The 72,089-nt window shown below is 37.3% G+C and overlaps 1 protein-coding gene across 2 annotated transcripts; it reads right to left on the bottom strand.

Annotated features, from left to right (window-relative positions):
* Window positions 1-27,222: 27,222 nt before the first annotated feature.
* On the bottom strand, window positions 27,223-50,836 carry UPRT (uracil phosphoribosyltransferase homolog). 2 transcript variants are annotated; one of them, XM_069463232.1, is made up of 8 exons: window positions 50,805-50,836; window positions 47,085-47,507; window positions 38,272-38,314; window positions 35,156-35,225; window positions 33,562-33,624; window positions 31,511-31,672; window positions 30,748-30,846; window positions 27,510-28,715 (listed from the first exon to the last, which is right to left on the bottom strand). In XM_069463232.1, the coding sequence occupies exons 2-8, from the start codon at window positions 47,468-47,470 to the stop codon at window positions 28,609-28,611; spliced, it is 930 nt and encodes a 309-aa protein (XP_069319333.1). In that variant the 5' UTR covers window positions 47,471-47,507; window positions 50,805-50,836; the 3' UTR covers window positions 27,510-28,608. The 2 variants fall into 2 exon arrangements, with proteins under 2 accessions (XP_069319332.1, XP_069319333.1); XM_069463231.1 differs by lacking the exon at window positions 50,805-50,836 and having other exon boundaries at window positions 27,223-28,715; window positions 47,085-47,638.
* Between the last annotated feature and the right edge of the window lie 21,253 nt (window positions 50,837-72,089).

Raw genomic sequence — 72,089 nt, forward strand, 5'->3', positions numbered from 1 at the left:
TGTCCAGCATAGCACGGTGCCATCAGCAAAGCCAGGGGCTGGAAAAATGAAGGAGAATTTGGAACACCTATTTCTAAACTTTATTTTTAAATACTTTAGTCATAAACTTATGAAGTTTTCTACTCTTTATTCACCAAAAATTTTGAACAACTTCAGCTCAGCCAAAGTCATCAGAAACAACTTCGCATTCATATGACTGTTTTCAAAAGGTATAGACACTACAGTCCTTGTTGATAAACTTAAAAATGTATGTATTATATGGAGTTTTTCTAGTGCTGCCCAATCTAGCTTTTAAATCTACTTCTTCATGATAGTAACTCTCACTGCCATAAGCTATTGTAGGGGCCAAGGGAAAGCCTTTCCTTCACCCTCTGAAGGCTCACTGAAAAACCAACTGACAAAAGGCAGATTAATTGGAGAAAAGGCATACATTTATTAACGTGCACACGGGGAGAACCACAGAGTGACTACCCCAACCTTCCCAATGAGGTTCAGAAGGTTATATACCATCTTGAGGTTACAGAAAGAATGGGGGCTTGGATCTTGGCAAAACAAGTCATAGGAGGGGGAGAAGAGAAGACCTGCCTAGCAAAAGTGGTCTTATTTTATAGATGAAATCTCACAGTAGCAGCCCTCACAGAGATTAGATGGTAAAAGTTTCTTTAAAAGTGTCAGACTCTCAGTTAATCTTTCCTATATATGGACCAGGGAAAGCCTGAGAAAACTTGGCTACATCAATGCAAATTTTCTCTACAGCTGCAAATCTCCCCCACAAAAGGCAGCTTTGCAGGGCTACTTCTGTTTGTAGGCCCTCTGAACAGCCATCTCAAAATATGTCAAAGAAGTGTATTTTGAAGTGAAATATTTTGATTTCCTACACTATATCATTTCTGTGAACACTGTTGACACAAGTGAAAGGGGGAATAGTAGGAAGGGAGAAAGACAGGGACAGTGTTTGAACTCATTTGAGGTTGCCTTAAACCTTATTTTGGTCATGCACCCCTTTCAGAATCAGGAAAAAAACTATGGAAACTCTTCACGTAAAAATACATACATAATTTTACAATTTCAGAGAGTTTTAAGAAGCTCTGAAATATATTCACATACCCTAGTTAAGAATTCCTACCTTAAATTGTGTCCTGTCTTTATAGTGTGAACTAAAATAAAATTTTAAGGCTCACCCCCCTCCCCACTGGCTGACTGAATGGACACCCTTGTGTCCAAAGGAATATCCTAAAACTAAATTGCCTGACAGGAGAAAACAGGTCAAACATGCCTCATCATGCCCCCCTCCCTTGGGGACATCCTTTGTAACCCATTAACAGGCCTAAAGGTATGCAAGACAAGCCTACAGGTCCTTAATTTACACAACAAATATATGTCCAGTGGCTTATCTCTGATAAACAGCAACTATGTTAAAACATTCCAAGCCTTTAGACAAAGTTTCATGTCTTTAACCAATTACAAGCCAAAAAATCTTTAAACGCTGAGATGGCCCACATTTTGGGGCCAAACCAATGTATGCCTCCCACGTATTGATTTATGACTTTACCTGTAACCCCTGTCTCCCTGAAACGTATAAAACCAAACTGTAACCCAGCCACAGGGAGTCCACTTGCTCAAGGCATCTTGGGTGTGGCTCCAGGTCATGGTCCTCAAATTTCACTCAGAATAAATCTCTTTAAAATTATTTTACAGAGTTTGGCTTTTTTTCCGTTGACAATAGAATCATCAAATCTAATAAGTGCATTTGTATGAGACCCTGTGCTACATTATCAAACTGGGCTACAAGTCACCAATTAATGCAGTCTATTACTGAGTTTATTATATTTTCAGAATTTGCTATTTCCATAATCCTCCACCCCATTACCTGAGGCTTTGGAGCAGTTGGATGAGCAGCAATATGGTGGTTGCTAAGGATATCAGAGAGATGGGCTGTGTACACAGAAGGTACTATATAAAGTCTTCTCTTCAGACAACAGGGGACCAAATGTTTCTCATCAAATTAAAGGAGTCCTAAAATGACAGCTGTTGGAATATTTAGCTCATGTCAGTGTTATTTTTAGTGACATTGACATTGTTTTTTAAATGTCAGAAATGGGTTTTTGAGGAGAATTTTCTATTATAAGCATTATGCTCATTTTTACTCTCAAACCCTCTGTCACTTATTGGATCTTAGAAATTGCATGCCTAAAGTTTTAATAGCTCTTTTAATTGTGTACGAATTAATACTACATGGAAGTTATTCTTAGAGTGGGGACCCTAAAGAACCACCCAAAAGAAGCAGGAGAAACAATCTCTAGATCTCATACATGGCCAGAAACAGTTCATTTTACCTTCAGTCAGTGTGGAAAAAAATCTGGTACTACATGGACGATAGACTAGAATACTCACAAGAGTTTTATGTAGTGCGTAGTAGGGAAACATGCCTAGACTAAAGGGTGCTCTGGACCTGCCCAGAAAAGCTTAAAAACAAACCTTATAAGGATCAAATTATTCACAATTAACTTCACTGCATCCTAGAACAAAACTCAAGAATATTAATGGCAACAAAAATATCTAGCACCCAACATGGTGAAATTCACAATATCTGGTGTCAACAGAAAAAAAGCCAAATTCTGTAAAATAACTTTAAAGAGATTTATTTGAGCCAAATTTGAGGACCATGACGCGGAGCCACGCCCAAGAGGCCTTGAGCAAGTGGACTCCCTGTGGCTGGGTTAGTTTGGTTTTATACATTTCAGGGAGACAGGGGTTACAAGTAAAGTCATAAATCAATACATGGGAGGCATACATTGGTTTGGCCTGAAAAGGTGGGCCATCTTGAAGCCGGGGCTTACAGGTAATAGGTGCGTTTAAAGATTTTTTGGCTTGTAATTGGTTAAAGACATGAAGCTTTGTCTAAAGGCTTGGAATGTTTTAACATAGTTGCTGCTGAGGACTGAACTCTGATTTTTTCCTTTTGCTCAAATTCGTTCCTAAGGAGGCCAGATGAGTCAGGCTCACAAATGGTAAAATCCCACTAAGCAGGTTTTTGTTAACCAAATATAGTGTGGTTTACTTCCCAACCTGATTCCGGTATAGCATTAACATCACCTAAAAGACAGAAAGCCCCAATCTCAACTCAAGCATCCCAGCAGATCCTTATCTTAACTTGAGAGATTCTCCTGTCTGGACCTCCTAGGGTGCTTACACCTTTATCTTAAATTAAGCATTTCCTTTCTGGTCTTTTAGATAAAGCCTAACTCTCTCAGCCAAAGAATCTTCAAACCCACCTGTAAGCCCCCGCTTCGAGATGTCCCACCTTTTCGGGCCAAACCAATGTGTAATTCCCACGTATTGATTTATGACTTTACCTGTAACCCCTCTTTCCCTGAAACGTACAAAACCAAACTGTAACCCAGCCACAGCGAGTCCACTTGCTCAAGGCCTCTTGGGCGTGGCTCTGGGTCATGGTCCTCAAATTTGGCTCAGAATAAACTTCTTTCAAATATTTCAGAGTTTGGATTTTTCTGTCCACACTGTTTATCAGAGATAAGCCACCAGACATACATTTGTTGTGTAAATTGAGGACCTGTAGGTTTGTCTTGCCTATCCTTAGGCCTGTTTTTGTTTGTTTGTTTTTTGTTTTTGTTTTTGTTTTTGTTTTGAGACAGAGTGTTGCTCTGTTGCCCAGGCTAGAGTGCCATGGTGTAAGCCTAGCTCACAGCAACCTCAAACTCCTGGGCTCAAGCAATCCTACCTCAGCCTCCTGAGTAGCTGAGATTACAGGCATGTGCCACCATGCCCGGCTAATTTTTTCTCTATATATTTTTAGTTGTCTCTATAATTTCTTTCTATTTTTTTAGTAGAGACGGTCTCGCTCTTGCTCAGGCTGGTCTCAAACTCCTGAGCTCAAAAGGTCCACCCGCCTTGGCCTCCCAGAGTGCTAGAATTACAGGCGTGAGCCACTGTGCCCGGCCCCTTAGGCCTGTTAATGGGTTACAAAGGATGTCCTCAAGAAGGGAGGGGGGGGAATGATGAGGCACGTCTGACCTCTTTTCTCCTGGCAGGCAATTTAGTTTTAGGATATTCCTTTGGCCATGAGGGGATCCATTCAGCCAGCCAGTGGGGGAGGGGGGGGAAGAGCCTTAAGATTTTATTTTAGTTCACACTGACATCCAATAAAAAATTACCATGCATTCAAAGGAGCAGTAAAATACAACCAATCAAGAAAAATCAATCAGTAAAATCAGACCCAGAAGCAACAGAGATAATAGAATTTGAAGAAAATAATTAAAACAGTTATTATATCAACATTCCATATCTTCAAAAATGTAGAAGAAAATATAAACATATTAAGGAGAAACATGAAAAATAAAAAAAGTGAACTAGAGTTAAAAAAAATGACGGAGATGAAAAAATATGCTGGATGGTATTAACAGATAATTAGACACTGCAGAAAAATGATTGGTGAACTTGATTGTTACAGCAAGTGTTACAGCGAGTGGTCCTGAGGACAAACCGAGCGGCACACGGAGAGTTGGAGAATCAAGGTTTATTCGCCTGTGGGCTCCTGTTATGGTACAGAGCGCGAGAAAATGACCACTTGAAAGCCAAATTGAGTCAAATTAGGAGTCTTTATTAGCTGGCCAGCGACTACCCCTGTGCTGTAGAGAGACAGACACAGAGAGCATCCCGGAGCTGAGAAAGCAAGGAGGTTTTATACTAATTTGAGTTAGGACTACGTGACTTCTAACACAAGGGTTGGGATAGCATTACATCATATTTTCCATTGTTGCGGGGGCCTGGGATCAGCCTTGAACCACTTATTTCAATAACAATCTTTAAGCAAGCAAGTTTACAGAAGCAGAAAGCATTAGTCTTAGTCAAAGTACATTCTTTCGGAGATTGTGCAACCTAAATGGTCCTAGTAAATTTTAACTACATCTACACATATGGTTATACAGATTGAAGCAATTAAAACAATCAGTTAAAGGTTACCCAAGGATTTTTCTATTGTTTCAAGGAACAACTCTGTTCTCACAGGTGAAGGGCAAGCTGAATTTTAAATTTTCCCTGGGGGTCCTTTACATCACCACCAAATTCTGAGCCCCATCTACCCGATTTTTCCCACTTTAATTAAGTTGGGGTGGTCCGAGGGGTGGCAGGTCTCAGGTGGCTAACGAGCCAGGTAATAGGTTAGCATTATGCTGATGCGGGTCTTCTGTGAGGGGTGGGGGAGTCTCAGGTGGCTGATGCACCAAGTAATAATATAACAGACGGGTTTTCCTTATCAGATCACATAGCAAGTTTAGATAGTTTAGAAACTACCTAAAATTAAGCAGAAAAAAAGAGAAATAAAAAAAAAGAGACAATCAGTGAGTTTTGGGACATCCTCAAGCTGTTTTATATATGTGAACTGTAGTCCTCAAGGGGAGGAGGCATAAAAACATTTTGGAGAAATAATGGCCAAAGGAGACTAATTCCAGAATGGCGGTGAGAGGAACTCCATAGATGCTCTCTCCAGAAAAAGAACCATAAGTGGTGAAAATTATTTTTAATACAACAGTTTTAAGTCTCTGGGAATTGTCCTAAGAGCATATAGCAAATAAAGAAACAATGATTCAAGAAAATCTACCAAATCTTACTATGAACAGTGAAAATCTATAGCATTTAAAACACACCCTGCTCCCTCCATTTGCCCTGCCCCTACCAGCTCAGAAAGATCCACGCTCTACCCCAAATGGACACAGGGGTCCGTCTTACCCCCAGTTACAAATGAAGGCTTTGATATCCACCCTGGTGTGGCAAGCCACCAACATTTCTCCCTCTCCCCCTCCAGTTCCATGTGGCAGAAGCTCAATCCAAGGCAAGAGTGACTTAGAACTTCGGTATTCTTCATTCACCAATTCACAACCATGGGGCAGAATTCTACCCCAGGGAAGGCAATCTGAGAATTCAAGTGCCCCAACACCTTTCATGATAAAACACTCGGAACATTAGGAATGGAAAGGAACTTCCTCAACATAATAAAAGGGATTTATGAAAAACCCACAATATCATACTCCAAGGTGAAAGAGTAAAAGTTTTCCACCTAGGATCAGGCACAAAATGAGTATTCCCACTTTCACTACTGCTATTCAACATTATACTAGTCTAGGGAGCAAAGGCTTTTGCCCCCCTAACGTTTGCTGAAAAATCACTGACATGAGGCAGATTGATTAATAGGAGGAAGAAGATGCAAATTTATTTTAATGTGTATGCAAGGGAACCCTCAGAATGAAGATTCAACGCCTGAATAAGGTACAGAGGTTTTTAAAGAATGGGGGCTTGAAAGCATAAAAACAGGTTTGGGAGGGAGGGAGGAAGAGGCTTTACCAGCTAGCAATTCTGGTCTTGATATGTAAATGAAACCTTACAGGTAACAGCCCCCAGAGAGAATAAATAGTAAAAGTTTTCTTTTTTCAGATGCAAAGTTACAGAGTACAGGAAATTAAGAGAGCAATTCCATTTATAACAGCATCTAAAAGAATAAAATACCTAGGAATAAATTTAACCAAATAGGTGAAGACTTACACACCGAAAACTACAAAATGTTGTTGAAAGAAATTAAAGAAAACCTAAATAAATGGAGCGACATCTTTGCTCATGAATAGAAAGGCTTAATATTGTCAGGGTGTCAATGAAACTGCCCTTTACAAATCAATAAAGGGGTACAAGGTGAGAACTATGGTAAGGGCCTAAAACTCTGCAAAGGCACAGGCCTAGTTAAAAATATTGATGATAATAATCAACCACTGTCCCCTTGTTTGCTTCTCTGTAATTGCTACTCTGGAGTCACATGGCTGGTGGTCATAAAGATTCTTAACTTTCTCCATAGATAACATCACCTCTTCAAAACAAAAAGGTAGTTTCTGAGGTATCTTCCAGGTCCCACATTCCAGTGGATTGGCTGACCTACCCAGACTGGTGGCCCAAACCAAGAAACTGACTCAAAACACAAGAAGATGATTTCTACACCCCTATAATTTTGCCCCAAACCTAACCAATTAGCAAATTGCCTAATCCTTTGCCCACTAAACTATCTTTAAAAACCCAGTCTCCCAAATTCTCAGAAAGGCAGATTTGAGGAATTCCTCCCATCTCCCCACCTAGCACTCTGTGGAATTAAACCCTTTCTCCATGGCAAATCTGACTGTCTCAGTGTATTAGCTCTTCTCTGTGCCGTGGGCAATACAACCTGGTTGGATGGCAGCAAATTGGGGGCTCGTCTGGGATTGCCCATGTGGATGTTTGCCTGCAGTTCAGTGACTTCTAACTGGTGGCATGGATTTAGAGGTGCCTAGTGGCCACTCAGTTCTCTTGAACTGAGGGCCATCCCTGGCACTGTCCCTACCAGTGGGATATTGTCAACCCACAGTGCTTGGATCTGTTTGGGGTGGAGAAATGGTTTTTGGAACTAGAAGATGTCCTGGTATTTGAAGTGCGCACAGCAAGCACTTCCCTCTCTGGATTGCTTGGCCTCTCTGGAGGAATTGTGGCTCTTTTGTGGGTCTTGGTTGGCTTTCCCTATATTATAGGAAGAGTGGAGTCTTGGAGAGCTTTCTCCCTAATTTGACAGAGAATAGGGAGTCTGTCTAGAAGAATACTCTTGAATTTTTGCTTTGACTTGTTTTGGAAGGATTTTTGCTTTGATATTCTGGTTTGGTATTTGTGTTGCATTAAAGTACATCATTAAAAAGTAATGGCCAAAATTGGATGCTTTAAAGGCTCCTCAATTTAAAAAAAAATAGATTTTTAGAAATCTCTTATTCTAAACAATTACCTTATTTGTATTTATGAAAACATAAGAACTGAAAGAAGAACATGTTTCATGCTTAGTCTTAAAAATTCTCTTGACAAAATTGAAGAGCAAATATCTGACATAAAACAAAGATAAAAATCCTTTGAACACGACCCATGCAAGAATAATGGCAGAGGCCAATTTACCTCATAGCCTAATGATTACAGTTCTATACTTTTGCCTTGGCAGTCTAGGTTCAATTCTTGGGCAGGGAATGAGCCTGTTCTGGTTTGGTATTTGTGTAACTTGTATCATTTGTTGATTCTTTCCCCTTCAGTGCATAGCTTTTGATTTTGTGTACTCTGTGGGAACATATGAGGCTTTTAGACATTTCTGTATACATGTTAAGCTGAGAAGCTGAGATCCTAGAAAATAAGGCCAGACAGAAGTGTGGGGCACATCTGGTTTATACCTACTGAAATTTTCCATTCTTTGAGCCATTTTTGTGACCTTTTTTTGATCTCATAAAAACTGTTTTCCACCTCATTGGAGACACCTCTTGCTTCCTTAAGTTATAACCTGGGTTAAGACTTACTGGTTTCACTTAGAAGGGTATGTTTAGTTAAAATGTTCGAAAGCAAAATTTCAGCTGTTTGTCTTGCCTAGAGTTGGCTCCATTTACTTTCACTCCTTCCTACTCCTTCCTCTTTGCTGATCACCAAGTCTTGGGCAAGCAAAGGCAGCCAATTGTTCAAGCTGTTTAAGGCAAATGCTGAACTGTACTGTCTGTGGCTCTTCTTTAACCACATGGCAGTACTGGAGTCTCTCTGAACTTCTGGTTTGGCTGCCTGATTCGTGAATTGTTCTTTGCTCAATTAAACTCTGTTAAATTTAATTTGTCAGAAGTGGGTTCTGAAATAGAGCTCCCAGAGACCGCCTGCCAGGAGCACCAAGTGGACAAGCAAGGTACCCACCCAGTCATGCCCATTACTCTCTCAACACAACTGGAGCTTGTGGATAAGTTCTTTCTTGGATCTTGAAGCTTCACAGATTTGTGTTTTGAGCTCTCTCAGTATGTTTGAGCAAATTTTTGATCCTAACTGGTTTGAAAGTTGCAAGGGAAACTGTACTGGGTCTGGGATCAGATTGGATCTGATTTTTTTTTTTTTTTTTTTTTGAGAGAGAGTCTCACTTTGTTGCCCGGGCTAGAGTGAGTGCCGTGGCGTCAGCCTAGCTCACAGCAACCTCAAACTCCTGGGCTTAAGCGATCCTCCTGCCTCAGCCTCCCGAGTAGCTGGGACTACAGGCATGCACCACCATGCCTGGCTAATTTTTTCTATATATATTTTTCGTTGGCCAGATAATTTCTTTCTATTTTTAGTAGAGACGGGGTCTTGCTCTTGCTCAGGCTGGTCTCGAACTCCTGACCTCGAGCTATCCACCCGCCTCAGCCTCCCAGAGTGCTAGGATTACAGGCATGAGCCACTGCGCCCGGCCAGGATCTGATTATTAACTCGCTTAGTGATCCTCCTGCCTCAGCCTCCCAGGTGGCTGGGACTATAGGCATGCACCACCATGCCCAGCTGATTTTTCTATGTTTTTGTGGAGACAGGGGTCTCGCTTTGTTCCTCTGATTGGTCTCGAAGTCTTGGCCTCAGATAGTGCTCTCACCTTGGCCTCCCAAAATGCTGGGATTGCAGGTGTGGGCCACTGTTCTTGGCCCTTAATCAGATATCTTTAAACCTTTTCATTAAAAAAATCTATGAAAACGGAAATTTTTGTTTATAAGAGTGTCTTAGAGGGAGGACTGAGTCACTCTTGCCATTGTTCTAAAATTACATGATACTTCTTACCTATGTTTAAGGTACTTTTCCTGTCCATCTTGTCTTAACTGGGACTTTACATACAACTTTTTTCCTTGGTATGAACAAATGATGGTACAATATTTAGGCCTAAAGTCATAGCTCTGGGCTTTTGAAATATAAATTTTCTGTCTTGTTTCACCTAGGAGTCATCTTTTTAAAAGGCAAATTGTTACCTAGCTAATGATTGCTTAGGGCAATAAAACAGGTAATTAAAAGATTGATAGTCTGAACATATACATTATATATATATTTATTTAAAAGCCAGCAAATAAAAATTGTTTATAAAAGCTACAAGATCTACTTCTGTCTGTATGTCTGTGTGTCTATATATGTCATGTGTATGTGATATTTCACTACCAATATATATAAAAGAGCTCTAATTAATTTGCTTAAAAAACTAAGCACTTAAATATTTTATCAGGAAAATATGAAATAACTCAAATGCTTTTTAGTTCACATGACTTTGGTAATCTTTGGTAAATACAACTAGTTTTAAAATTATTAAAGTTTGGATATTTTAAGGTCATAAAACTGCTGCTTCTGTAATTTATTTTTAAATGTTACTGGATTTGACTATGAACTTATGTTTTTGGTTGGTTTTTTTGTTTGTTTGTTTTTGTTTTTGTTTTTGAGACAGAGTCTCACTCTGTTGCCCAGGCTAGAGTGAGTGCCTTGGTGTCAGCCTAGCTCACAGCAACCTCAAACTCCTGGGCTCAAGCAATCCTCCTGCCTCAGCCTCCCGAGTAGCTGGGGATACAGGCATGTGCCACCATGCCCAGCTAATTTTTTCTATATATATTTTTAGCTGTCCATATAATTTCTTTCTATTTTTAGTAGAGACGGGGTCTTGTTCTTGCTCAGGCTGGTCTCGAACTCCTGAGCTCAAACAATCTGCCCGCCTCAGCCTCCCAGGGTGCTAGGATTACAGACATGAGCCCCCGCACCCGGCCTGTTTTTGGTTTTGAGCCTCTGGATTCCAAGGTCTGGATAGGTGGCCGTGGTGAGGCCAGGGGACATGTCCTCAGTACCTAGACCAGCAGCTACAGGCCACAATCTAGCCCAATATGGCCCCTTCTTCCCTGCCCCAGCTTTGCCTCCTGGCTATTCTGGAAGGATTTGGATCCTCCAGGCATCCTGTTTTCTGTCGTGAACTCTGCACTTGGTATATAAATTGAGGACACAGATAGGCCCTGTCCTTCATAGCCACCTTTGATGCCACATGGCTACATGAGACCTAAGAAGACTGGGAAAGACATTAGGGATGGTACTTATGTTGTGGTTTTAAAATTCTTCTCAACTTAAACTCTTAAAGTTTATGTTATGTTAATTTTTTGTTAAGTTAAAGAGGATAATCATAAAATATCAGTCATTTATTAATATAAAATAAAATACTAAAACTTTAATTATTAACCATGAGTTTACATTTATATACCTTGACATCTTATTTTTATATGATATAGAAAACTAATATATTTAGGTGTGCTAATAAAAATTGGGGACTGATAACAAAGTTACTTTAACTTGCTAGGTTTTTCTAAGAGTTGGGATTATGATTAATATATGTAATTAAAACTGCTAGATAGAAGGGAAATAACTCTATATGAAAGATATTTTTATAACAAAAGTTTTAAGACAAAGAGATACAGCTTTTGTTTTTAATAAGATAATCTTGTCTAATTTATAGGTTTTAAAAACTATTTTAAATAAATAAATGATAATTAAAACTAAATGGATATAAAAGTTTAAAAAATGAAGGTTATGGCCGGGTGCGGTGGCTCACGCCTGTAATCCTAGCACTCTGGGAGGCCGAGGCAGGAGGATCACTCGAGGTCAGGAGTTTGAGACCAGCCTCAGCAAGAGCGAGACCCCGTCTCTACTAAAAATAGAAAGAAATTATCTGGCAGACTAAAAATATATATATATATAAAATTAGCTGGGCATGGTGGCACACACCTGTAGTCCCAGCTACTTGGGAGGCTAAGGCAGTAGGATCGCTTGAGCCCAGGAGTTTGAGCTTGCTGTGAGTTAGGCTGATGCCACAGCACTCTAGCCCGGGCAACAGAGCAAGACTCTATCTCAAAAAAAAAAAAAAAGCACTGTCTAGGGAATGGACACGCTTGAAGCTCAGACTCTGGGGGATTGGGGGCATGGGCAATATATATAACCTGAACTTTTGTACCCCCATAATAAGGTGAAGTAAAAAAATATATATTAAAAAAAGAAGGTTATAAAAGGTTTATAAAAATCTTAACTTATGGTCAAATTGATTAAAGTTAGATGGATTTGTTTATAAGATTTTATTAAAATTAGCTTTACCATTAATGCACTAATGCAAAGGTAAAATTTGGTTTTCTCTTTTGAACAAGATGTTCATTTGATATTAATAGGAATAACAAAAGATTTCTGTTTATCTTTTGAATAAACTGCCAAAAAAGGAGTGGGGAGAGGAGAGAGAAAGAGAAAAAGATTCAGTTTGCCTCCTTATTAACTTGTATTTCAGTTTGTCTATATTAGGTCTTATGATTGTTGAGGAAACTGAGTTTCCTCTCTATCAAAGAGTAAGATTTTTTGCTTTTTAAAATCTTTGAATTTTCAGTTTGGCTAAATGAATTTTATAGTAACCTGTGATCTTGTTTTGTGACAAGTATTTTATGACAGACAATTAATGACTTCCTGCTTCTTAAGTTATCACTAAAATTTAAAGTTACAAAAAATAAGAATTCTAGTCAATACAGGTGATTTTATATATAAAGGGTATAAGAGAATAAGATATGTTTTTAATAAGAAAAATTGTACACCTGCCTGGGCCTCCCAGCATGCTGGGATTACAGGCCTGAGCCACCACACCAGGCCCTCAGTAGGTTTTAAAGAGCCCCCAGCTCCCTTCTCCCCTTTCTACCCTGTGTCCTGCCTGCCAATATTGCACGGGGACCCCTACCCAGGCCCTGGGACCATGAGATAATGTGAAATACTGACTGTGGACCAAAAACAATAAAAACCTCTCTTTTTAGGGAAAAAAAAGAAAAATTGTAAAAGAGGTGTAAAATGTGTTCTTATTAAAAATATACATGCAATCTTGTCTAATTCACAGGTTATTTAAAGGTTGATTCAAAATACAGATTTAAAAAATAAAACAAGATAGAAAGTATTTAGTGAAATAAGAGAAAGAGATGTAAAACAGCTATGAATATAGAAATATATTTTTGGTAAGAAAGGTTAAACAGAAAGGAGGATAATATTGTATAAGAAAGAATCTTGTATGGTAAATATTTGTCCTAAAAGAAAATAACTGGTTATTTAAGAAAAGGGAAAGTTAGGACAATACAGAAACTTTTTTTTTTTTTTTTTTAAGACAGAGTCTCGCTTTGATGCCCGGGCTACAGTGAGTGCCGTGGCGTCAGCCTAGCTCACAGCAACCTCAAACTCCTGGGCTTAAGCGATCCTACCGCCTCAGCCTCCCGAGTAGCTGGGACTACAGGCATGTGCCACCATGCCCAGCTAATTTTTTCTATATATATTTTAGTTGGCCAGATAATTTCTTTCTATTTTTAGTAGAGACAAGGTCTCGCTCTTGCTCAGGCTGGTCTCGAACTCCTGACCTCGAGCGATCCACCCGCCTCGGCCTCCCAGAGTGCTAGGATTACAGGCGTGAGCCACCACGCCCGGCCCCAGAAACTTTTAAGTATGTTGTAGATGGTCTGTGCAAGTCTGGATAAAGTTTATGAAGGAATTTTGTATGGGATACAGTTGGGTATAATTAAAAAGAAATATTTTGATCTAAATAAGGTTTTCTTAAAATATTAATTTGCTATCAATGGAATTACAAGAGGTATTAATTTTAATTCTATAACCTGTTTTCTTTTTTAATTAAAAAAAAACACACTATAGAAGGTTTTTCTTTACCTTTTCCGTAACTGGCCTAAAAGAAACAAAGATTATATACTTTATCAAGGTGATCCCTGTGTTGTCTTTATTAGGTTTTTGACTAACTAGAAAAACTAAACTTTAAAAGGGTTAAGGTTTTCACCCATATAACTTCCTAAATCACCATTAGAGTCTTTTGATGACTATCACTCTTGATTAAATAAATGACCATTATTTTATAGTGACTTATGATTCTATTTGAACAAATGTTTTAAGCCTTTGATATCTGACAAACTTTCCAAAATCCAAATTCTAAATCCAATCTTTTTGACCTCAAATTAGCTTTTTAAAAATTAGGGCAACTGAAAGTCTAAGAGAGACATATTAGCCTTATTTGGTATGTTAAAACTGTACAGGAAGCATTGTCAAATATGAAATTCTGTTTATCTTTCTTTGGATTATATTTGTATAAACATGTTATTAATGTTCCAATATTGTAAAATATTGATATGTCTTGGTGTATCAGTAATCATTATAGTTATTATGTTAAATTGCTGTATGCCACAAAATTAACCAACTTTGTCAATTGTCTCTCTACCTATAGCTATCCTAAGACTTTTGTCATTCATAGACAATTATTATTTTACTTTGATTCATCTCAGAAAGTGTTTATTTTATTTCAGAATATTATGGGGGTACAAATGTTTTGGTTACATATAATGACTTTGCCTCACCCATGCCAGGGCTAGAAGCCTGCCCCTCTCCCATACAGTGCGCTCTGTCTCCATTAGTTGTGAGTTTCCCATCCCCACCCCCCACATGACCAGTACCCAATGAGTATTACTACCATGTAAGCACCTTAGTGTTGATCAGTTAGTACCAATTTGATGGCGAGTACATGTAGTGCTTGTTTTTCTATTCTTGTGATACCTCACTTCGAAGGATGGGCTCAAGCTCTATCTATCCAGGATAAATAAGAGGTGCTAGATCACCATTGTTTTTTGTAGTTGAGTAGTATTCCATGGTATACATATACCATATTTTATTAGTCCACTCATATATTGATGGGCACTTGGGTTGTTTCCACAGCTTTGCAATTGTGAACTGTGCTGCCATAAACATTTGAGTGCAGAAGTCTTTATTATAGAATGTCTTTTTTCCTTTGGGTAGATGCCTAGTAATGGGATCGTTGGATCAAATGATATTTCTGTTTTTAGTTCTTTGAGGTATCTCCCAATTCTTTTCCACAGAGGTTGCACTAATTTGCAGTCCCACCAACAGTATAAGAGTGCTCCTATCTCTCCACATCCACACCACTATTTGTTGTTTTGGGACTTGTTGATAAAGGCCATTCTCACTGGAGTGAGGTGATATGTCATTGTGGTTTTGATTTGCATTTCCCTAATGATTAGAGATGTTGAGCACTTTTTTATATGTTTTCTGGCCATTATTCTGTCTTCTTTTGAAAAGTTTCTGTTCATGTCCTTTGCCCACTTATTGATGGGCTGTTTGATTTTTTTCTTGTTGATTTTCTTAAGTTCTATATAGATTCTTGTTATCAGCCCTTTATCGGATGTGTAGAAAGTAAATATTTTCTCCCATTCTGTAGGTTGTCTATTGCGCTAATCATAGTTTCCTTGGTTGTGAGGAAGCTTTTTAATTTGATCAGGTCCCATTTATTCATTTTTGTTCCTGCTGTGATTGCCTTTGGGGTCTTCTTCATAAATTCTTTGCCTAGGCCAATGTCTATAAGAGTTTTTCCAACATTTTCTTCTGAATTCTTAAGGTTTCACGCCTTAGGTTTAAGTCTGTTATCCACTGTGAGTTGATTTTTGTGAGAGGTGAGAGGTGGGGATCCAGTTTCAATCTTCTGCATGTAGCTATCCAGTTTTCCCAGCACCTCTATTCAAGAAAGTGGTTTTTTAAAACTGGCTAAGTCCAAAGTTTGCTTCTTCAAGGAAAGTCATGGAAAGTACTCACAAGTTCTCTTGAATACAAGTTTCTGATAACTTAAGAGATGATATATCATTGGACTAAAACAAAACAAACTTCCAGGACTTTAATTAAAAAGCTGAGATGCCCATGAGTATTGCTAACTTAACCTCAAACAGAACACAAATTAATTACATGGGACTGAACTAATATTATTATAACTTTTTGTTTGAAACATTGCTGATTCTTTTTGTGTTTTGTTTTTCAGAAGTCAAGAAAACTTTTTTTCCTTTTTTTGAGCTATTTACAGCGTACAACAAAGCATATATTTGTAAGCAAAATTTGAAGCATTTTTCTCTGCACTTAATTTCTCCAAAATTTGAAAATTATTTGTGAGTATTCTTAATTTATGGCAATATTATTATTTGCATAAGTTCAATAGGAATCTGTTTTCTTCTATAATAGGACACAATGAAAGACACTGGTTATTTTAGCAAGGTGTTCACTGGATGGCTTATTTTCAGAGGTGCCCAGACTGCTTAAAGAAGTAAGGTTGACTTTTTAAGGCCGATAAAAAGCTCTTTGGAAAAACTGGCCAGGTAACTCAGCAATAACATTTCCTGATCTCTGGTGAGTAAAGAATGTCACTTTCTGGCAGGTCCAGGAACCCCAAGTTACTTTGGGACCTCGAAGGCTATATATCTATAAATTAACTGCAGCCTTGAAGTAATCTCCTGGTGGAGGTCTGGATTGTTTCAAGACTCAGTCTCTGGAATTTCTAAATGAGCACATAATTAGACAGGGGAAACTTGTGCAAGGGAGTGCCTGGTGGAAAGAAGGAGGGTAAAGGTCAGTATTTTCTCATTAAGAGCAAAACAAGAAATAGGGAAGAAAATTTCAAAACAGGGTACTGAAAAACAGGGCACTGTTTACACACATCCAAAAGAATGAAGTTGGACCGCTACCTTACATGTAAAAAGTTAACTAAAAATATATCAAAGACCTAAATATAAAGCTACAACCATAAAACTCTTAAGAAGAAAACAAGGCAATATATTTATGACCTTGGATTTAGCAATGGATTCTTTGATATATCAAAAGTACAAGCACAAAAAAGTACAACAACAAAAAAAACATAAATCGGACTTCAAATTTAAAAGCTTTGTGCATCAAAAGACATTAACAAGAAAGTGAAAAGATAATCTACAGGATGGGAGAAAATATTTGCAAATCATACAACTGATAAGGGTGTAATATTCAGAATATATAAAGAACTCCTACAACTACAAACAACCCAATTTAAAAATGAGCAGGGGACTAGAATAAACATTTCTTCAAAGAAGATATACAAATGGACAATAAGTACATGAAAAAATGCTTAAAATCATTTGTCATTAGGGAAATGTAAATCAAAACCACAATGAGATACTACTGCTAACCTACCAGAAAGGTTATAATATACATATAAAATTAAAAACCTAGAAAATTACAAGTGTAAGGGGTGTGGAGGAATTGGAACCCTTGCACATGGCTGTTGGGAATGTAAAATGGTGCAGCCACTGTGGAAATAGTTTGGCAATTCCTCAAAAAGATAAATATAGGATTGTAGTATTTCCCAGCAATTCTATTCCTACATATATACCCAAAAGAATTGAAAACAAGGACTTAGATTCTTGTATGTCAATGCATATTGCAGCCTTGTTCACAATAGCCAAAGTGTGGAAAGAACCCAAGTGTCCATCAGTAGATGAATGGATAAACAAAATATGGCATATACATACAATGGAATATCATTTAACCATAGAGGAATGAAGTTCTGATATATGCTACAGCATGGATGAGCCTTGAAAACATTATGCTAAGTTAAAGAAGCCAGACACAAAGGACATATATTGCATGATTCCACTTCTATGAAATATCCGGACTAGGTAAATTCATAAAGACAGAAAGTAGAGAAGAAGTTACCAGGGCCTGGGGGAAGGGGAGAATGGGGAATCATTGCTTAATGGTTACAGTTTGGGGTGGAAAAAGTTTTGGCAATAGATATAGTGATGGCTGCACAACATTGTAAATGTAATTAATGCCACTGAACTGTACAATTAAAAACGGTTAAAAATCACAAAACTGTATGTATATATATTTATCACAATAATAAAACAGAAATAAAGACATTCCTAGACAAACAAAAATGAGAGAATATGTTGATAGTATACCTGCCTAATAAGAAATATGAAAGGAAGTTCTTTGATATGAAAAAAGTGACCCCAGACAGTAATACAAATCCACACACACAAAAAATGAAACAGCACTAGTAGGTCATTATAATTATATATAAATATATAATTATCATAAACATATATTGTGTAATTTTAATTATATGTAATTACAATTATAATTTATAACATGATTATAAATGAACTTATAAATGCATATTTCTTTCCTTTCTTCTCTTAACTGATTTAAAAAGCCATTGTACAAAACAATACATGTATGCATATAATGCATTGTTGGGCCTATAAGATATAGAAATATAATATATTTGGCAATAACAGCACAAAGGAGGTGGGAGGGAGCAAAGCTGTATCAGTCAATAAGGAAATGATGTAGAAATTACATAAAACAATGAAGAAAAAACAGAAACGATAAATAAGAAGGTTAATATAACAAATTCTGTGAATATATACTTGTTCTATTTTTTCATTTTTTAGATCTTTAAAATATATAAAATTATATAAAGTAATAATAAAAGTATATTGCTGGGTATTTAACATATATAGATGTAATATGCATAATAATAGTGCAAATAGGAGGAAGAGGAAATAGAGCTATAAAGGAGTAATGTTTCTATGTCATTGGAAATAAGTATGAATCTGTGATATTGTGATATACTGTATCTTGCCCTATGCATCTCTTTCATCTGGCTGTTCATCTGTATCCTTTATAATAAACCAGTAACCACAAGTATCTCCCTGAGTTCTGTGAGCCATCTAACAAATTAATTGAACCTGACGAGGGGGTCTTGAGAACCCCCAACTTATAGCTGGTCTATCAGAAACAAAGGTAAAACCGGTTGGTGCTTGTGACTAGTACTTGAAATGGGAGGCCATCTTGTCGGACTGATCGCTTAACCTGTGGGATCTGATATTATCTCCAGGTAGATAGTGTCATAACTGAATTGCATTAGGGGACACCCAGTTGGTGTCCCACTGGAGACTGATTGCTTGGTGTATGGGGAGAAATCCCCATACATCTGGTATCAGAAGTGTTGTGTTCGAGTGTATGAGAGTAGGAAAAACACTTTTTATATCATTTCCTATCTCTAACAGAATCTAAAGTAGATTCTGGTAAGTTGAGATGTATATGGCAAGCCCTAGCATCTAGAATAACCAATAAGAAAATAACTCAAAACATATAGTAAAAAATAAAATAATTAAAGTGCAATATTATAAAATAATCACTCAATGCCAAAGAAAGTAGGGAAGGGGGAACAGAGGAATAAGAAAGATATGAGATATACAGAAAAGTAAAATGGTAGACATAAATCCAACTATAGCAATGATAATATTAAATGTGAATGAATTAAGCAATTGAATCAAAAGTCAGAGGTTGTAAGAATAAAGTAATATCCAACTACATCCTGTCTACAGGACAGACACTTTAAATTCAAAGATGAAAATAGATTGAAAGTAAAAGGATGTAAAAAGATATATCGTACAAAGAGCAACCATAAGAAAACTGGAGAGACTATACTATTATCAGCCAAACCAGACTTTAAACAAAATATGTTAATAGAGAGGAAGAGATATGTTTTATAATGATAGTGGTGAAACTCTAGAATTGTTTTCCCTAAGATCAGCTAAGACTGGTAGCAAGACAAGGATGTCTGTTTTCACCACTTTTATTAAGCATGATAATGGAAGTTCTAGCTATAGCAATTAGGCAAAAAAGAAATAAAAAGCATCCAAGTTGGAAAGGAAGAAGTAAAACTATCTCTATATGATAATGACATGATCTTATATATGGAAAATCCTACAGAATACACATACAAACAAAAAAACAGTTAAAGCTAGTAAGCCAATTAAGCAAAGTTGCAGAATACAAGATCAACACAAAAAATCACTGCTATATCTATACACTAGCAATGAATGATCCAAAAGGAAATTAAGAAAACAATTTCATTTACAATAGCATCAAAAAGAGTAAAATATTTAGGGATAAATTTAACCAAGGAGGTGCAATGCTTTTACACTGAAAACTACAAAATATTGTTTAAAGAAATTTAAAAAGACCTAAATAAATGAAAAGACACCCTATGTTCATGGATTGAAAGACAATATTAAGATGTCAATACTACCCAAAAGGACCTACAGATTGAATGCAATTCCAATGGCCCATTTTGCAAAAAAGAAAAGGCTGATCCTAAAATTCATAAGAAATTGCAAGCGACCCCCAAATAGCCTAAACAATCTTGAAAAATAACAAAATAGGAGGACTAATACTTCCTGATATCCAAACTTACTACACAGCTATGGTAGTCAAAACTGGCATTAGGATAGACACATAGAGCAATGAAATAGAATTGAGAGTCCAGAAATAAACCCTTACATTTACAGTCAATTGATTCTTGACAAGGGCATCAAGACCATTCAATGGGGAATGAATGGTCTTTTCAACAAAATATCCACATACAGAAGAATAAAATCAAATTCCTTTCTTACACCATATGTGAAAATTGACTGAAACGGATCAAGTATTATATGATTCCATTTATATCAAATGTTCAGAATAGGCAAATTCATAGAGACAGAAAGTAGATTAGTGGTTGCCAGGGACTAGGGAGGAGGAATGAAAAATGAGTATGGAGTTTCTTGTTGGGTTGAAGAAAATGTTCTGGCATTATATTGTGGTGGTTGCTCAACTTCGTGTATATACTAAAAATCGTTGAGCACTTTAAAAGGATTATTTTCATGGTATGTGCATTGTATCTTAATAAAAAAATTGGCAGAAGACAAAGGCATGAAAGCTTACATACCTTTATGAGAATGCGCTCACACTCGACATGAGGGGGACCAAAGAAAGGTACCCAATAGATAGATTCCTCCACTTTTGTGGGGGATTTGGGGTAGCAGAGGTGGGGAGGGTACTGTTACAACTATACAATTATTTCCCACATCACCTCAACTTTCTTTTTTCCTACCTGATACAGTGGTTTTGGAACCAAGGCTACAATTGTGTCTGCCAGAAGCAGTGATAATCCCTAAGCAAGAAACTATAATCACACGTTTAAACCCTTATGCCAGAATTTCTAAGGGCCTTTTGGTATGAATTATACTTTCACCCAATCTTGCAAAATTTGGATTACCAATGACTTCAGCTGTATTGCCTAGTGGCCAAGAGAGCCTACTATATACATATAGTAGGCTATATGTATATCTGTGTAACTCTACACAAGTAGAAATGGACTGAAGGGGAAGCACTTCCTAGACTCATATTGCTGCTGCCAGCAATCTGGGCCAGCACTGTCACTGAATCTTCCTTCCAAAGGTGAAAAGGTTTAGGTTAAAGTCAATGACAAATACAAAGAAAGAAAAATAGTAGCTGAAGGTAAAAGACTGAATAAATGGATTGCACAATGAGGGAAATCCAACATTACATTGGTTCCTCAAGAGAGGCTCGGAGAAAAAGGATAATACTCTCTCTTAGCACAATCATGCCAGAAGCCCAAAAGGGTGAAGCTACACATTTACCCCGAACACCCCTACTTTTGGACCTTGACAAGGTCAAATGGAAGCCTGCAAACCTCAGTGGTATTATGCTGGGAGACATTCTGGTCATGTGGTATGATGATGGACAGGATCAACTGTGATAACTGAATGGAACCCTAGTAATTCACCAGTATCTTTTGATTCTTAAATTTCAAATTACATCTACTATGAAAGGTATCATTTGGGAAGAAACTTCCAAGAATTAGTCCCTGCTGAATCATCAAACCATGCAGTACACAACTGGCAAAGTGGTCACTGGGTAGTGGTAAACTTTGATTACCAAATACTTAGAAAGCTTCTTGGCTATTAATGAACAGAATGTAGCAGCTGCATGCCTATGATGCCAAGTGTGCTGTCTATAAATACAAATCACCCTTGTTTCTGTGGGTATAAAGCTATTAAATAAAATAGAAACAATGGGTTTCTGATGGGCATAAGGTGGTAGGCATCACGTAGTGGGCTCAAATTTTCATGGGAAATGACTCCACCTTGAGACAAGCAAGGGTAGGGGAAACCTCTACTCTGTATGACTCAGTAAATTACATCTAAGTTTGACTACTACCCATGAAGTCTTAGTATGGGTACCGAACATTTTTAAGTACAAAACACCTATACTAATTGCACTCAAGCAATTAGTACATGATGGCAACAACATGCTTGGTGGATTAAACATTAGCCCACACAACAAAAGAGAGCTGTAGAAGAGATAGGTGCTGGCCGGGCGCGGTGGCTCACGCCTGTAATCCTAGCACTCTGGGAGGCCGAGGCGGGTGGCTTGTTTGAGCTCAGGAGTTCGAGACCAGCCTGAGCAAGAGGGAGACCCCATCTCTACTAAAAATAGAAAGAAATTATCTGGCCAACTAAAATATATATATAGAAAAAATTAGCCGGGCATGGTGGCGCATGCCTGTAGTCCCAGCTACTCAGGAGGCTGAGGGAGTAGGATCGTTTAAGCCCAGGAGTTTGAGGTTGCTGTGAGCTAGGCTGACGCCACAGCACTCACTCTAGCCCGGGCAACAAAGCGAGACTCTCTCAAAAAAAAAAAAAAAAAAAGAAGAGATAGGTGCCAGTTTGAGCATCAAATGACAAACTGAATTCTCTTTTAATAAGTGGCATTCAGAGGAAAAATACATGTTTGGTAGAATAGACCAATCAGAAGAGACTCTTCCAAAAAAAGGAAAAGGATGGGAACCAGCCTGGAAAGACAGTGAGGCTTTAGTAAACTGGGTCAGGCAGATTCAATGAATAATGCTGGAAAATGCTAGGACTTGGTGTGGCAAAGGGCTTATATCCTGACCCAACACAGTCTCTTGACTATTTTAAAACAGATGGAGACTTACGTAGCAATGGAGCAATAACCCTTCAACACTTCTGGAAACCTTACAGACCTCCAAACTTATATGCTCTCTGGGGGCAAGAGTAATTTATATTGATGCCCTCTGCCTGTCCTCACCCCAAGAATGGATAAAAATAAGTTGTACCCTATAGTGAACTTAGCAGGAATAGGAACCATTCTTATTACATCCTTATACTTTCCATAAGAAAGAGATGGGCCCTGCTACATAACACCACACAATGGAAACAGTTTCAGTAAAATCATGTGAATTGACAAGATGACTAGCTTTTTCTGCATGTTATGGGCTGAATTGTATTCCCCCTCCCCACCAAATTCATATCTTGAAGCCCTAACTCCCAGTACCTCAGAATGTGACTGTATTTGGAGAAAAGTCCTTTAAAGGGTGATTTAGTTAAAATGAGGCCTTTAGGGTGGGCCCCAATCCAATCTGACTGGTGTCCTTATAAGAGAAAATTTGGACATATGAAGAGACACCAGGTGCAGAGGAAAGACCATGCCCACACAGCTAGAGAGTGGGCATCTGCAAGCCAAAGAGAGAGGCCTCAAAAGAAACCAAGCCTGCCAACATCTTGATCTTGGACTTCTAGACTCCAGAACTGAGAAAAAACAAATTTCTGCTGTTAAGGCCACCCAGTCTGTGGTACTTCATTATGACAGCCCTAGCAAACTAATACACCATCTGACTTGGCACCTGGAAAAATATAACTGAATCCTAGTCACTTGTGACAATACCTGTCCATAAGAACATCCAGTTTATGGTCAAGGGCCAATTATGTTGGGAAGGTATAATAAATAGCTAATTTTTACTGACTTGTGCAATGAAAGAGAACTGTACTATAACCATTGTACGATATGGTATAATGCTAGCATTGCTGATAAGATTCAATTACCTTATGTAAATAAGTCATATAATACAGATATTGGTAATTATATGTACTGGTAAATATAATTAAAGCCTCCTCAGGATGTAATATCAATGAAAATATGAATGGCTTGAAGAGGAACTAGATCTAGTAAACCATCGGCTAATTAATATGTTCAATAGTTCTACATAAATTTATCATAAAGTATAAATAACAGTAGACCAAGGAAAGAAACAATCAAATTAATACAAAAATACAGAGATGTATATAGGATAGATTAATTATTTCTTCAAGTCTATCCCTATCTTTCACTGGCTCCTCCAAATGTTAGACATACTTATGCTAACATTATTACTATATCTATCATAAAATACAATAGTTTTCTTCTAAGAGAACCTCATCCTAGGGCCAGGAAGGTAGACTCTGCAGGAAAGAGTTGATTCAGCAGGTCTGAGTTGCTCAAACCTTGTACATTCCCAGAAGGGTCTGTTTTCATGAATAGCCCTTATCCAACTACTGGGAATTGAGGTTTTGGAATGTTCTGGTAAGATTGTTTTGCATACTTGGAGCTTTTAACCACACTGTACCAATTTGTCTAGACAGTATGTGTAAACAAGGTGATTTATGGGGAACATCTGCTTTTCTTATGGTGGTCTATTTTGGTAACTGCAATCAACTATGCAGTTACCATGTGCCTATGTGACCAAATGCAACTAAAAAGTTGAGAATCTTAGGCTCAAGTGAGCTCTCGGGTAGACCACACTTCACACATGTTGCTACGATTTGTAGATAGAGGAATTAAGTGAATCCTGTGTAATTCCACTGGAAAAGGACTCTTGGAAGCTTGCACCTGTCTGGTTTCCTCCAGACTTTGCCACAAGTGCCTATTTCCTTTGCTGATTTTGCCTTGTATCTTTTTGCTGCAATATACTATACCCATGAATATAATGACTTTTGGGTCCTATGAGTCCTGGAGGTAGTCTTGGGCATCCCCAACACAGGTACACTAGAAAACATCTAATTAACATAAAAGGAAGTAATGGTAATAAAAGGCATCAAAAACAAATACCAAAATAGCAGATGTAAATCTTACCTTATCAGTAATTATATTAAATGTAAATGGAAGAATAACAGCAGAATTCTCATCAAAGAAATGCAAGAAAGACAGTGAAGCAATATTTTTAAAAGTACTGAAAGAAAAAAAAGCTGCCAACCTGAATTCTAAAACTGAAATGTCTTTCAAAAGAGTAAGTAAAATAAAGACTTTTTTAGATACATTAAGTTAAAATAAATTCATTACTGGGAGACTTACAGTATAAGAAATAGGAAGTCCTTCAAGTAGAAGGAAAATAATACCTGATTGGGAATCTGGATCTACACAAAGAAATGGAAAACACCAAAAATGGTAAATATATGAGTAAATAAAAACAAACTTTTTTTCTTAATGCATTTTACATATCTTTAAAAGATCAGTGTTGAAAGCAAAAAAAAAAAAATAAGGCTGTATTATGAGGTTTAACGTGCAGAAGTAAAATGTATAATACTACCACAAAAGCTTGGTGGGGTGGGAAGGAAGTACATTAAGTTCTTACCTTATGCTTGGACTGTGGTAAGGTAAAACTGTATACTATAATATGAACCCTAAAAGAGCAAAGCATTGTATCTAATGTTATCAAAATGGAATCACAAATAATATTCAATCCAAAAGAAGGTAGAAAAAGAGGAAAAAGTGAATAAAGAACAAATAGAAGGCAAATAGCAAGGTGGTAGATTTAAAACCAATCATATCAATAACTGCATTAAGTAAAATTCGTCTAAACATCCCAATTAAAAGGCAGAGACTGTCAAATTGGATAAAAAACCAAGACCTAACTCTAGGCTGTCTATAATAAACCTAGATTAAATACAAAAACACAAATAGGTTAAAAGCCAAAGATATGCTGTATTAATACTATTCAAAAGAAAGCTGGAATATTTATATTAACATCAGCCAAAGTATATCTCAGAACAAAGACTAATAACAGGGATAGAAGGGGACATTTCTTAATGATAAAGGGTCAATCTATCAAGAGAATGTAACAATCCTAAAAGTTTATACACCTAACAACAGAGTATCAAGACACATAAAGCAAAAACTCGTAGAGCTGAAAGGAGAAACAGACAAATCCAAAATTTTAGTCTGAGATTTCAACACTGTTCTTCCAATAACTGATAGAACAAGTAGACAGAAAATCATTAAAGAAATAGAAGACTTGAACAATATTATAGTATCAACCAACTTAACCTAAGTGACATTTATAGAACGCCCAATGCAACAACAGCAGGATACACATACTTTTCTAGCACACATGGAAGATTTGCCATGAGAGATTATATTCTGGTCCATAAAACAAATCTCAATAAATTTAAAAGGATTCAAATAATACAAAGTTTATTCTCTGATCAACAATGGAATTAAATTAGGAAGCAATAACAGAAAGAAATCTGGAAAATCCTATAAATATTTGGAAATTGAATGATATACTCTCTAAATCAGGGGTTCCCAACCTATGGTGAGTTGTATAATTATTTCATTATATATTACAATGTAATAATAATAATAGAAATAAAGTGTACAATAAATATAATACACTTGAATCATCCCAAAACTACCCTCCCCAGCCCCGTCTCCAGTCCATGGAAAAATTGCCTTCCATGAAAACGGTCCCTGATGCCAAAAAGGTTGGGGACCACTGCTCTAAATAACACTAGGTCAAAGAAGAAACGAAAAGGGAAACGAGAAAGTATTTTGAACTGAATGAAAATGAAAATATAGTGTATCAAAATTTGTGAAGGACAGGTAAATCAATATTTATAGGAAAATTTATATCATTAAATGCTTCTATTATAAAAGAAATGTCTAAAATCAAAATGTGGTCCCCAGAACAGCAACATTAGCATCACCTAGGAACTTGTTACAAATGCAAATTCTTAGTCCCTAACCCAGGCCTACTGAATTAGACACTCTAAACGTGAGGCCCAGCAATCTGTGGCCCTCCAGGTGATTCTGATGCACATTCAAGTTTTGAGAACCACTGCTATGTACTATTTGAGTCTTTTTTTTATTGTGCTAGGGTTTTTTCTTCAATAAGGAATCTACATAGTTTATACTGCTCTGAAGTTCATGTCATTCAAAATAATCTTGCTTTGAATAGTCTGTTCCTCTTGTGTCAAATTTAGAAAATTTAGAAAATGTCCTACACCCAAAGAGTCCTGCAAGTGATTAACCTTACAAATAATGCTTCATTTGCTAAAAAGACCCAAATTACAAAAGACATAGGTACAATTTTTCTTGAGATCTCCAGAAAGGTAGAGGACAAACATCACTGGGGAATCTGACCCCACTGAATAATTTCCTTCTGTTTATGCTAGGCTCTCCATGTGAGAACCAATCATGTTCACTGATGAAAAGGAACAAAGACATGTTAAATCTAATTGGCTGATATAAAGATAATTTGCTGGAAATACAGTTTTATACCTACACTTGAATATAAATTTGCCTGATGTTGTGGAAAGTCACTTCAAACAAAATATTGAAGCCCTAACATAAGCACTAATTCAGAAGCACTAACTCCCATAGTGGTAGGCATCATCTTTCCAACTAATTCAATGCAACAATCTCAAGCAGATCTGGTCTCTATTGAAATTTGCAGGCTCACATTTTTCCTGCTAATCAAGATTAAACAAATTCCACATGGCATCAAAATAGTTAACTGACAAGTTATAGATGAGAATTTCAATAAGAACCTAAAAGCAACATTTGCCATAGAAGAAATGTAATATGGGTAATCTATCCCGTTTAGTATATGACAGTCTCCAAAAATAAAGGGAAAAATATAGTGAAGTTCTTCCAGTATTCTAGGCTCCAGAGGAAAAATATAATCCATTCTACAGCAGGTTTCCTTCCTCTCCTCCAATCTTTGCTGACTTTCATCAGCTTTGGTTCTTTCTAAGACACTGCCTTCTGCGCTTTTCTGTGGTTTTGAACAGAGGCCCACAACAGCTGCCTATGGGACTATGAGAGTATAATTAATCAAGTAATCAGCCAGCCATCACCGTTAAAATGTTTTAATATCAATGTAAAATAATATCAGGGTTTTACAAGCAGATTTCAGAATGCAAATATTGATTCCTAAAATGGTTTCTCTCCCTTTCAGAAGCCTAAAGATGAACACATACAAATCTCCAGGATATTTTTTAAAGCATGGTATGTTTTTTTTTCCATTTTAATATATCTACAGTTGACGAACATGCAAAATAACTAATTTCCAAATCAAAGCCTCTAGTAGCAACATCAAAATTAAAATGAAGCATTTTAATTTATTTATTGGACATGAAATCCAGTGAGAAACCTCCCTTTCCCCCACATCTCAGAAAAACCACCACCAATTCCTTTCTAGAGGATTGATGGCATTAACAGTACTTGGCTCTCCCTCGTCAACATCCAGACATCCCTGGTTCAGGCTATGTACATTAATATTACAGTTCCAGTTACTGAAAATGCCCTGCCATCTTCTTCACTGCATTTCAGCTTGGCAAGGCACCTACAACAATGCACAGTTTGGAAAATGAGCCATGAAGAACATAACAGCCTGACTGAAGAATTAACCATACATCCTGCGTCTGCCAATTGAGTGAGGATATTAATGGAGATGTAAAATTCCAGGAGGAATTCTTTTTTCCTCCTCTCCAAGTTACTAGCATGTACATGCCAGGAAGTAGAAAGTAGAGGAAGGTGACAATAACTATATACATGAAACTTCCCTAGTGCTAACAGCAAACTAAACAAAATGCATACTGTAGTAGGACAAAGAACTGACTCTCATTTGTGTTTTATCTGTGGCTGCAAGCAACCTCCAAACGAAGAGGCTCATAAATTAGGGAACAATTTTAACGCACTGAGGGTTCAGCAATTTGCATTAGGATATTATTAAAATTTCCATTTTTCTCCAAGAGTTGTATGTGCTTCATTGTTGAATTTGGTGCCAACAGTCAAGAAATAACCAAATAAGATAAACTTCAAATATATCCACCTCCAAGATTAAAAAGCATCTTTAATGCATTTTCTTTGCCATTCCTTAAGCAAATTAGTAAAACAAGTAGAAACTCAAAATATAACTATGATATTAAATAAGATAATTCATTTTCCTTCAATAACTTAGTCTGTTCCAAAGTATTTCTGTCCAAAATGTGTAGGTGCAACAGGATGAACTTCAGTAGTTAAAATTGTGATCTCTGGAAACTCTTGAATGATTGATTTGGCACCTTCAAAAAATAAAGGAAAAATTATTTTTATGGCAGGATATTTTTTTAACACCAGTCAGAATTCAGGAATTTTATAGTCATTGATCACTAGGTCTAACATTTACCAAGGGCAGAGAGCAATGACCTTTAGATATCTCTTTGTTCATATAATGTTTATATAATGTCTCATGTCTGAAAGGCTTTGATAGTAGTCAGACTATGCCCCCACCCTCTAATACATTCTTAAAATCAGATTGTTTTATATCTAAGATTTGAAAAATATAGTTATTCAGTTATAAAAACTTTTCCCCTGAAAAGTCTTTTTTGTTTTATTTTAAAGGCGGCTGAAATAAAGTGAATACAGTCCTTTTTAAAATGAGGATCACACATAAGATTATGGTTTCCCAACGAGAGCACTGTGAAACAAGCACAGACTTCTTTGGTGTGTCAGAGCATGCTAGCTTTTTAGAAGTTAGGACTCTTTGGAGGAGGGAAACGGGCAGGGAAATGGAATTAAGACTAGCTGGGACCCCAGTCAAACTAAAAAGCCATGGCAAAGCTACCACAAGATAAGATTTTTTTCAGCCATAATGTCAAAGAATAGTATACTATTCTAATGTATACTATTAGAACTGAAGATATTATTTTTCTATTCCCAAAAGCAAAAATCTTAGTATTAATTATTGGATTATCTCAATGTTTTCAGTGCCACCTGTATTATATATAAATGATGACCAAGAAAAATCACCATTTATCACCACCAACATTTGAACTACAGGTAATTTTTGGTTATGAAACAGCAAAGTAATCAAACAGGCCACAATTCCTATATAACAAGCTACTGAAAGCAGCCTTCCCAACTAGATATCATGTAGCCTCTTCAGGGTTGGCTGAGACTTAGAAACTTTGGAGGTCAGAAAACACCTGACTAGAAAAGCCATATATTTCTTTCTTTTCAATTATGAAGGAAACACAAATTCATTGTAGAACATTTGAAAAAATGCCAATAAAAAACTTAAAAAGCAAATGAAAAACACTTAGACCTCCACCATCCTAAGACAACCTCTATTAATACTGTGTGCATTTTGAAACCAAAATTGAAATAGTATTGCATAACTGTCTAGCCTCTCATGCTGAAGATTTATGAGGTTCCCTGTTAAATCCACGTCTGATTTTGGTAGTTAAAACAGTGGTAATTTGTATTATAGCCATTTCTAGGTTGGTGATAACATTTTCCACTATTCTAACACTATTAATTTTTGCACTGCTTTTTTACATTTCCCATGTACATTTTTTGATGCCATTAAATATTTTCAAAAACATGATTTAACAGTTACATAATATTACATCCTTTGAAAAATATATACATATACATATATATATATTATTTATTTAACCATTTCCTTACCGGGAGTCATTTATGTACTTTCAATTTTTTATTATATCAAATAACTCTACAATGAACATCCTAGAAACTAAATTTTTACATGTATCTATGATTATTTTCTTAGGCTATGTTCCCAATTGTCCTATATTATATGGCATAAAAGCCATGATCTTTAGTTAGGCACACCTCCCTCAGGAAATGGAGAACACAGTTTTCTCACCATGCCCTTTGAGCAGAAGTCTAACTTAAAACCATCTGTCCTTCACTTCACACTGCAAAGCTCACTTCAGTAAGACCATAGGGCTAGATAGAATCTTGAGTTTCCTGCTCTTTGGGAGCAGTTCTCAGGCTCAGGTGGGGAGCCAGAGGAAACAGGAATCTTTTAGCCATTTGTAGGTTCTACCCAAACAGGCCACAGAGAAAATAACTGCAATTTTTTCCAATAGGTTAATTCATACTTTTCCATTGAAATGAAACATTAGAATGGTGGAAAATGTTATCACTAAACTTAGAGATGACAGACATAAGTTATGACTACCAAAATTAGATTTAGATTCAAACATGGAAGCAAATAAACTTTTCTTCAGGACAAATAGCTAGACAGGTACACAGTTATCCATCTCATGACCATCTGGAGCCTCAGTTACTCCCTCATGCTGAACTCACCATGAGGAGTGGAGAACAGACTGAGTACGATGATAACACTGGGTTGAACTCCATGTTCTATAAGCACCTTGACAGCTTCAATTACAGTATTTCCAGTGCCTGAAATCAAAAGACAACCAAATACATTAGCATTGTTAACATGTACTTCAAAATGTCTTTTAAGTGTCTTTGAAGTAAGGTCAACATAGTAATCTAACATAAGATACCACTAGGTAAAGCTTCATTTGAAGGTGCTTGTTCTTTATCAATGTTATTTTCAATAATGGACATGACACATATACTTTTCAGTTATCAAACACACAACAAGCCCTAAATTCATTTAGTATTCGAGGTATTGTCTCTCCAGGAGACCATGGCATGTGTGATTTGAGTAAGCTTAGGAAAGAGGACAGAATAGCAGGAAAAAAAATATTACCTCCAGAGAGGATAAATTCTTGAGAAAATCACTGCTATAATCCTTAGGCTAGAGAGGGGTTATGTTTTAATATATTTTCTGTGTTCTATATATTTTGCTTCATTAGATCCTTTGCTTCAATGTGTTCATTTCATAAGGTCTTTGGAGCTAATAAAGTTTGACTAATGTATATTCTCTTATTACACAATAAAAATTCCCCAGTGAACTGCCCAGGGCAACTCCAAATCCAGCTGAGAAAAACACATTTAGAAGCTGTTTTTGCCTTTTATATAAGGGTACCTAGGAGGCAGGCACTAAGTTGAATTTAAACCCTAACCAAAAGTTACAAATTAAACTCAAGCCACTCACTGAGAATTGGATACATCAGAAGGACTTTTCTCCGGTAAATGTCTGGGGGGAACTTGGCATAATATACTTTGGCTCTTTGTGTGTCCTCATCACTCTGAATCAGGATCTTTCCAATTCGTATGGATCGACAGCAGTCTCGTAAACCTTGTTCCATTGCCTCACCTTGAAGAATAAAAAAAAAAAAAAAAAAAAGGAAAAAGGGTTGGGAGACAGACAGAATAGGTCCAAGAATGGGCCAAAGCCGAGTTTGTGACTGTTAGTAATATAAAAAGGACACTGTCAAGAAGGAAACAATTCCTCTGAAGCTAATAGCTTTTATTTCTGATATGCTCATATTTCATACTTAGTGCAGGTCAATGAAACCAGGTTAAGGGCTGGTCAATGAAACTAGGATAAGCTAGTTTTATTGCTGGCTTGCAAGTTTTAGAGCTGTCATGCTTCCATGATTACAGAAAATAAAGTGTTTTATTCAGCTGCTCCCTGAGCTTTTTCAACGTCAGGAACATTTTTATTCCAATTATTTTAAAGAAGCCTTTAAACCACCTAAATTTGTCACTTTTATCTGAAAAAATACAAAAGATTTATGGAAGAATAAAGGCTGTAGACCAAAGGATCTCCTTTTAGATTGAGGTGGCATAAGGAGACATCACTTAGCCCAGCAATGACTTCACTGGCAAAGGCTTTGCTGCAAACAGTGAAAGAGTAGTATATTATTCCCCTTCCTTCAGAGAACCACAGCCACCACCACCACCCCTTGGTTTTTGAACACAGAGCTATTTTTGAGTCTGAATTTCTTTAAGGAAATCATTCTCAGGCTATCTTCAAGATTTTAGGCCATATCAGAATTCTACTGATACTGGTATTTACTTAATATTTGTCTTAATTTAACTGTTTTCATTTAAATTTATTTTTAAGAAGAAAGCTGATATCACTAGTGTTAACATGAAACCAGTTTCTTCCTAATACATATGAAAATCAACAAATGGCTGTTAAGGTTAAAAACAACTCTGTGCATCACCCCAAATCATCTGATATACACTAGTAGTGCAAGGACCATGCTGGTGCCTTTAGGGAAGGAGCTGAACTGAAACAGAAGAAACTGTGCCTTAAAAGTTCATTGTCTTCTCCAATTTTAAAAAGTTAACAACATTATTCTGTGAACACTATCATTGCTTAAGAGCTACCTTCTATAAAAAAGGAACCTTAAAACTCCTAATTTTACTTGAGGTATTCAATTGTTCACAAACAGAACTTTATAGCCATAAGAGAAAAGTAATGTTTATATGTTTAAAAAAATAATCCACATATCTCCAGTGCAAGTGAGTGGGGCTTCCACCATATATACAAAAAAATGTAAATATTGTGCAAAAAAATTAAGCTCAATGGAAACAATAATCTCCATGTAACAGGTATAGGTTCTAATCATAGGCATGTGACTTTGCTGCACAAAAATTGGTTTAGAAGGGTAATCAGTTGGACTCAAACACAAAGACAACATTTATAAGACCAACATATGGAAATATATAGAGTCAATGACAGCTAAGTGCTTTTGCCTAGATGGTCACATACTCATCAAACATAAAATTAAAAATATTGCACAAGTCATTCAGTCCATCTCCTATCAGGGTAGGACTTTTCCCTACAACAGAAATAAAACAAAAATAGCATGAATGTTTTTTTCCATTCAGATATTCAAAGTTCTATGGGCCTGAATTTATGCCATATTCCCTCAGTCTTCAAACTGTCATGTTCTCCCCAAGACAGCATCATCACATCCTCCTATCCTCCCACCCTCCCCTGATTCTCCTTGAAAGCTGGCTTGCCCATGGGAGCAGGCCACTAGACTAAGGAAGATGCTGTGTAGTTAAAATTAGCCAAACATGGCAGCACACAGGCCAAGACTCTGAGGCACCACGAGGATAGACAACACAGGTGGTGAGATTTAAGCAAAGGCAGGCTGTAATTATGACAGACAAGCCTGCCTCTCTCCTGGAAAACAGCAACCATTTCTATGCATGCAAAGAGACAAAATCACACACATGCGAACCTACCACTTCTCATTATGCTGACCCCACAATTTCCCTTCTCAAATTTCACTCCTTCATACTTGTACCCTGTTGGGAAATAAAACCAAAGAATTTATCTTTCATCTTTTATTGGAGCAACCTACTTATTTTATAAAGTGCCTATGGTTTAAAAGCAGATGGGTACAGAGCAACCCTTGTCCAGACACACTGTGTAATGGTGAGGTTCCCTATGAAAGTAATGAGATGAATTATGATTTTCCATAGTTATTTCTTAATTCTTCATAAGAAACCTGTGGGGATGATTGGGAGAGACAGACTTCATCGAATGGGAATAGGACTTATTATAGCATGATATTCATATACATATTCTTCAAATTGAATTCAAAGGAGAATCACTATACTCTGAGAATGCTATATACCCCATCAATTCAAACTAGGACCCCACTGTGAGCCACAGCAGAAAGCCTATTCATTCCATCCCTTTTTATGAGCCTCCATTTTACCTTAACACAGTAACTGCCATGTGAGTTGTATTTAACTCACTATAGTTTTGAGCCCGGAGCCTCATGAAGCATATGTAACTCACACATCTCTTTACCTAGGGAGCTGTGTGAACTATTTTTCAAGTTGCATATAACTCACACACTGAAAACAATAAAAAATAACAAATTTTTCATTAAACTAGAAAGGATCATTTTGTTTTTGAAGTTTTTATTCTATTTTCATAATAAAACACTACGGCCCCATGGAAAATTTTTTTTGTACTGTAGCAGTCAATGTGTTAAAAGTAGAAGAAAGAGGCTAAAGTAGTTATCAAGACATGTTCCATGCTTGGTCTCATCCTGAATTTGTATCAATTATGATATGCAACAAGCCCAGGGCCCAATTTTCATAAAGTCAACCCTTCGAATAGAACAGTTTTCCATTACTTACTAAAACAAAATCAAAATTTCAAATCTCTGTAACAGAGATCTTTGGCTACTTTCTATTAAAAAGAATAGAACAGGCCTGGTGCGGTGGTTCACGCCTGTAATCCTAGCACTCTGGGAGGCCGAGGTGGGCGGATCATTTGAGCCCAGGAGTTTAAGGTTGCTGTGAGCTAGGCTGATTCCATGGCACTCTAGCCCAGGCAACAGAGTGAGACTCTGTCTCAAAAAAAAAAAAAAAAAAAAAAGAAAGAAGAGAACAAAGCACCTTCTCCAATTCTCATCATTTTTAGTTTTCTTTTTCTTTTTTATTTCTCATCTTTTTTTTAAACCTGGAGTTTCAATGCCAAAGCCTCATCCATTTGTTAACACCAGCAGCTTCCCCACAGAGGTGAAGATAAGCTGCCAGCAATTCTTAACTCTAGTCCCAATGGGCCATCATCAGAAGCAACACCAGCATGCTGAAGAATATTTATTAACCTTTAACTTGAATTGACAAGCAAGCCATTAACAAAAAGTCACCCACACAGATTTCTTTCCTAAATCTCTCAGACTTTTTAAAGATGTTTAAAAGAACAGCTCCACCCAGACTCTTCATTTTGCATATTGATTTTACTCAGACTGCCTTCCTTCCATCTTCTCCCATTCTGGCTCAGAATTTTTACGAGGAAAATTTAACAAGCCCTGGTTACCTGTTGGAGTCGTCACCATGCATTCTTTATATGGCAGCTGATTCAATCCCTCTTCCACAACAAGTCTGATCTAGAGAGTCAAAGAAGAATAAGTTGAGAACCCTCTGAGAATCTCCTGCTAGCTGTTAGCCTCAGGAGCTGAACAGCAGGCAGGAAGTCAATAGCACACTAGGCAAGGGTTGAGTTTATAGAGGTAGGAAGGGGGACTCTATCATGTGTTAGATACAGGGATAGCTCCAAATGCCAGGCTGCTTGCTGCTAGGTATCCAACCACAATTTGGCACACAACTGCCACCAAAAGGCTCCAGTATGCCTTCTAATTCTCAATCAGTCCAGGCTATGAGGGATACAAAACTCCAGCAAGTGACAAGAGTCTTAGCAGGCACCCTTCCTTGGAAGTAATATACTTCTGATTACTCTGAAAATAGTGCCCACTGGGAATTTCTCTGCTTTGTTCAGTACCTTTAAATTGGTAAGTCAGATTGTTTTTAACAAAGGTCCACCAGAATGTAAATAGAGCCTGGAACTTCTTTTGAGAAAATAAATGAGTGCATGGATTGAACCAATTTACTGAACTTGAAAGAAGATCCAGTAAAATGCATTGGGATTCTCAGCTAAAAGAAAGGCTCATACCAATTGTAATATGTGGTATAAAGGAAATAATCACTCAGAACTACTAGCAAAAACAAGATATGGCAATCCCATGAGCAATGAGGGCCTACTATAATAAAGGCAGTGCTGAGTCTGCAATGTACATTTTCTCCAATCAATATTACATTACTGATTAAGAATCAGGAACAGCAGGGAGAAGCACCAGGTCCCATGCTCTGTTATCACAACACAACACCCCACTGCCATTAAAAGATCAATTCGAAATGAGCCAGGACTTTGTCAGCCTGCAGCTTCAGACAGAGGGCCCAGGAACCTCATGAATACTGCATATGCATGCATACTCACCTCTAGCCACCACCTTCTGTGGCGATTCATGCTTTTTATGAGCAAATTACAAGAGTAGAAGAGGATTTTTTTTCTTTGAAGAGCCTAGATCTCCTCCTCCTAGTAACACTCCTCTAAAGAGTAACTCCTGCCCCATCCTCTATAACCCTGGGATAGAAATTAGTATGTCCAAGTCTTACAGGAGAGCATAAACTAGAAGAAGGGCAACTAAAATATAAAGAACTCAAGGATCTGAGGGCCAGTGAAGCCAATCCTGACAAATTCAAGATAGAATTAATGTTCACTATGATGGGACCCTTGTGCTAGAGGAGATAGTGTACTAGAAATCCTCAATAAGAGAAACATAAACAGCTCCAGTCTGTACCACAACCACAACCAACCCTCCCCCACCCTATAACAGGACCTTCAAAGCCAACCACAGAGAAAGAGAGGTCCAAATTACCATCCCCTAAGGTCCTTAGGTCCTTATTTCATTTGGCTAATACATGCCTGCCCTTTAAGGGAAGCATCTTACAATAACCATGAACTTAACTCCTACCTTCTATAGGAAAAGAGCACAAGGAAAGCAAAAGAAAGAGGAACCACTTTCTTTCTTTCTTTTTTTTTTTTTTTGAGACAGAGTCTCACTCTGTCGCCTGGGCTAGAGTGCGGTGGCATCAGCCTAGCTCACAGCAACCTCAAACTCCTGGGCTCAAGCAATCCTCCCGTCTCAGCCTCCCGGGTAGCTGGGACTACAGGCATGCGCCACCATGCCCTGCTAATTTTATATATATATATATATATATTTTTTTTTTTTTAGTTGTCCATATAATTTCTTTCTATTTTTAGTAGAGGCAGGGTCTCACTCTTGCTCAGGCTGGTCTCGAACTCCTGAGCTCAAACGATCCGCCCACCTCGGCCTCCCAGAGTGCTAGGATTACAGGCTTGAGCCACCGTGCCTGGCCCAGGAACCACTTTCTAACAGTGAACACCAAGACCCCTCTTCTCTCCACAGCAGCCATTAAGACATAAGTTCCTTCAAACCTGTCTTTTGGTTTGATGAAAGCATAAAACACAGAATGACTTAACTATTGCCTCAGGAACATCAACCACATTTACCTTGGTACTATCTAAGGGTTATTACTGCCCCTGAAAGCTCAAGTAATTTTAAATAGAATTGTTCTCTGAACCAGGAATATTTAAAGCCAAAAGCAAAACAGAAGTTGTCTGCACTCCATTGGAATAAATCCTCCAGGGAAAATCTAAATGAAAAGTTTCATGCCTTTTCCCCTCACATTCTTTTTAATAATCTACCTACTACTATTTGATTATACATTTGGGGGTTAATAAGCCACCTTTCTTTCTTTTCCAAAAGAAATACTGATAACAGTATTTAGATTGTAAATTCCATGAGATCAGAGACTATGTCTACCTTCTTCACTGTTTTATCTCCTCTCTCCCAACACACCCTAGCACAGTGTCTGACTCACATGAGTTCAACCTATATTTCATGAATGGATGAATACTAATAACCACAGCAGAACACGTGTCAACCTCGTTCCAAGCAATGAACACACTTAGATATTAACACAAGAAGGAAATAGTGCCTACCCTGAAAACAAACCAATTTGGCCTGAGATCCTCTCAGATCATAATAGCTAAACAGAATTGGGCTTGGTCAATCTGTAATTAGGAGAAAGTGTAGACAAGCCAACTTAGTAATTCGCATGTGAGGACAGTACAGAAAGGAAAAGGCAAAATTAACATACCCTTCCCACGTAAACTACAAGAAATGTATTAGTTTTTGTACATTAGCTGGATACCACAAGGGTAACTACTAGGTCTCTTTACATCTTAGGTTTTCTTTTAATGTACTTCACTGCCCTAAGATGAGGCACTTAAGAGTTGCTGAGAACCAGGTTCTCAAGATCCACTTGAGAGGTAGTGATATCTCAGAACTACAAGGAATGAGTTCATGGGCAATGCTTGGAGGTGAAAGGAATAGAAGCAGAGCTTTAATGCAACAGTAGAAACAACACTTCAGAAGCCTAGCAAGATGGTGGTTACTTGGTACAATCTCTTTCACCCCCACAATGCTCAAGAACAAAAACACCCCTTGGCCTACCCTGATTATATCACTAGGTATAACAATGAAATGAAAATGGAAAGCCTCCACCTACCAAACGATCCGCAGAAAACATGAAGTCCCCTCTACTGGCTGTCCTAAAAAAAACAGCACAAGTTTTAGTCTAAATTAGAGCTTTAAGGTAATATATTATTTAATACAAATTATTTAATACACTGATATTAAGATCTATTACATACCAAAAGCTTAAATGCTTACATGTACAGACTTACTGAGGCAAGATGCTTTTTACTAGGATACAGGCACCTAAATGGGATAACTTGATAAATATTATTGAATATGTTTATTTGATACCAACATTAGAAACTAGAACTGAAAAGATCATGCAGTCCCGCGCTGAGCTGCCCAAGTACATATTATTCAACCAGGAGATGCACAAAGTTACCCTTGGAGGGTGACAGCAAGCCCACAGCATAAGTTGAGAGAAAACTCTGTAGTAAGAAAAGCAGGTTCTCCCCATCCTTCCCCTCACCTCAATTCACCGTGATCTAAAACCCGTATTACCAAGATAAGTAACCCATCTGCTTTCTAATCCTTTTTGGAATTAGAATGGTACAAACAAATATTCCACTTTTGCTACTGCTTTAAAAAACATGTAACCTAATTTCCAAGACCTCTTTCTCAAATGATTGACAATTTGTTCCTTTTGCCTTTTTGTCAAACAAGCACTTCATTCCCTAGATCTTTCTGTCATTTTCCTGTACATTTCCTTCTGGTGAATACCTTCATATCCTAAGTACCCAAGTAATAATAATCCAGGGTTGTACCTACCCACAAGCTGTCAACCAGCCAAAAAGGGAACGTTAAACACCTAATGTTTTTTCTGTACATAAATATCTAGCATTGTTCCTCCTCTTTCCATACAAGTTAAATGTTCTGACTGAATGAACTAATTTCCAGCTTATGTACTTAAAAATTCCCATCTCCCTATCAATAGCATACCTAAAATACTCCCCAACACAGCATCAAAATGGCATATGCAAGCACATATTATCTCAGTATACCATTAATCATCACTTTTTTTCCCCTTAAGCTGCATTCACTTTCTCTGACATGGAAAAGCAATGAAATATCCCTGGCACAAATGACATTAGGCTTCTTGGAGTAACCACAGTTCTATCATATTACAGATATTAACTGTCTAAAATATGAAGTATAATCAAGCTATAGCAAGAATATAGGTCTCTATTCTTTATGTATAAATATTCCCTAAACTCAGAAAATTCTGTCCACACATACCTAAACACAGAGAGCCCATCTGAAACAGGCTGTTTCATGTACTGTGGTTTTTAACTGAAACTATATTATTACATCAGCACCTTTCATTCCTATAATTAATCTTCACAACGTGCTTGTCAAGGAAGTAAAAAGCAGTGAACCACAAAAAATACTAAAGCCTAATCCTGTTTTAGACAGACTTCAGACCCATACTGTTCACTTTAAATCAACTTAGAAATTAAAGTAAATCTAGAATACAATAAGTTGACTGCATTTTTAAAAAATCCACAGTGGCCTTCAATATCACATTCAAATCCTTAACATTGTTGAGACTAGAGTTTTATAAAGCAGATATTTACTTACTGGATCGATAAAGCTGCATGTATTCTCTGAGCCCCGACTTTAGACCAACACTGGACTGAATTGTTAATAAATGTTTTAATATAAACCAAATCCCAGGTCTTATTCACTCCACACACTTTGTTTTAAATCATAACTCTATTCACTTTTGTCTTAAAACCATTAAAAACAAATCTCTCCTACTAGATAGAAACAAAGCTTTGAAAGACACATAAATCACCTTCTGATAATAGACTCAAATAAAATCTAATGCAATCACAATGCAAAAAACACTCAAACATCCGTGGAATATTCTAAAATATATCTAAATAATCAAATATCAAACATTTAAACAGATAGTGATATCCAGGCACTCGTAATCCAAACCATAGAAATCTAATTGTTAAGATGAGCATCTTTTAAATTGTACAAACCCCAAACAGGTTTAACAATGCAGACCTAACCATATTTGAGAATATACTTTTCTTGACACCTCCTCACACACACAAATATATCACACACCTGTAGTAACAAGATGAAAACCAAAGGCAGCCATTTTAAAAAGTGATATTCACACTGAAGCAACAAAAGAATGAGATTCATACTGGAAGCCAAATCCTCATTTTAAGGTGGACTTGGTAAACCTGACTCTTTTCTACCTGTTAAGTAAGACTATCTATAATAAAGCACTTTAAAATTTCCAGAGAGGCTGCAGCAATTGTGTATGTTTAAAAATATGTATGTCTCACAGCAAATCCAAACCAAAATGAAACCTCTTAAGAGTCTCACCAATCTTTCTTTCAAAAAGCTAATATTAACAGATATTTACTTATCATCCATAAAATACAGAAATATGAAAGAGATGAATTTTTTATAATATTAAAAAATTAAGAGGGGAGATCTTCTACCCTCTTCTTATTAGGCCTTACTACTACTACTACTACTACTACTAGAGGGATTCTCTAGCATGACACCTTCCCCCGGGATAACTGTAACTTCAATTCTCACAGCAGAAATCACAGCAGTGATCATTCTCTGTTGCTTCTCTCTATTCAGAATAAACTTGGCAAACTCCTACCTTCGTTTTTTATTTTACAAAAATCAATTTAACACACACACAATTTAACACACACACACACACACGTGTGTGTGTGTGTGTGTGTGTGTGTGTAAGCCCAAATTCACAAAGACTTATTTATAGAACTTTTCTTAAAAAGGTCCCTAAGGTACTTAATGTTATACACACATTATTCCCTTCTTTTCCAGAGGCCACCATTTATCAAAAGCTTCCTTGGTGCCAAGCAGCCAGCACTTTTACTTTTGGTGCATTATCTCATCTACCCCTCATACAGCCTTAAGAGGTAAATTCTATTATCACCACCACTTTAGCGATGAGAACAGTGAGGCTTACAGAGGTGAAGTATTTCAAGGTTCTTCCCTGAAGAGAGCCTGAAGCTCTGATTCCAAATCCCTGAGTAAAGCCATTATTTATATTTTGCTTTAATAAGGGCATGTTTACTGAAAGGTAGACAATTTTTCGATGTATTTTTATGATATTTCTTTCCCTGTGAATCAGACTGGGATATAGATGCAAGGCAAACAATAAAGCAATGAAATAGACTGGCAGGCAAATAAAACATCATTAAAATGTTACTTGTGAAGAGGGAGTTTTTATAATATGGCTTGTAAAAAGTATGTACTAAGGTTATCCTATATAAGAATGTACCCTTTTCAACAATGATTAAAGGAAGATCTTCTGACTCATAACTTTAAAACAACTTAATTTAAATAAAATCCTAGTAGCACTGAATTAGTTGTCATTTCAAAAGTTTAAATACATCATTTTTTTTTCTGCAGGAGGATTATACACAAGGATTGTTTGTAGCATTTGAGGCAGGGGGAAATTGGAGTTGAGCATAGGGTTGCTAGATTTAGCAAATAAAAATACAGGATGCCCAGTTAAATTTGTATTTCAGAAATTCCATATGATATTTAGGATATACTTATATAAAAATTATTCATTGTTTATATGAATTCAAATTGAACTAGGCACCCTGTATTTTATCTGGCAACCTAAGTTGAGAAGGAAGAATTAAATGGACTCAAACTCAGCTCTAATATGTTTTTATTTTTGTTTTTTGTTTTTAAACAACAGCTTAAAGGAAAAATGGAACAAAAAAGCTTTTCTGGCAGGTTTAAACCAAAGGAATGTTTCATTTAAAGTTAATGTTTAGTGAAAGCATTGAAAACATAATCTTGACATCTGTAACTACTTTATTATGTGATCACTAAAATAAAGAATAGTCCCAAAGTTTGCCATGGTATGCAGATGATTTATAAACGATTTTCCTTCCTTCACCTTCACAAAAACTAACTCCCAGTGAAGTACTTGGAGCAAACCTAATGCAATTTGAAAAGTTAAAAGAAACAATAGCTTTCAATACCTGCCAGGTGTTAAGTCATCAAAGCCACAGCTCTTTAGTACCTTCTTAATAAGCTCATACAATAAAGTGTCATTAATTACTGCACCCCGAAGCACAGTTCAATGTAAACATTAAAAACATTCAAAATCAGACAGAAAAACAAGAAAAACTGTCATTTTCTCTTATTATTTTGATTGCTACATTAATGCCCCTATGTGCCAGGCATTGTGCTGGGCCAGACCCTCCTTGGAGCCCAAACTAGCTGGTAAAACATTATAAGGATATGCCCAATAAATATTATAACAGGTGTCTGTATAGCTTAAAGAGGTGACTTCCTCCCTCTGCACTAAAAGTCTGTTAGAAAATTCACCAAGGAAACACACAAAAAACAAAATCATGTGCATGTTTTAAACAATTTGCAGGTCAGTTTTTTCTGTGGTAGGCATTTTGGTTTTGTACAAGTTGAAGGGAAAAATTGTGAGAGTCCTCCAGTCTTGGGGTGATACCAGTTTCTCTAGGCTGGTTTTGTCTAGTGTGTGGAATCCTCAGCTTACCCTATACCCCAAATCTGAAGCCTGGCAAATCACCACACAAGGGAGACTGGCCATTCTCATAGGGACAGTGCCCCCGCCTGAGCACAACACAATCACCTGTTCTCTTTGTAAAGCTACAGATGATCAGGTTCCACTCAAGACTACACAAACAACCTCTAAGATTGGTGGTCAGGAACTTGTATTAAAAAAACAAAAGAACTCCACAGACAATTCTGATACACAGCTTTGGTTAAGAACATTACATTACTAAGTCGCATGACTCCAATCACATTAGGCTGCACTCACATTAGGGTTGCACAGGATGTTCATCCATCCTGAGGTTAACTGCCTCCTCTCTAGGTGACTTTAAAAAAAAGTCACAAGGCTGACTGTGCTCCTTCTTTAGTGTTATTTCTTGGACTGAAATACTCAAAGATTACTCAACTTTCATCCAAGCAGCCTGCTGAGGCAATGCCAAAGCCCCTCCTAGGATAAGTATACAGGAAACATTCAACAGCTCACAAAACAGCTTTACTCTAATGTTTTAGGAGACCAAAAAAAAAAAAAAACCCAAAAAACTGGATTACACTCAGATTTTGCTTATATAAAAGGAGTGAGAAGGGAAGGATGTGTAGTTTAATCCATTCCAACAGCAAAACAAACAAACAAACAAAAAAAGAAACCACATAAGTGAAGGAGTCATTTATTTTCCCAAGTTCACCAGTGACCCATATATGTATGGCTGGGCAAATTATCTGCTCAATTGTGTTTAGATTACTGCACTTTCAAAGAGAGAGAAATTCATTTCCTTGAAATTCAATAATATAACCAGCATACTATGTTTCAAATATTATGCATTTCAAAAAAAAAAATTTTTTAAATCAGTACAATGTTCTCAATCTTGCCTGCTATATATATTTTTTATATATACACACACAAAGACACATACACCTACATACACACAACATGTACATGCAGTACTGCTTGCTCAACCCCCATTTCCCCATGCCAAAGTCAATTCACAATGCAATCCCTTCACTAGATATATGCTAAGGACCAGGAATAATGAAAGAAAAAAATGTACTCCAGTGGCTTCTATTATTAGACAGTTACATAGTGCAAATATTTGCTGTCACATCAAAGCAGAGAACAGCATAAGCCTGGAGAGAAGGGTATAACTGATGGCACCTTCTAGAACTAGACCTATGTAAATATTGCTCCTTTTACCATAGGCATCCTACACCAGCCCCTTAGGAAGGCTAAAACCCAGTATTTCTTTTTAATCAGTCTCTAGACAGAATTAGACCCTGGCTTATAGCTGAAAATGTGAAATAAATTTATTATGCTTTCTGTCCCATGTAAACAATCTGAAGTAGAAATTTTAAAATGATTTTACTTTTTTTTGCTGTCAACATTGTTACAATTTTTCTTAATAAAAGCAGATATAATATCAAAAAACCAGGTCTTGTTTGTGTGAGGGGATGGCAATTTTTTCAAGATAAAGAAACAGAAGATAAAGCCTCTGTCAACTGATTTGATTAACAAAAGCAAAACTAAAAACACTGCCCTCAGCCTAAATAAACATAAATTCATTATCAAAAATTATAGTGGGCCTTTCTATACTATAACAAAGCAGGACAAAAATTATCTAGGATTTCTCAGTATTGATTTTCAAAATAAGAATGTGAGTTCCATGTGTAGTTAAATTCTTTTTACTGTATTCTGAAAGCTCAAGAAGACTGCACTTATGGATGCAATCAAAAGCATGCAAAAACCCAAACATGAAGGTTTGAAATGCCTTAAATGTGCACAGCTCTTCACAGTTTATAACAAATGTTCAGAGACAGTATCTTGCTTTAGCCCCAGGAGCTCCATGAAATATTACCAACATCCTCATTTTACAAATGATAAATCTGAATGAAGCATAGAGATGCTAAACATTTTGCCTAAGATCACTCGTCTGGATCCTGCTGTCTCCTTCTAAACTCAGAAAAAAAAAAAAAAAAAAAAAAAAGATTCCACTTACACCCAGGTTTACTATGAACATATAACCCAGGCTTTTCTGGTGTGAATGCTGAAAGCCATACCCTTTCCAAGCTCTACAGCAACAGTTTTTAACCTTTACATTATCATAACGCTTTGTAAAATCTAATGAAAGCTAAGGGATCTTCACCCCATAAAAAGGCACATATGTGAATGTTCATAGCAACATTATTCATTATACCCAAAGAGTGGAACCACCCAAATGTCCATCAACTGATGAATGGTTAAACAAATTGTGGTATATCCGTACAATGGAGTGTCTTTCAGCCATAAAACAGAATAATATACTGATATAACAAGAATGAACCTTGAAAACATTATGCTAAATAAAACTAGTCACAAAAGGACCATGTATTGTATGATATGCAATGTTCAGAATAGGCAAATCAAAAGAGATTAGTGATTGACTAGGGCTAATTGGGTGGGTTGAGGGAAAATGGGGAGTGACTGCTAATCAGTATGAGGTTTCTTGCTGGGATGATGAAAATGTTCCAAAACATTATGGTGACAGTCACATAGCAGTGAGCACACTTAAAACCACTGAATTGTATGAACGAACACTATTTGGGTGGCAGGCACGCCTAAAGCCAGGACTCAAGCATTACAAAAATGATCCATGTAACCTAAAACATTTGTTCCTCCTTAAGATTTTGAAATAAAAAAAAAATGCTTGTATGGTATGTGAATTATATCTCAATAAAGATGCTATTTTTAAAAACCATTAAAATACACAAATAAAATTTCCCGGATAATTTCTGAGGGTTGATTAAAGTCCTGAAATCTATCTAACAGGTACAGTGAGGTCCAAGACCCAAGCTTAGTAACTCCTGTTCTACAGAAACAAGAATCATCATCACATTTTCTTTATTTTACAGAAAAGTTTTATTTTAGCTGTCCCACCACAGCTAACAAGCCCATGCTTCCTATTTTTCATCTGTTATATGACATGACCACAGTAGTTTTCAATATCAGTACATTAAAAACAGTTAAATAGTATAGTTTCATTAATATAATTTTAAGAGCCAGAAAAAAACCTTTAGCAATCGAGCGTCTACTATTTGGAAGGCATTGATGAAATTCAAAATGTAATTAATGTATATTAACAAGACTGTAATGTGTGGGTACATGTGGAAGAGAGAAAAATTGCAGGCAGGGAAACAAATTAGAAGCCTATTACAACAGTATGAAGGAAAAGTTACTCGAGCCTGATTTAGGGAGTGGCATCCTGTCATTCAGCAGCCATTTTTAAAAGATCAAGGCATGCCCCACCACTGAAAAAGGGATGTTGTGACATGCTGCAGCTAGTCATTTAAAGTGCTGTCAATAGACTGGGCATGGTGGCTCACGCCTGTAATCCTAGCACTTTGGAAGACCAAGGGCAGATAGCTATGAGGCCAGGAGTTGTTCCAAACCTTGGGCAACATAACGAAACCCAGTCTCTGCAAAAAATAAAGTGTTGCCAATAAAGAAAACAGTTGTTGCTCATCACGGTATATATTTCCCTTGAGAAAACCTATCTACAACGTGGGTTTAGAAATTTCAAAATAGCATTTTAACATAAAGTTCCGGTTACACTGGTTTGTGAGATTTTGAGGGGCCAAAGGTCCCTTTGGGCTCCCTTTGACTCATTAACTATGTTCTGTAAGTTTACAGTAAAACAATCTTGGTAAGAGTTGGATGATAAGCTTTCATATGACAAAGTAAACCTGAACTCTGAAACTAAAAGACCTTAGACGAAATAACATTTGCAGCAGCAAGCACTAAAGGGTGAAAGGAGCACAAGAGAACTTCCTTGAAATTGCTTCATTTCTATTTGTAAGCCTGAGGTGATTGGCAGTAGGGCATAACCTTGGGTAGTAACCATTTCTCGGTTATAGATTTACCACGTGGACAGGCACGGGGCAGATAGCACAGGGGCGTTTATCATCCTGGAATGGCCAAGGACTCGTGTCACTGAGAGAGACAAAGAGGCCTTGGGCTACCTAAAAGGCTTCCTCCCTACACAAAGGGATGTTAAACATAGGGACTAGGAAAGAGGGGTGGCGGCTTGAGTCATATGACACCCCCTCCTTCCACATACACACAACTCAAGGAAAAGGCCCTGCCCCAATCTACAAAAACAAGTTTGCCAAGTCCAATGTTAGGGTGGGAATTCATACGCGGGTAGAGAAGAATTTTCAACACAAAGATTAAGATAGAACACTACCCCTTAGCCCTTTTATTTTCAGTCCCCGCCCACTCCACGCTCGAGAGACCCTCCACTTTCCTTTCCCCTTCCGCTGTCGGCTTACTTGTCCCGGATGATGGTGTGCAACTCCCGGATCTGATCATTCATAGGCAGCAGCTTCAGCTGCGCTCCGATCTGCCGGGAAAGTTCGCAGTCCCCTAGGAGGGAGTAGCCAGCTGGTGCTTCGTAGTTGGTACTATCACCACTACCATTTTTGCTCTCAGATTTGAAGCTGGTGCCGCCGCAGGCCTCTGGATCCCGCTCGGCCGGCACGCTAGCATTGGCGTGCCCTGTGTGGAGAGTCAGCTTGGCCATGGAGGCGCTGTTTACCCCGGCATCGTCCGGGGTCGGGTCTCCAGGTCGCAGTGACTCCGGCCTTGGGGTTGAGGCAGAGTTTACTTGCTGGTCGTGACAGGGCATGGAGTCCAGACCCTGGAACTCCGTGGCCATACACTGGGCCCCGCGAAGTCCCCGCTGCTACCAAACCCTAAGGATAACGGGGGCGGGGGAAACGGGGCGGATTCTCACGTGCTCTTCCGGTCGCCCCCGCCTCCTCAGAACCTCTAACCCCGGCTGCCCTCTCACCCCTGGGCTGCCGTTGGTTCCTTTTAGCACCCTGTATCCCACGCCCGCCCATACCAGACGCACGACCTGCCTAGACACCCTATTGGCTTCTTTCCCTGCCACTCTGCGGCGCGCTGCTGGTTAACCCTTTGAGTCACCTCAGCTGAGTGGATTTCCACACGAAGCCAGGCTTATGTGGCAAGGCAAGGAGTGCCTGTAGCAGGGTCTTCAGGGGGACCCCTAGAGCTTCTACATTCAGATCTGTGGGTGATTGGTAGAGCCAGAAGAAGTTGGGGGTGGCGGGTGATAACATGATTACACACACAAGGCCCATGTTTTCAGACTTTGTAACTTTACGGAGAAATTATACCTCCTTAACGGCAAATTCAGTTAGCTAGTCTGTGTAATTGGAGGAGGAAGTAAAAATGCCTAGCAAGCTGCTAAAGAGCCTGTTCTCTACTAGACTGTTCCACAAGCCGCAGCTTCCCAAGTGTGCTTGACCTCTAAATCTTTTCTTGTCTTCATTGGTTGGGCCCTACAGGTTACCATGGGGATTCTGAAAGCATTTCAGATCCACTATCACTCTGTTTCTTTCAAATACTTGAAAAGACGGCTTTTTTTCCTTTCTTTCTTTCTTTTTGTGTGTGTGTGTGTGTGTGTGTGTGTGTGTGTGGACTCACTATAACGGCCTGAGGTAAGAGTGTCTAGAGCAGTACTTTTCAAACTGATATGTATCAGAAAATTGTAGAGCTTAAGATGCAGGCTCTCATGCCCCACTTTAAGATTCTGGTTCAGTAGATCTGAGATGGGACCCAAGAATCTTTATTTTTAACAAGCAACCCAGCAATTCTGATATTTTAAAATGGTACTCTTTGAGAAAAAGTGACTTACAGGCTCCTTTTTAAAAGGGCAGATGGGAATGGGGAGGAGAGGATGGGTATATACACACATAATGAGTGCGATGCGCACCGTCTGGGGGATGGACACGTTTGAAGCTCTGACTGGGGGAGGGTGGGAAGGGCAATTTATGTAACCTAAACATTTGTACCCCCATAATATGCTGAAATAAAAAAGAAAGAGCTATCACCTGAAAATCAGAGACCTGCTAAAAAAAATTATTGAGCAATATTTGACAAGTCCCTTCCCCTCTCTGGACTTGACTTTCCCCATATGTAAAGTGAGATGCCTTAAGTATTTGACCGCTAAACGTTCTTCCAATTTTGACATTCTGTAATTCTATTTTGCCTTTTGAAAAGCCAATTCTTAAAATTTCTTCTTCCATACAGAAACATAACCTACACATGCAGAGATTCAGAGAAATATAAGTAGCAAATAACAGTAATATCCAGGCCTTCGGTGGAATTTGAATGAATCAGGCTTTGATTTCCATTTTTTATTTGTCTGTTGTTTTGGTATCGGTATTAGTGGTATTTTTTTCGCTTTGTTTCTCTGCTTGTACGTGATCCTCCAGGTCAGTACACTAATTAATAGCTATAATTATAATGTGGTTTAAATTCGATTGGATGATAAGAATTGTAACCTAGACTTGGAATCCCACTCACTTTTGAAAGCCTGTGTATCTTTTCACCTAGCACATAATGCCAATCAAAGAGTCTCTGGGCTGAAAAGCTGTATCTGCTAACTTGAAGTGGGCAGGAACAATGGAATGGCTGCTTTGACAATGAATACTCTAAGGGAAAACACTGAAATACAATATTTTATCATTAGCAGTAATTTAAATGCAGTAATGAATTTAAAATGGTATTGTAAGATATCTCAGGACCAAAACTGCATTATAGTTTCATTCAGTGTCTTATCAGACAAGTGGCCTTATTCTCAATGCCACAGGATACAAATTATAACATTACAATTGCCAGTGTGTCTTGTGTTTTCACTCTCACAGGAAATGCTCCTGCATACACTTACCTATATTAACCAATAAGCATTACCATGTGTATTTATCCAGTTTAATTATTTAAGGCTCTATTAAAGCAAAACTCACTAATGATTAATCATAATAACACCTTAAGTTTGGTGTTTCATAATTTACAGAGTTTCACGTACATTCTCTTATTTAATTCTCCAAAACAGCTTGAGGATTACCAATCCTCATTTACAGACAATATCTGTGTAATTCTTTTTCCTAAAGTGACTTGCTCAAGGTCACATATCCAAAAAGTAACAGAGTCAAGACAGGAACCCTAGTCTTTTTTTTTCTTTTTCTTTTTCTTTTTTTTTTAAGACAAGGTCTCGCTCTGTTTCCCAGGCTAGAATGCAGCACTGGGCCTGGCTTAGGAAACTTCATATTTTAACTCTAAATCCAGTCCTCTTTACACATGCCTACAGATTCGTGAAATAATTTAGTTAACAAATATTGAGCCCTTATTATAATATTTCCCAGGCATGTTGCTAGGTGCTAGAACAGACACAAAGAAAAATAAGTGAAGATCTTGAAATTCTCCATGGTTATAGAGGTTATGGAGGTGGTGGATAGCATGGTTCCTGAAAACCAAAGGATAATGTTAGGCAGCATGGAAACCTTCACCATAGATATTCACAGTTAGCAGAATTGGCAAATTTGAGTTTAGCCCTCTTGCTTCCCACATTTTGACAAAGGTACAAAGCCACATAAAGCAAAGAGTTGGAAAAATTCTCCTGCAATAATTAAGATGACTGTAAACTTCATTTTAGGCTTTCAGCTCTAAATGTGAAATAATCCCTAAAAATTATGAGAAACAGCAAACCAATTGCATGGACTAGTGGAATCCCTCACATTCATCTACATAGTGCCTTTATAAAACACTTCTATATAGGTTATTTCATTTGATACTGTGAAGTAGTTAAGCCTGGTATTATTATTCTTGTTTTACAAGTGAACAAATTGAGATTTAGGAGCCCAAGTCACATCATAAGTAGTAGAGTTGGGAGAAGATGAAAGAGAATTAATAGTAAAGCCTATTTTCTGTGCAATGTGCTTTATCTCATTTAAAGCTTCCAACAACCTTAGGAGATAGGCCCTATTATTATCACCATTTTACAGATATGAAAACTGAGAGCTAGTGAAATTAAGTAACTTGATAATGTCACACAGGCAGTAAGTGCAGGAGCAAACATTGAATTCAATTTCACTTTGATGATTCTTAAGCCACTGCAGTATAATTTTAAATTTCTTATGAACAAAAAGACATTAATTAAAAGGAAGCCAGGTACAGTGGCTCACATCTACAGTCCTAGCTATTCGGGAGGATCACTTGAGCCCACGAGTTCAAGTCCAGCCTGGGCAACATAATGTAGACCCCATCTGTTAAAAAAAAAAAGATAGTCAATGCTCCGAACAAATACTGTGATTCGCTTTTCTTTCTAAATGAATATCTGTATCTGTATTACCTTTCAGATATATACCTTACCTTGCTTCTTATCTTGAATCTCAAAATGTCTTTTTGGGTATCTTTACAAATATATATCTTCTTTACTATTTACTCTCCCTGCTTTCAAAAATATTGTTTGTTTGCTTGCTTATTTCCAGCTTTATTGAGGTAATTGACAAATAAAAATTTTATATATTTATATATTTAAGGTATATAATGTGATGATTTGGTATACATTGTAATTTGATATACATTGAGACATGATTACCAAAATAAAGCTATAACACATCCATCATCTCACAGTTACTATTTTTTTGTGTGTATATGGTAAGAACTCTTAAGATCTACTCTCTTAGCAAATTTCAAGTGTACAATACAGTATTGTTATAGTCAGCATACTGTACATTATATGCCCAGAACTTATTCATTTTATAACTGAAAGTTTGTATCCTGACCAACATCTGTTCCACCCCCTGTACCAGCCCCTGGCAACCACCATTCTACTCTCTGCTTCTATAAGTTTGACTTTTTTGGATTGCACATGTAAGTGAGATCAAACAATATTTGTTTTTTCTGTGTCTGGATTATTTCATTTAGTATAACATTCTCCAGATTAATCCATGTTGTCATAAATTGCAGGATTTCAAAAAATTTTTTATCACTTTCCAAATACATATTTCCAGCCTTATGAAGTTAGTTGTGAGTACAAAGCAGTCTTCTCTGTAGATCCTAAACAATCCCTGGCAAGGTGTGTGGGGCAGGACAGACAGATTTTATATAAAAGAGTATCCCTTGTATAAAAGGCATAAAAGAGAACCTGTGAAATTTATATATTAAGAACTGAGGTGTTATGGTTTCCAGCTTACAGCTCCTGGTCAGTCCCTCTTACTTCTTCCTGCCTGCAGATCTTAATTATTAACAAAAGCCATATTGCAAAACCAAAAAAGAGAGCCCAATTCTGCTGAACCCTGTGACAGGGTTAATAGTGCAAAGAATAAGGCAAGGTATGAGTGAAGAAAGCATTTGAAGATAGTGGTGTGGGGAAGTAAACGGGAGCCAAATCTAAAGGACAGAAAGTGTGGTGGGTACTCTGGTGTGCCACCCTCATTCTCCATGAAGGACTCAAACACTCATGCCTGTAGCTGCCTGAAATGTTGCCTGCCAAGGTTCACAACTAATTCCCTCCCCAGGCCGAGGGATCTGCTCTATTCTGCATCATTGACAGGTCCATGTGAGGATACAAAGACTCAGCGTTCTTGCTTCAATTTGAAACATCTCTGAATGACAATCTCAACCTCAGAACTCCTCATGAAGTTGGCTGAGTCGGTTGCAACTGCTCCTTCTACTCAATCCTGCTTCTTTTACTCCCTCTCAGGTGTTAGTCTCAAGAGCACTCCTCAATAAACTTCCTGCACACAGATCTCTACTAGAGTCTGTTTCCAGAGGCACCCAATCTATAACAGAAAGAAACATATTTCCAGATCACCCCACTGTCAAAGCACTTGTGTAAACTTGAAGCTTCTATTAAAAGGAAAAGCAAAAGGAAAGAGGTAATACTGCAGTTGATTAAACTCCTACTTTGCAAATTGCAGTATCACACCTACTTATCAGTGAATTGGATTGACAAGATTAATTATATGTGTTCTGGCTTTGATTTGTTAAAATTAAGCTGGAAGACTGTGAACTAGCATGTACCTGCTTGCAAAGTCCCAATACATATCCCTTAATTATTGCTGAGATGAAATTCCCTGGGTAAGTATAGGCACCACATATTATATTGCATTTGGCTTCTGTTAAAATATTTCTGCTGATTTTAGGGGTTCTCATCAGTTGGGGTACCCCACAAGAAAGAAATCACTATCTCCTACTTGAAAAAGTATCAGACTAGGATGCACAAAGCAAGGATTTCAATTTCTTCCATTTGCTATATGTAGGAACTTTGGCAAGTTTCTTCCCCTCTGTGGGCCTCAGCTTCTTCATTCATTAAATGTAGAAATAGGGCTTCAGGGTCCCTTGCAGATCTCAGATTTTATTTTATTATTAAGATATTTGTAAGCAATTTATGTAACCAAAGTGTTTATACTCCTGTAATACTCTGAACTTAAAAAAAAAAGAGAGAGATTTGTACAATGGCATGTCTGTAGAAGATCTCTGAGTGGGATATTGAAGTTCTGAGAAAAGTAATGATTGGGGCTGAACTCTGGCTCTTGCCCCAGGCCCACAGCAGTTATATTCCAAACACCATCCCCACCAACCTCATCCTCTTCCCCTTAATCTGCAAAGTCATGTGACTACAACAGTTGGTAGAACATGGAGGGAATTGGAAATCCACTAATTTGTTTAGAACTGGTGAGTAGGGGCCTATGCCCATGGCCATTGGAAAGCATTGTCATGCCCCAAGTCAAGTGCTTTACAGATTAAATACCTAATTACTTGACTGGATGATAGGGGAAAAATCAGTACTGGGCACTAAGGCACATCTGAGCCCACATACATGCCCAAAGCTGGTTTGTGCCCAATTTGTGATTAAAATAAAGAGGTCTCAAGCCTTTTATTTCTATGCCATATTCTCCCATCCCAGAAGTGCCCTTATGCTCCCTACCTTCATTGAAACCTATTCATTCATTCAACAAATATTTATCGAGAATCAACTTTGTGCCAGGTACTCTTCTTAGATGTTGAGTGGTGAACAAGACAGAAAATCCTTGCCCTCGTGGAGATTACAGTTAATTGGCAGGGAGATAGACAATATACAAAATAGATAAGTGAAACATATATTATGTTAATTGTTGGCAAGCAAGGAAGGGGATTAGAGAGTGATGGCAGAGGTTTTGAATAGGGATGTCAGAAAAGCCGTCTTTGAGAAGACACAAGAACAAAGACCTGTAGGAGGTAAGAATGCAATCTATGGAATAGCTGAGGGAAAAGTGTTCCTGTTTTAGTATACATGCTGCCAAAGTGAGCACGAAAAAAATCTTCCTGGCAGAGGAAATAACACGTGCAAAGGTTCTGAGGCAAAAGCAAGGCTGGTGTATTGAGGAACAGAGTGAATAGAATGGAGCAGAGTGAGCGAGGGGCAACAGTAATAGCAGATGAGGTCACGGAGTAAATGGGGCAGGGTGTGGGCAGATATTGTGGAGTCTTTTAGGCCATTTTAAGAGCATAAGCCTTTTCTGTGAGATGGGAAGACATCGTATGGTTTTAAGCAGAGGAGTAACATGATATACTTTAGGTTTTTGACAGGATCACTCTGGCATGTTAAGAGGTAGAAGGAAGGAGACCCATGTTGAAGGTAGGCACAAGAGGACCAGTTAGGAAGCTATTGTAATAATCCAGGGGAGAAATAATAGTGGCTTGGACCTGGCTTGAGGGGGTGAGAAGGATAAAGCAGATTTTAGGATGAGGTTCAGATCAAGAGTTCAATTTAGGACAAGTTAAATTTGAGATTCCTATTAGATATCCAAGTGTGGATGTTAACTAAGAAATTGGATACAGTATATGACTCAAGTTTAGGGAAATAGGTTCTTGCAGGAGATATAAATTCGAGAGACATCAGTGTATAGTTGATATTTAAAGCCATGAGACTGGATGGAATCAAGGAAGTGGATATAGACAGAAAAGAAAGAAGAGGTTTAAAGACAGAGCTCTGAGGAATTGACTTCTGGCATGACAGTGTAAGTAGCTCTGCTAACCTGCTCCCTGGTAAAACTGGTGAAATAACTGGTGAAATTATAAAACAAAACAAAACAAAAACAAAAACAAGACAAAACATTTAAAGCCTCTGGAAATGGTCCCAAGGACAAACAGCAAATGAAGGACCAAGACTTCTCTCTCTCTTCCCCCTCTCAGTTTAGCAAAGTAGGAACTTCACTCCAGACTACTGCACGCAAGAACATAGGACTCTCTCTCCCCCAGCTCCCAACTATAGGACATTCTTCACAGGAGGAGTATGACTTCTGCATTTCTCATCCTGCCCCCAGCTGCCTGTTGCTGAAGCTAAGTCCTGGGCAACTGTGGTCAACAGGTAGGGGCTCACTTCCTCTGCCCACTCCCCACTTGTGAAATGGAGGCTATAACTTGGGCATGGTACACTGAGAACACTGGGGACCTAGTAGCCCTTTCCCTGACTTATGAGGCAGTGGTTTCATATCAGAGAGGTAAGCTGAGAAGACCACAGACTACTGCCACCCCTCCACTGAGTGCTCAGCTCCTAGAGTGCATGTGTCACTCAGAGAGAAACCTGCCATTCTTCCTACCTGCAGCTTTAGAGCCCTGGCTTAGAGAATTTGCCTGAGTGTGGGGAGAGCGTGGAGAAGAAGAGGTAAACTATAAAACAGATAGCTCCCAAAGGACCTGAATTCATTTGTAACAGAGTATAGAGCCATTTAAAAACTAAGAGCCCTCTCAAAAACCGTGGAGGTTGTGGTAAAGGGAATTGGGAAGAGATTCATGGATCTAATGAAAATACAACCTAGAATATATCCCAGCAATGACACAGGAGAGAACCAGGAAATAAAACAACTGTGAGGAACCTGTCTGGGTTCAGAACAAATTCAAACACTGACCTTAGAAGGAACCACGATTTGATTAGATTAGTTTGCAGTGGAATTTATGCTCCAAGGCGTTGTTGTAAAGATAGGAGTTTAACAACTGTGTGTGGTCAGAGAAAAAGAGTGAAGGAACTCTACCAGTACCATTGTCATCCCAAGGAAACTATGGCATAATCAAAGCTGTGCCATCCTGAGGAGGAACATCAGAGACTTAACAATATGGGGAGCAGGGAAGTGGGAAGGGAGATAGACTTCACTGAAATAGTTCAGCCAGTCTCTAAACAAATAAAGAAGCAAATAATTATAAAGTATAAGTATGGGGGTGAAGTACCCAGAGTTGCTACAATATTCTATAATGTCCGGTTTCTGAAAAAAAAAAATTGAGGCATGCAAAGAAACAGGAGAATATGACCCATACACTGGGGGAAAAAAACAAGCATTAGAAACTGACTGTGAGAATGACTAGATAATGAATTTAACAGGAAAAGATTGCAAAGTAGCCATTCTAATATATTCACAGAAGTAAAGTACAGCTTGGTTAGAGAAATAAAGGAAGATATAATGACAATGTTGCATCAAATAGAGATTTTCAATGAAGAGAAATTTTAAAAAAGATCCAAATGGAAATTCTGGGGTTGAAAAGTACAATCACTGAAATGTACAAAAAATACAATCACTGAAATGTACAAAAAAAAAAATCACCATAGGAGCTCAACAGTAGATTTGAACTGGCAGAAAAAATAATTAATGAGCTTGGAGAGATATTGATAGAGATTATGCATGCTGAACAACAGAGATAAAAAAGAATGAAGAAAAATAAACAGAACCTCAGGGAAATGTGGGGCACCATTAATCACACAAACATACACACGATAGGAGGACAAAAAAGAAAGGAGAAAACAAAATATTTGAAGAAATAATGGCTGAAAAACCCCCAAATTTGTTGAAAAACAATAACCTACACATCCAAGAAGCTCAATGAACTCCAAGTAGGATGAATGTAAAGAGACCTACAAACAAACACATCATAGTAAAAATGCTGAATGTCAAACACTAGGAGAAAATCTTGGACCAGCAAAAGAAAAATCACATGTCACTTATAAGGGAACCTCAGTAACATTGCTAGCTGACTTCACAGCAGAAACAATGGAGGACAGAGGACATTTGGAAAATGCATTCAAAGTCCTCAGAGAATAAATTCAACCAATAATTCTATCTCCAAAAGGCTATTCATCAAAAATAAAGGGAGAAAACGTTTAAACTAGGTAAACAAAAACTGAGAGAATTTGTTGCTAACAGACCCAATACAAGAAATACTAAAGGAAGTTCTTTTTTTTTTTTTTTTTTTTTTTGAGACAGAGTCTCACTTTGTTGCCCAGGCTAGAGTGCTGTGGCATCAGCCTAGCTCACAGCAACCTCAAACTCCTGGGCTCAAGCAATCCTCCTGCCTCAGCCTCCCAAGTAGCTGGGACTACAGGTATGCCCCACCGTGCCAGGCTAATTTTTTCTATATATTTTTAGTTGTCCAGCTAATTTCTTTCTATTTTTAGTAGAGACAAGGTCTCACCCTTGCTCAGGCTGATCTCAAACTCCTGAGCTCAAACGATCCACCCGCCTTGGCCTCCCAGAGTGCTAGGATTACAGGCATGAGCCACCATGCCCAGCCTAAAGGAAGTTCTTAAGGTGGAAAGCAAGTGACCCCAGATTGTAATTTGAATCCACAAGAACAAACAAAAAGCACTAGCAAATAATATAATTTTAATATGTACTATTAATGTATTTTTCTCCTTTCTTCTCTTAACAAACTTAAAAAGCAATTGTAAAAATTAATATAAGCAGTGTGTATTGTTGGACCTATAACATATAGTAATGTAATATAGGTGTATTATATTTGCCAGTAACAGCACAAAGGAGGTGGGAGGGTGATTTTTCAACTAAATCTTATGAGAATTCACCACAGCTACAAGGTAAAGAAATCAATAATCCTTTCCTGGTCTCTGCAGCTGATGAACTGGAGACATCCATTATTTCACCAACCAATAAAATACAGAAACATTCTGATAGTAGGGTACACTTTTGCTCATCTAAAAGAGGAAGAATGTCTTGAATGCCAGGGGTATTATGGTTTATTTATTTTTTTATTTATTATAGTTTTAAGTAAGTTATTTCATAATTCAGGGCCACAACAAAGAACCATTGATGAAATCCACTTATCAGCTATCTGTTACTGAAACCAAACAAAAGAGTTTTGTTTTCCTCATCTAAGAAGGATAGCATCCGGACCCTTCCATACGTGGGCCTAGCTTCTGTTTATGCACTTGGCCTAATACAGTATAGAAGCCACACCTCTTTACTTTCTTATATTTCACTCTGGAGAAACTTAAATATATAGCCTGTGTCTGTGTAATGATGTCTTCCCTCTAATTACTTCAGCTTCTCCAAGACACTTATTGGCTGCTTATTGATTATTAATTATATTGAACTCCATTCAGAGGCAATTGAAATGGGCTGTTAGGCAGAGGATTCAATTAGATGGCAGAAGGGCCTCTCAAAATCTCTAAGGCCTTAACCTCTTGTGCCACAATATCCAGGGGTTTTATCATGAACTCCCTCTATTTTAGTAATAAAATTCCTCATGCTGTTCAATACTTTAACCAAAAGGTATCCTCCCCTTCAGAATTCCACTCACAGGTACAAAAATGTCCCTAAAATGCTCCACTGGCTCCTGAACCAGGTCCTCTCAGATCAACATCACCATATCCTAATTCTTTTTTTAAAAATTGACTAGGCACATTACATGCCTGTAATCCCAGTGCTTTGGGAGGCTGAGGCAGGAGGATTGCTTGAGGACAGGAGTTCAAGAGTCTCTTTATCTCTGGTAATATTCCTTGTTCTCAAACTTAATTTGTCTATTGTTATCATATCACTAAATGCAGAAAAAATATTTGACAAAATTCAACATCAATGATAAAAAATCACAGCAAACTCAGACTAGAGGGGAACTTCCCCAACTTGATAAGAATATCTACACAAAACATATAGCTAACATCATACTAACTAGTGTGAGACAAGAACCTTCCCCTTTAAGATTAGGAACAAGGCAGGTATGTCTCCTCTCACCACTCTTTTTCACCATCTTATGGATGTCCTAGCTAATGCAATAAGACAAGAAATGGAATATCTTCCTTTAGCATTTCTTTTAGAATAGGTCTGCTGTCGATGCTTTCTCTTAGTTATCATCTGAGAATTTCCTTATTTCACCTTCATTCCTAAAGGATATTTTCTCTGGATATAGAATTCTCGACTGACAGTTCTTTTTCTCAGCACTTTAAAATTGCTCTCTTGTGACCACCATAGTTTTTAATGAAAACCCCAATTATTCAAATCATTGTCCCACTGTATCTAATACATCCTTTTTTATTAGCTGCTTTCTAAAAAGTTTTTAAATATATGGTTTTACTAGTTTGATTATGACATGTTTAGACATGGTTTTCTCTGAATTTATCCTTTTTGGAAATTGCTAAGCTTCTTGAATAGGTAAATTTATTCACCAAATTCAAGAAGTTTTCAGTGACTATTTCTTCATACTTTTTTCTCTGCTCTCTTACTCCTCACCTCTGAGACCCAGTGACATGACTATTAGAACTTTTTTTTTATTTCAGCATATTATGGGGGTACAAATGTTTAGGTTACATATATTGCCATTGCCTCCCCTCCCCCACCCCACCCCGAATCAGAGCTTCAAGCCTGTTCATCCCCTAGACGGTGCGCATCGCACTCATTATGTATGTATACACCCATCCCCTCCCCCCCAACATCTGCCCGACACCCGATTAATGTTATTCCTAAATGTGCTCTTAGGTGATGATCAGTGAAACAATTTGCTGGTGAGTACATGTGGTGCTTATTTTTCCATTCTTGGGATACTTCACTTAGTAGAATGGGTTCCAGCTCTATCCAGGAAAATACAAGAAGTGCTATATCACCATTATTCTTATAGCTGAGTAGTACTCCATGGTATACATATACCACATTTTATTAATCCACTCATGTATTGATGGGCACTTGGGTTGTTTCCACATATTTGCAATTGTGAATTGTGCTAATAAACTTTTTATATTGTCTCACTGGCCCCTGAGACTTTTTCTCAATTTTCTCTTTTTTTTTCCAAGTTGGATAATTGCTTTTGATCTAGCTTCAAGTTCATTGACTCTTTCCTTAGTCATCTCCATTCTGCTAATGAGCCCATCTACTCAGGTGGGGTTTTTTTTCCAGATATTGTATTTTTCAGCTCTAAAATTTACATTTAATTCTTATTTTATCATTTTCATTTCTCTGCTAAGAACTTCTCTCTTTCCATTAATTAAAAGTGCACTTAACTTTATCTCATGGAATATAGTTAAAACTGCTGATTTAAAATCTTTGTCTGATAATTTCAATGTTTTGATCATCTCAGAATTGGCATGTATTGGATTGGATTATCTTTCCTGTTTAAAATTGGTCATGTTTTCCCGGTTCTTTTTATGTTGAATTTTTTTGGATTATATCCTTGTCCTATCTATTTCACAGCATTCTTGGGAAAATAGCATGAGATACTGTATGTGAAGGGATTATTATATATTAAACTTCTACTGACACTGTTCCCATTCAGTATGACTGTTAAGTAATACAAAAATCTTCTGAAAATAATAAATTTTAAACTTTTTATTTGGAAATAATTTTAGACTTTTAGAAAAGTTGTAAATATGGTACCAGGAGCTCACATATATCCTTCTCTAGTTTCTCCTAATGATAATAACTTACATAACCAGGAGACAATGACTCAAACCAGAAAACTAACAGTTAATATGGTCCTATTAGTCAAATTACAGATGTTCCAATTTCACCAGTTTTTTTTTTTAATATCCTTTTTCTGTTCTAGTGTCCAATTAAAGGTCCCACGTTGCATTGGTTGTTGATACTCTTTCATCTAGTCCAATCTGCAACAGTTGCTCAGTCTTTTGTCTTTAATGACCTTGACAATTTTGATGAGCACTTGTTAATTATTTTGTAGAATGTTTCTCAATCTGAGTACATCTGATATTTTCTCTTGATTAGATCAACATTATGGACTTTTGGCAAGAATATCACAGAAGTGACGTTGTGCATCATATCACATCATATCTACATGAAGTTGGCATATTTTATTATTGGAGATGTTAACCTTGATCACTTTGTAAAGGTGGTGTCTACTGGATTTCTCCAATGAAAATCTACTAATTTTCCCTTTGTGATTAATAAATATATTATAGCAGATACCTTGAGAATATGCAAATTTCCTGTTTCTCCTCAAGTTTTCACCTGCTAATTTTAGCATGCATCATGTCTTTTCTATAATAATCATTACTGCAGTGTTTGTCTAATTGTGATTTTCTATTTCTCTCATTCCTTCTACATTTATTAATTGAAATTATTCCCTAAAGATGAGCTTTATCTTCTTCCCATTTATTCATTCATTATTCAATTATTTATTTATATCAGCATGGATTTGTGAATATTTACTTTATTTTATGGGTCATAATTTCATACTATCATTATTTATTTCACTGCTCAAATGGTTCTAGTGTTGGCCACAAAACCACCTTTGAGTTGGCTCCTTGTCCTTTCAATATGCCCCCATCCTATTTCAAACATTTCCCTATTTTCTGGCACCACAAAGTATGCCAAGCTAAGCTTATACTTTTCCTGCTTCAATCTTAGGATCAACTACTTCTCTAAGGAGTCTTGTTTCCTTGTTGGATGTTATTACAATTTTACTAGTTTTTCTTCAAATGTCCCACATTGCATTAGTTGTTGGTATTTGGAAGCCAAGATGTTAGCTCTAGGTGTGCTTGTTGCTATTAGAATTTTATTGCTTCTAGGCCCTTCAAATGGAAAGAGCTAGGAAATAAATGTATGTATACTAACACACACACACACATTCCTATATTTATTCCTACATTTGTCTGTTTATCTATGTATATGTATACTAACACACACTCACATATACTTATATTTATTTCTATATTTGTCTATCAACTATCTATCTAATCTATCTTAAAAAACATGAATTCCAATTGATACCTATGATTCCAATCCAACATATTTGGTTCATTATAGCCTTCTGTCTATCTATATTTGTAACTTGTTTCTCTGTAGGAAATCTGGATATTACTATCTATGATTCATGTATCTTTTAACACATTGACTGCCCCACCAGAAAAAAATTTTCCTTGGGGCCATGGTGTTTTATTAGGAAAATAGAATAAAAACTTTGAAAACAAAACAATCCTTTCTAATTTAATGAAAACAATGTTATTTTTATTGTCTTCTGTGTGTGAGTTATATGCAACTTGAAAAATAGTTCATGTGGCTCCCAAGGTGAAAGAGACATGAGTTACATATGCTTCACAAGGGCCCGGGCTCAAAACTAGCATGAGTTAAATACAACTCACAGGGCAGTTAATGTGTTAATCCTAGTACACACATAAAATATTGTCAAAATTGATAACCCTTACCCCTGTGAGAAACAAGTTTACAAAATAGAGTACAGTATTTGTGTATAATTCTTTTTTTCAATAGCCTTACAATGTCCAAACTATTAATAATGTTTTCCAAAATTACTTTTTTAGGGCTGCTGCAACAAAGTACCAAAAACTGGATGGACTCACAGTTATGGAGTCTAAAAGTCCAAACTCAAAATGTCGGCAAAGTTGGTTCTTTCTGAGGGCTGTGTGAAGCAGAATCTGTTCCATGTCTGTCTCCTATCTTCTGGTGGTTTACAGGCAATCTTTGGCTTGTAGATGCATCACTCCAATCTCTGCCATCATCTTCACATTTTCCTTTGTCTCTGTCTCTTCACATCATCTGTCTTCTGTGCATGTCTGTCTCTGTGTCCAAATTTCCCCTTTTATGAGGACTTAAGTCATAAGAGATTAGGGCCCAACCTAAGGGCCTCATTTTAACTTGATTACCCCTGTTTCCAAATAAAGTCACATAAAGTGAGAGTTAGTGCTTCAACATATCTTTTTTGGGAGACACACTCCAACCCATAACACTCACATTGTTTTTTAATTCTTTACCTGCCTCAGTTATATTGTGGTTATATTGGGCATTTTTAATGCAGTCATGTACATTTGTTACTGTTTGTATTCCATTTTGGGCCCTGCCCCTACCCTACCCCCATTATGTCTTATTTTAATTATTTATTTATCTTGGAAGTATGTGAAACATTACTATGGTACTAAGAGTCAAAGTTATACAAAAAGGCATACTCAAACAAAGGTGACTCCTCTTTCACCCTTTACTACCTTATTCCCATTTTCCCATTCTGTCCATGCCTTTCACAACTACCCCATGTAGGTAACAAAACTCTTTAGTTTTTGATTCATCTTTCCTACATTTCTTTTGCACAAATGAGTAGATACGTGCTTGTTTTCTCAGATTTTCTTTTCTTTCATGAAGGGTAATATACTACAGATATTCTTTTACACATTACTTTCTTCACTTCATAGTGTGTCCTAAAAATCATGCCAAGTCATTCTTCTTCATTATTTTTTACAGCTACATAATGCTTGCAACAGACAGACTCTAAGATTTCTCCATGATCTCTGCCTCCTGTTATTCACACCCTTGTGTAATGCCCTGCCCTTGAGTGTGGGAATGGCCTATGACTTGCCTGGAACCAATATAATATAGCAAAAGTAATGGGATCTCACTTCCATAATTATGTTGCATAACATTGTTACTTCCATCTTGCTAGCAGACTGTCTATACTGAATCTCTGATGAAGGAAGCCAACATAAGGAGAGGTCCACGTGGCAAGGAACTATGGGAGGCCTCTAGTTACGGTGAACAGATTCCAGCTGATAGTCAGCAAGTAGCTGAGGCCCTCAGTGTAACAATTCTCAAAAAACTGGATCCAGCCAACAACCACACGAGCTTGGAAGTCAATCCTTCCCCAGTAGAGCCTCAGATGACCTCCAGCCTTGGCCAACACATTGATTGCAGTCTTTTAAAAGATTCTAAGGCAGAAGACCCAGTTAAAATGTGCCAGGATTCCTGATCCACAGGAACTTTGAAATAATAAATACATGTTTTTTAAGTCACTAAGTTTGTGGTCCTTGTTACACAAAAATATGTAACTAATACAGTACTTCATTGTTTGGATGTGCCATGGTTTATCTGACCACTCTGTGTAAGCATTTAGGTTTTTCAATATTTTATAATTGCAAACAATATTGTAATGAATAACCTGTGAATATGTATTTTCATGTTGTTGGAGGTATATCTTCAGAGTAGATTCCAAAAAGTAGGGTTGCTGGGTCGATGCAAATGAATTTGTAGTTTCATTAGATATTGTCAGATTTCTCTCCAGAAGATTTGTCCCAATTTAAATTCCCATCAGTAATATATCAGAGTACCTGTTTCCTCACAATATCACAGAACATATTGTCATATTTTTAAATTTGTGCCAGTTCGTAAGGTGAAGAATGTTTCAGTATTGTTTAAGTTGGAATTTATCTAATTATGGGTGATTTTAACATTTTTTGCAATGTTTGAGGGCCATTTTAATTCCTTTTTGGAGATGGATAAATAGTATGTTGGGAAATCTGAGAGCAAATCTATTGAATTTATCAGGATTTCCAGAGCTCAGGATAAGTTTCAGGAATTATATTCAAGGTACCAAGAGTTTTAAATAAGCTCATTGAATGAAAGGTCTATTTGAATGAGTTGGTTAGCTCCTTAACTCTGAGGACCCTGGTTATTGTTCACATTAAAGTGGTATGAGAAGAATGTCTTTAGTGAAACATGTTGGCTGGAAGTAGCATAGTAGTAAAAGGAACAAAGGTTTTGGACTTAATTAGATCTGAGTTTGAGTCCCAGATCTGCCCCTTCCTAGGAAAGTGAACTTGGTGAATTTACAGAACTTCTCTGAGACTTAGTTTTTTCATTTGTAAAAACTAAAATAACAAAGTCCTTTTCTGGTGGTTGTGTAGGTTAAATATGATACTATATATGTAGTTCCTAGCATACAGAAGGCTTTTCATAAATATAAGTTTTGTTCCCTCCTTTCCTTTTAACCCCTCACTAATCAAGGAGAAAATAGCAAGAATAAAAATCACAGAAATAAGTAATAAAATAATTATCCATATTCTGGACCTTTGGGAACCATCTGAAAAATTTACCCTAAAACTCAAAGTTAAACATAGAAATGAGGTTCTTGGTTGGAATACCTTCCCTCTTTTCAGTGCTTCTCTAAATCTTCTTTTATTTAAATTTCTTCAACACTTACAACCTATGCCACAAACTCAAGCATTTAATCATTTTTACACATTTACTCAATAAGAACTTAGTGAGCACCTACTATTTTACTGGGATCACTATTATAGTCACATCCTACACAATGTCATAACATGAGAGGATTTTAGATATGACTTGGTCCAACCTCATCACTTTACAAATTAAAGGAACTAATGCCAGAGGGAGTAAGTTATTTCTGTAGTAAGTATATTTCATAGCAAGTTAGTAGTAGAATCATGATTAGAATTCAGGTTTCTTGATGCTCAAGTCAATGCTAATCCCACAATTCGTAGTGGCTTTTCTGATTCTTTTTATACAGTCCATAAGTTAACCTGAGAAGAGCAAAACAACCTAAAATTAGTAAGTAGCTAACAGCAGGCTGGCTGCCCAGGGCAACATACTGCTGATGGATTTCAACAGATGGATCTCTCAGTCCCTTTCCAAATTCCAGCTAGTTGATAAATGAATCACTCCTTTGTCACTATTCTGACAGGATTGCTGCTGTTCCCTCTGGCCTCCCTGAACTCAGACTAGGCTCATTTAGAGAAAAGAAGGAACACAGGGATGTGGGCCTGAAACTTGGCTTCTTAACTTGTCTGCATGTCAAAGGCCAACAGAACACATTCTGGTTAAGAACAGCTCTCTGATGTAAAGGTTTGTTTAAAATCAAACTGTATCCTGGGGCCTGTAGTTGTTCTGGGAAGAGGCAACTAAGGATGAATCCTGGTCAATCTCTGGTCACCAAATTCTATTTCATTCAATTCAAAAGAGTATCTTCACTTTTGTGCACGTATGGAAGTAAAACTCAAGGGAAATCAAGTAGTTGGGGGGGGGGAGGAGGGGATGGGTAAATTCACACCTAATGGGTACAATGCACATTAACTGGGTGAAGAGCACCCTTATAACTTTGACTCAAACTGTACAAAAGCAAATTATGTAACCAAAACGTGTGTACCCATGTAAAATTCTGAAATTAAAAAAGAAGAGTATCTTCGATGTTTTAGGTACTATTAAACCTCCAGGGATATAGCAATCAACACAACACTATTTCTGTCTTCAAGGAACTTATAGTCTAGTTAAGTTTACTGTCATGAACACAAATCATTATGATGTAAGGAAGTTTGAAATAGGTGCTATAAAAGACGCTGAAGTAGTCTGCTATGGGAGCAGAAAGGGAGGAACAAGTTAATTGCCAGTAAAGCAAATAGGGTTGGCTTCACGGAAAAGCTGGTATTTTAGTTGGGCTCCAAAAGATAAGGATTTTAGCGACTAGAGAAAAGTGGCAAGACATTTAAGCCTTAAGAATTGCAGGAGACAAAGGCCAGAAGGTGCGAAACAGACTGACCTAGCTCCAAACAGGAATTACAGAAGTGGAAGATAAGTGGCGGGATCTTGTAAGAGATGACTCTGGCAAGGCCAGATCATGGAAAATGTGAAAAGACATATTAAGTGTTAAGGCTTAAATCTATAGGCAGATTTTTGAAAAGAAAATGATGTGATTCAAACTCTGTTTTGAAAGAATAATTCTAACTGCAGTATGGAGCTTGTAGCACAGGATAACAAGACTAGAAGCAGAAAGCAGTTTTTGCAAGAGTCCCCAACTATTATTTTGTTGGAATCTGTCTCCCCCTTTACATCTAATAATATTTGCTTTATATATCTGGGTGCTCTAGAGTTGGGTGCATATATTAATATATTTAGAATTGTTATATCCTTTTGCTGGATTAATAGCTTTATCATTACATAATGACCTTCTTTGTTTCATTTTATTGTTTTTGACTTAATGTCTGTTTTAGCTGTCAAAAGTATAGCTACTCCTACTCACTTTTGGTTTCCATTTTCAGGAAATATCTTTTTCCATCTCTACTTGTCTATATATGTCTTTACAGGCGAAGTGGGTTTCTTCTAGGCCTCATACAGTAGGGTCATTTTTCTTTTTATCTATTCAGCCAGTTTATATATTTAAGTGGAAATTTTAATCTGTTTACATTCATGGTTATTACTGATATGTGAGGACTTATTCATGTCATTTTATTAATTGACTTCTGGTTGTTTTTTATATCCTTTGTTCCTTTCTTTCTCTCTTATTGCTTATCATTGCAGTTTGGTGGTTTTCTGCAGTGGTAACATTTGAGTCCGTTCTCTGTCTCAATTCTCTGTTTGCTCTACCATTGAGTTTTATACTTTTGTGTGTTTTAATGATGATAGATAGCATCCTTCCACTTCCAGGTGTTGGACTCCCTTACGCATTTCTTGTGGGGCCAATTTAGTGGTGATGAATTCTCTCAGGTTTTGCTTGTCTGGGAAAGACTTCATTTGTCCTCCATTATGAAAGATAACTTTGCTAGGTATAATGTCTTTGGCTCACAGTTCTTTTTTTTTCTTTTAGCACTTTGACTATGTCATCCCGTTCTCTTCTGGCTTGTAAGGTTTCTTTGGAGAAATCCACTGCTAGTGTGATGGAAAAGGGAAATGGGAGAACTAGGGAAATGCCTTTTGGATCTGGTCTGCCATCACTGTCTGCTGGCTTCCTTATAAAACTGTTGTGTGAATTAAATTAGATAGCTTTGTACAAATTACTCAACCCTGTTTCTGCCATAGTACATTTTCATTTAAAAAAAAAAAAAAAGAAAGTTCTCTTCTGATTATGATGTGGTTACCATAAGAGAAAGATGGTTTTATTCCCATTTTACAGATGGGGAAATGGAGGTAAGGAGAGGTTATTTTTCAAGGTTACAAAGTTGACAAGTTGAAGAGTTAGGGTTTGAATCTAAGTTCATCTGACTTTTAGGCACTGACTTATGCTACCTGCAATGTCTTGGAATAGCAGAATTGAAACGCCACTGTGAAGAGGGAGATGTAACAGTGTCCAGGGGATAGGGTCTTGTCTCAGGAGAGTTTAGGCTGAAACTCCTTCCATCTTGCAGATACAGCATTCCTCTGTGGTGGCCACGAGACAGCAAACAGCTGATTCCGGAAGTATTTAGGAGATGAGGTTGATCCATCATCATTTGTGTTCTTACAACATCCACAAAAGTCACCTATTACAGCCTTTGCAGTACTTAGTTGCACCTAACATTTTGTTCATCTGCCTCCTTTTTCTGTCTGCAAAAACAGAGCTGGTTTCTGATTCAACCAAATCTCCAATCCCTAGCCAGGCAGGTCAGGGCATACAGAGATGCAGGTTGTTTCCACGGTTGCCGTATATAAGTACCTGGCTTATACTGAACACTCAGTAAATGTGAGTTACAGTGATTTTTGTAAATTATTATTGTTATTATTGCTCATTTTCTTCTTATTGTATTATTTATGCCTGGGAAGATTTAATAAGTGAATAAAGACAGTATGTTTTTGTAAAAAAAAAAAAAAAAAAAAAAAAAGAAATTTAAATAACTTCTTTGTACCTCAGTTACCTCATCTTTAAAATGGGCTAATAATACTACCTATATCATAGAGCTATTGTCAGGATTAAATTTGTTAATACATGTAAAGTAACAAGCATATGGTAATGGTTAATAGTTCTTATTTTAAGATATAACATTTATATTACAAATATTATATGACATATTTTGGGACTATATTTAAAGAAATACAAATACCTAGGTATACTTGGATATAGAACTCATGAATCCATACGATTTTTTCATCTATGGAGGCCAGGTTGGATCTTCCAGGGCGGCTCCAGACTGAGGAGAATCTTCCTCCTTAAGTCTTCAAGTTTCAGACAGGCAGTCACAGAGAAATACTAGAACCTGTCCAGACTCTGCATTTATAGACAAGGGTTCCAGATAACCTTCTGGGCATGACTGTATCAATAAATATTTACTGAATATTTGTTTTCAACTATTTACACTGTGATACTGCCTTTTATAATTCCTGACCCATGAGCTCATATTCAGCTCTTTAGGGAATAAGAAGGTAAGAGAAAGCCCTTTTTTATGTTACTACAAAGGCAAGGTTGTAACAAGATTAAGACAGCATTAGTTTCTGTTTTCATGCTGTTGTTTTTAAAGATATTTAGATTATTTATGTGTTTTGTGAAAATACACCCAAGGCACTTTTTTAAAATTCTGAAATTTTGAAACTTAACAAGTAAATGTATGCCATTGAAATTCAGGATTTTCTAGTATCTAAGATAAACGAATAAAATTGTGTTGCTTCTCTGGCTCATTGTGATCAAGGGAAACCACGCTATTACAGGGAACCAATCCAGAGATCATTGAAAACATATCACTGTCATTGATGGGATATTGCTACACCTTCTCTAGTCACTGTTGAGCTTTGTAACATTTATGAAAGTCAAATATAAAAGCAAATCGCTGAGCTACATGATTGACTTCCATATTTTTTATTTCACATTGAATGACATTTTGTGAATACCACAACCCCAAGCAACCATAAAATTAAGCAAGATATTTTTTATCTGAACCTGAAAAGACAGCCACATCTTCTGTTCAGTAATAGCAGCAGAGACCGAAGAAACAAATTTGCATCCTTTTACATGGAGCAAAATGAAATGTTGCATGTCCTTTGACTGTCTGCCAGAGTCATAAATGTTGGAGGCACTTGAAGTATAAGAAATCCTCAGAAGCAGCAGTCAGCATCAAATTGTTTTTTACTGTATACTTCCTCACTTTAAGGCAGAAGGAAACAATCAGCTACCATTTGCCATTAACTACAAGTCTGTAATCATGTGCGTTGTTCCATGTAGTCATCTGCTATAATAATCATTGCCCTGTAATTCTGAGTGCATTAAGACAGACAAAATTTGGAAAGATATGACAGACAAAATTCTCTCTGCAGACATAAGAGTCAGAGCATCTTCATGTAAGGCTGAAGGCAGAAGATGGACTTCTGCAGTTCTTACCTTTACCAATGCCTAGTTATGAACAGAATGAAAAGCATATCATCCCACCATCAAAATCTATGAACTTACCACACAAATCAATCAGTGAGTAATTTTTTTTTTGAGATGGGGTTTTGGTCTGTTGCCCAGGCTGGAGTGCAGTGGCATGGTTAAAGCTCACTTCAGCCTTAAACTCCTGAGTTCAAGCAATCCTCTTACCTCAGTCTCCTGAGTAGCTAGGACTACAGGTGCATGCCACCATGTCTGGCTAATTTTTTACATTTTTTTGTAGAGATGGGGTTTCACTATGTTTCCTAGGCTAGCCTTGAACTCCTATCCTCAAGCAATCCTCCTGCCTTGGCCTCCCAAAGTGCTGGGATTACAGGCGTGAGCCACCGTGTCTGGCCCAGTTAAGTAATTATTATTAGTAGTAGTATATTTATTTTTGAGACAGAGTCTCATTCTGTTGCCTGGGCTAGAGTGCTATGGCGTCAGCCTAGCTCACAGCAACCTCAAATTCCTGGGCTCAAGTGATCCTCCTGTCTCAGCCTCCCAAGTAGCTGGGACTCCCGGTGCATGCCACCACTCCCAGCTAATTTTTTCTATTTTTAGTAGAGACGGGGTCTCACTCTTGCTCAGGCTGGTCTCAAACTCCTGACCTCAAGTGATCCTCCTGCCTTGGCCTACCAGAGTGCTAGAATTACAGGCATGAGCCACCACTCCTGGCCATTCACCAGTTAAGTAATTATTAAACATAAAATATGTGCTCAGTTTGTGCTAAGCTCTGTGTGTGGGAGATGCAGAGAAAATAAAATATAATTCTTGCCATAAAATATTTACATTATTGGACATACAAGTCACATGCATGAAATAAGAGCAAATAACAAAAGATAAAGGATTAAACTGTGTGATGTAGATTTGTGCTGAGCAATACTAGTCCAAAGAACAGAGAGATTGCTGAAATCTTGAACGGGACTGGACAAGACCTTAGGGCCAGTGGAGCAGAGAACATCCCAGACAAGGAAAGTGGGATGCATGGACATAAGAAGAAAGAATGGATTAACAGGATTGATAAAAAGCAAAAAGACTGAAAACTAAGTCAAATTGAGAGACAATCTAGGGCAGTGGTTCTTAAAGAGTAGTCCCTAGACCAGCAGCATCAGCATCACCTGGGAACTTGTTATAAATGCATATATTGAGCCCTATCCAGACTTACTGAATCAGAAAAATTACAGGTGGGGGCCAGCAACCTTTGTTTTAACAAACCCTCCAAATGGTTCTGACCCATGTTTAAGTTTGAGAACCGCTGACATAGAGGAATGGAGAGAGAATCACTGATGTAGAAAAAGAAGGTTGTAAGGTAGGGTAGAGGCCTTGAAAGCCAGGCAGAAGGTGTTTCACTTGATGTAGTAGGAAATAAGTTGCCAGGGGTTTGGGAGAAAGGGTGTGAAAATGATCACTGTGGCAATAAAGGACCAAAGAGGTGAAAGTCAGAAGGAGGCTATTACAGTAATTCAGACATAAAGTGATAAGGGCCTATCCTTATCCAGAGGCATCAGAAATGAAGAGAACTTGTGTGGCAGGCATTATGCTGAGCCCTTTACACATGCTAACTTATTTAAACTTCATAAAAATCTTATGAGACTAATACTATTATAATTCATATTTTGCAGATGAGACAAACAGGAAGCAGAGAGATTCTGGGTCTGAGGGAAAAGAGACAGTGATTAGACTCTAAGACAGGGCTTCAGATTTGAGCCTGGGAACTTTTCTGATCTCTTTCTCGTCCTCAACTCTTCACCACATTTTCCTCCTGTTTTTCTGAACGCACATACCTCTTCCTACCAGCAACACCTCAATTTCAGAGTTCTGGGGAAATATAGATGACCAATAAACATAAGATTGTCAATCTCATTAGTAAACAGGAAAATGGAAATTTAAAACAAAATACCTTGGAAAGCTTTCTAAAACATGAGAAATATGATCAGAAATCTTTCTAATTTAGTTCACTGTTGTTTGAGTTAAGATTTTAATGCAGCTATAATTATTTCAATCATGGGTACATAATAGATGGGTACATCTCAATATATAAATGAATCAGAGTTCATATTTTTTTAACTAACAAACATACCAGAATTTCATAATATAAAAATAGTACAATGTGTAGGGGATCTCATAACCACCTCTAGGTTCAGTGATTAGCTAGGACTCACAAGACTCAAAATATAGTCATACTTATGACTGAGATTTATTACAGCAGAATGATACAAAGCAAAATGAACAAAGGGAAAAAGTGAATGGGGTGAAATCTGGAGAAAACCAGGCACAAGCTAAAATAATACTTTCCAGGTGGAGTCACACAGGATATGCTTGATTCCTCCAGCATTGAATTGTGAGGTGTTGACCAAGGAAGCTCACTA

Source organism: Eulemur rufifrons, chromosome 30, assembly GCF_041146395.1.
Source record: "Eulemur rufifrons isolate Redbay chromosome 30, OSU_ERuf_1, whole genome shotgun sequence".
Taxonomy (NCBI): Eukaryota; Metazoa; Chordata; class Mammalia; order Primates; family Lemuridae; genus Eulemur; species Eulemur rufifrons.

Coding starts and splice junctions, on each gene's coding strand:
- UPRT (XM_069463231.1), bottom strand. CDS start 47,470: ATGGCCACGGAGTTCCAGGGTCTGGACTCCATGCCCTGTCACGACCAG. Junction 38,315..47,084: donor CACACCATCATCCGGGACAA/GTAAGCCGACAG, acceptor TGTTTTTTTTAG/GACAGCCAGTAGAGGGGACT. Junction 33,625..35,155: donor CATGGTGACGACTCCAACAG/GTAACCAGGGCT, acceptor ATTTCCCAACAG/GGTACAAGTATGAAGGAGTG.